Genomic DNA, 72,089 nt, shown 5'->3' on the forward strand with positions numbered 1-72,089 from the left:
GCCTGGATCTATGTCTATATACATGTTTGTATGTCTTTGTCTGTTTGTGTTTCTGTGTGTGGTATTTTAAAAACCTTAGATATGATAAGAATGATGAGGCATAAAGGAACCAGAAAACCAAACTGGGACTATTATACAATCATAAAGAGAAAGACTGTGATTTTAAATCTTCCTGTTAAAAACAAATAATTTCAACCAAGGTTTGTATTTTGTGACATTTGACTCAATTATTGCTGCTTCAATTCATGTGCCATAAACATCTTGTTCCTTTTTGTAATAAAATATATACACAGGTGGCCTAGATTATGTCTTGTGTCTAGTTCTGGATTTTCTTTCAAGGGTCACTCAGTGACAGCTTCATGAAAAACCCCTAAATTGGAATCTTTTCACCCAAGTAATCTCAATGATTTAGTATCCACAGATGTTTGTGTAACAGGAGTGCATTCAAATAGAACACTAAGTGAAAACAAATATGGCAGTGTGGAAACTTGTGCTCTGTGTCTCTGAATTGAAATTCCCCATGCTGATCATTTAGATTGGTACAGAAGGGTCATTTTAAGGCTATGGACCACCAAAACAGAACTGCAAATTATTTCTTAGCCATTTCATACAGTATATGAATGTTTTGCCAATAGGTGTTTAATAAAATGAAGCATTATATTTTGTTTATTTTGGCTGGTAGAGCAGAATTTAATTATTCTTCCAGAACTTTACCTATACAATTAATAGCTTTTATTTCAGCTAATGGATTGTTACAACAGGGTAGGGATATAAATTCAATACCTATATGCTTTTTAATACCCAGTAATGATATATCATTTTAAAAAGCAACAATTATAACAAAGATGATGTCCTTTTTTCCTTCTTTTTCAACAAAAAGATAACTTTCTTTTTCACTTCCTTTTCTCCCTTCCAACAATCTCCACTCCCCACCCCCAGCAGGCAGGTTCAGAACAAAATTCTAACCTGGGAGAAATTGGAAGGGATCTATACAGTGGTGGGATTCAATTTTTTTAACAACCGGTTCTGTGGGTGTAGCTTAGTTGGGGGCACGGCTAGCTGGTCATGTGACCAAGTTGGCATGGCTATGTGCATAGGGACTACTCAGAGGGCTGAAAAAAGTCATTTCTGACTGGTCCTTGCACTTATGACCATCCTCACATTTCTGCCCGTTGCAGCATTCTTAACAACCATGTCAGTCATTTCACAACTAGTTCTCTTCACCACAGTGAGAAGATAGGGCACAAAACATAAAATGTGAGGACAGTTGTAAGTGCAAGGATTGGTCAAAAGTGCCAGGACCGGTCAAAAAATAACTTTTTCAGCCCTCTGAGTAGTCCATATGCGCATAGGGACTACCCAGAGGGTTGAAAAAAGTGATTTCTGACAGGTCCTCGCACTTTTGATCGATCCTCACACTTATGACTGTCCTCACATTTATGCCTGTTGCAGCATTCTTAACAACTGTGTCACTCATTTCACAACTACTTCTCTTTACCACGGTGAAAAGATAGAGTGCAAAATGTAAAATGTGAGGACAGTTGTAAGTGCGAGGACCGGTCAAAAGTGCGAGGACCGGTCAAAAATAACTTTTTCAGCCCACTGAGTAGTCCATATGCACATAGGGACTACCCAGAGGGCTGAAAAAAATTATTTCTGACAGGTCCTCGCACTTTTGACCGGTCATTATTTATGCCCATTCCAGCATTCTTAATTAAATGACCTGCTGGAGTGGTCAGAGGCAGTCCGAGGTGGGCATTCAGGCTGGCTGCAGGGCAAGGTGATACAACTGGGGTAGGTGGGCCGCTGCTGCCCAGGTGGGAGGGGGGCGCAGGCCTACAGGGCTGGCTGCAGGATGAAGCGATCGGATGGGGTAGGTCAGGGGTCTGCAACTTTAAATACTTAACCTTAAACACATGTAAACACTTAAACACAACCTTAAACCTGGGTGGGCATTGCCAACTCCATATCACTTACTCCCACCCAGGTTTTGTGGCTCCCAGTATTTTCTTTTAAACAGGTATCTCTGTGTGTCTCTTTCATCTCTCTCATCTCTTTCTTTCTCTCCCCCCCCCTTTCTCTCCTTCATCTCTCTTTCTCTCCATCTCTCTTTATCCCCCCTCTCTTTCTCTTGCATGGTAGAAGTCAGGATGGCTGAGATCAGGAAAGAACTAAGACTTGCAGCAAATGCCAAAAATAACAACAAAAAACATTTCTTTCAATATATAAGGAACAAAAAAAATTCAACAAAATGACTAGTCCTCTAATGGGAGAAGAGGGCAAGTAGATGACATCTGTCTTTACACAAAAGGAAAAAAAAATAGCCCAATCCATCAAAAGCAGTGGGAGAAAGAACAGGAATGCAGATCAAAATATGTTTATAAATACCTATCCATGATAGAAAAGTATGTATGTAAGGCTTTTGACAAAGTAGACCACAGCCTACTTCTTGCTAAGATAGAACAATGTGGTACCACCACCAGATGGATTTGCAGTGGGCTGAACAACCGCACTCAGCATAAAATACTTAATGGAACTACATCTTATATGGAGGGACACATGTAGTGGGGTACTTCAAAGTTCTGTTTTAGGCCTCGTAGTCTTCTACATATTCATAAATGATCTAGCTCAGAGTATTGAATGGGAGCTCATCAGGTTTACAGGCAACACCAAACTCAGGAGAATTGCCAATACCTTTGAAGATAGGGTCATTGTTCAGAAGAATCTTGACAGACTTGAGCATTGGGACCTATCCAGCAAGATGTAGTTCAGTTATGAGAAAAGTACGGCATGTAGCAGCTGTGAGAGGGATCTTGGTGTCCAAATGGATGTCACTTAAATATGAGCCAGCAGTGTGATGCAACTGACAAAAAAGTTAATGCAGTTCTAGGCTGCATGAAAAGAGGAATAGCATCAAGATCATGAGACGTGATAATACTGCTCTATACTGAACTAATGAGACCATACTAAGTCAATGGGCCTTATTACGGCTATAGCTACCCATCTATTTTGGCCTGCTGAATTATTCCTAATTTTCCCCCTTTTCTATCTAGCTTGTCTGAACTCCCTGCCATGTAAAATCTCTTTGACACGAATTTACGAACTTAAACCTCCTTCTGAGCAGGATACTTGGACTCCCGGATGCTACTAATCCCAGGAGGGATACTGGTTCTATGGACGTAAGGCCGGTTGGAGGCAGAATATGGCTATCTTCACGCCCGGGTTTCCATCAGAGTTTCCATGGGTGGCCTAGGTGAGAGCATGGCTGCCCTGGAAACTTCCGGGGTCAAATGATACGCACCTCCTTTGCCATTGTTGTGAGAGGACAATGGAGCTTGGCGGCCTGGCCATGGACTGGAATTTTCCCTATGTTTGTAACATCAGTGGTCCCCCTAACCTTGGATTTTGGCTCCCCTGATGATTATATGTATTTGGTGTTGGAACTCCTCGCCCTGCAAGATTCTCCCCTCTCGCAGGTTTGGCCCTCCACATTATCGAGGGCCTATCTCGATGACGGACTTTGGAGTCCAGAGAGATGGCATGGAGCAAGGAAGAATTTGTGGGGTTTTCTAGGGAAATTTTTAAAGATTTTAAGGAGTTCTGGGAGGGGGGGTTGTAATGATCTTTCTAGAGAAATTGGGAAGAAGACTCTGTGGGATGGGGGGGGAAATCCACCAGGGTCAGAGCCGAGCCCGGCACAGGGTAACGATTCGGGGGGTGCTGGTCGAGGGATTGGGAAAGGGATGGGGGACGATACCTATGAGGTCTGTACCATCAGATGGGAGGGGCAGATATGGCAGGAGCAGGGGACCATATCATGTGTTGGGGGCTTGCACTTGCTGTTTGAGAGCAATTGCTTGCCCCGGTCCCCACGGCTCCTCTCGGAGACTAGGTGGCTTAGACACTCAGGATCTGGGCCTTTGGCTGATGTTATGCAACACTAGGTCCGTGGTAAATAAGGCCCCCCTCATTCACAATCTTATACAAGAGGGAGGAGCGGACCTGGCGGGTATTACGGAGACCTGGTTGGGCCCGGAGGGCGGTGTCCCTCTGGTTGAAATTTGCCCACCAGGCTTCAGAGCATTCCATCAGCCGAGGGCCCAGGGGAGGGGCGGGGGGGTGGCGGTTATTATTAACGAGGATCTGGGTCCAAGGGAGACCACTGTGCCTCAGATAGCCGGATGTGAGTCCCTCCTTGTGAGGTGGGGTCATGGGGTTCAGATGGGCTTGTTGCTTACGTACCTGGCTCCCTGCCGCGTGGAAACAGCCCTACCTGAGCTACTCGACGTGATAGCCACGGTGGCAGTAGATACACCCAGGCTTTTAGTCATGGGTGATTTCAACCTGCCATCCGTTGGTGAAACGTCTGAGGTGGCTCGGGAGTTCATGGCTTCCATGATGGCCATGGACCTGACCCAATTAGTTCATGGCCCTACTCACAGGGGAGGTCACACTCTGGACTTGATTTTTGTCTCTGGCCAGTGGTTGAGTGGTCTTGCTATAGGGGATATAGATATGGAACCCTTGTCATGGACTGACCACTCGCTCCTTCGTCTGGATCTTCGAACCGCTACCCCTCGCCGCAGGGAGGTGGACCCAATTAGATGGATCTGCCCCAGGCGCCTGATGGATCCTGATAGTTCCAGATGGAGCTTGGGCCATTTCCTGAGGATCTAGCACATGACTCAGCCGAGGACCTGGTAGCCGCCTGGGATCGGGCGGCTGGTGGGGCCTTGGACCGAGTCATGCCTTTGCGGCCTCTGATCCGGTGCCGATCCCGGGCGGCTCCTTGGTTCATGGAGGAGCTGAGGGAAATGAAGCGCCGGAAAAGACGCCTGGAGAGCGGTTGGAGGGCCAGTCTCGCTGAATCTGATCGAACACTGGTAAGGTCGCATATTAAGGCCTACCTAGTGGCGATAAAGATGGCAAAGTTTAATTACTTTTCCGCCTCTATTGCGTCATCAGGGAATCATCCGGCCGCCCTGTTCAGGGTAACCCGCTCCCTGCTCCATCCGGGAGTGCGGGAGGATCCCTTGGAAGGCAGGGCGGAGGATTTCGGACAATACCTGTATGACAAAATCGCTCAGATCCGGGGGGATTTGGACTCTGACTGGGTAGATCAGGGCAGGGTGACGAGGAATAGTCTTGAGAATGTTATCTGGGAGGAGTTTGATGCTGTGACTCCCGATGATGTGGACAGGATTTTGGAGAGACTTAGTGCGGCCACATGTTTACTGGACCTGTGTCCCTCCTGGTTGGTACTGGCTTCCCGGGAGGTTACATGAGGCTGGCTCCAGGGTGTTATCAATGCTTCATTGAGTGAGGGTTACTTCCCCACTGCCTTGAAAGAGGCGGTGGTGAGGCCTCTCCTCAAGAAGCCATCCCTGGATCCGGCAATATTGGCCAACTACCGTCCTGTCTCCAACCTTCGCTTCATGGCGAAGGTTGTTGAGAGTGTGGTCGCGCGACAGTTTCCGCAATTCATAGAGGAAACATCTTATCTAGATCCGTTCCAGTCAGGTTTCAGGTCTGGGCACAGCATGGAAACGGCATTGGTCGCGTTGGTTGATGATCTCTGGAGGGCTCGGGACAGGGGTTGCTCCTCTGTTCTGGTCCTGTTAGACCTCTCAGCGGCTTTTGATACCATCGACCATGGTATCATGCTGCACCAGCTGGAAGAGTTGGGGGTGGGAGGCACCGTGTTGCGGTGGTTCTCCTCCTTTCTCTCCAACCGGTCGCAGTTTGTGTTGGCAGGGGGGCAGAGGTCGACCTCAAGGCCTCTCATTTGTGGAGTGCTGCAGGGATCGGTCCTCTTGCCCCTTCTGTTCAACATTTATGTGAAGCCGCTGGGCGAGATCATCCGTGGCTTTGGGGTGAGATACCACCAGTACACTGATGACACCCAGCTGTACATCTCCACCCCAGGCCACCCCAACGATGCCCTTGAAGTGATGTCCCAGTGCCTGGAGGCTGTGTGGATCTGGATGGGGAGGAACAGGCTCAAGCTCAACCCTTCCAAGGCTGAGTGGCTGTGGCTCCCGGCATCCCGATATAGTCAGTTGACTCCATCACTGACTATTGGGGGTGAGTCGTTGGCCCCCACAGAGAGAACTCGCAATCTGGGAGTCCTCCTAGATATGCAGCTGTCCTTGGAGGAACATCTGATGGCTGTAACCAGGGGGACCTTTTATCGGGTTCGCCTGATTCGCCAGTTGCGGCCCTTTCTTGATTGGGATTCCCTGTGCACAGTCACTCATGCCCTCGTCATCTCTCACCTTGACTACTGCAATGCTCTCTACATGGGGCTCCCCTTGAGGAGCACCCGGAGGCTCCAGCTGGTCCAGAACGCAGCAGCGCGGGTAGTGACGGGAGCAGCATGGCGCTCCCATGTAACACCGCTCCTGCGCGAGCTGCACTGGCTCCCGGTGGTCTTCCGGGTGCGCTTCAAGGTGTTGGTTATCACCTTTAAAGCGCTCCATGGCATAGGGCCTAGCTATCTTCGAGACCGCCTGCTGCTACCGACGACCTCCCATCGACCCGTGCGCTCCCACAGAGAGGGCCTCCTCGGGGTGCCATCAGCCAAACAGTGCAGGCTGGTGACCCCCAGGGGGAGGGCCTTTTCTGTGGGGGCACCTACCCTCTGGAATCAGCTGCCCCCAGGGATAAGGAGAATCCAAGACCTCAGTGCCTTCCGTCGTGCCCTTAAAACCCATTTTTTCAAGCAAGCCGGGCTGGCTTAAGAAATTTTTAAATGTTTTAATTGGTAGTGAGTTTTAATTGGGCCAAATTTATATACCTTTTAATTGGTTTTTAATGTTTGTACTGCATGTTTTTTAATTTTGGCTGTACACCGCCCTGAGTCCTCAGGGAGAAGGGCGGTATAGAAATTTAATAATAAATAAATAAATAAATAAATAAATAAATAAATAAATAAATAAATAAATAAATACAAGAAGAATAATAGAAGCTCATTAAAGACAGATCCAACCTGGAACCAAGGAGAAATTCCTGACAATAAGAACACTTAATCAATGGAACAGTTTGCTTCCCGGAGTTGTGCTGCTCCATTGTTGAAGCATTCAAGAAAAGATTGTGTTGGAATACATATTGGAATGTATTTTGTATTGCAAAAACTACAGAGGTATTCAGCCAAGAGATGGCTGTGTTTGTAAATTTATTAGGTATAATCTCTAATATACAGTATAGCCTATGGTCCCTTTGTTCTGAGGAGAGTTTCCTGTTACAGTGAAAACAAGCAGCAAGGCTCATGATGACTGTATATTTTATTTCATCTGTAGCAGTGGTGAGTTGCTACCGGTTCTACCCAGACTGGCAAACCGGTAGTGGCGGTGTCAGGAGGCTCTGCCCCACCCACAACGGACACTTCTGCACATGCACAGAAGCATCACGTGCAAGCGCATGCACTCACGAGCGAAGTGGTAGCAATGGGTTTTGCAACCCACTACTGATCTGTAGGGCTATGTAATAAACAGAATTTCTAACAGACTGAATAGCCATTTGCCTGGAATGCAATAAAGTCTCCTGCCTTGGGCAGGGAGTTGCACTAGAAGACCTCCCAGGTCCCTTCCAGCCCTATGATTTTATGATTCGAAATAGAAATCGGTATATGCAATCACTCATAAAGGTAGTCCTCAACTTACAACAGTCCATTTAGTGACTGTTCAAAGTTATGATGGCACTGAAAAAAAAGTGACTTATGATGCTTGGCAAATGACTCATATTTATGACGGTTGCAGTGTCCCAGGGTCATGTGATCACCTTTTGAGACATTCTGGCAAGCAAAGCCAATGGAGAAGCCAGTAGCAACCATCCTACTAACTTAACAACTGCAATGATTCACTTAACAACTGTGGCAAGAAAGGTTGTAAAACGGGGGAAAATTTGTTTAACAAATTTTGGGCTCAATCATCATAATAAATCAAGGACTATCGGTAATACTGGGAACTGGGAACAAGTCCATAGCTGAAATATCTGTGTTATATTAGGGAATGTATAGAATATACTAGACAACCTATGACCTACTGGATCTTCAATAACATTTGGTGTCATCCCTTGAACATGATCTCCTCCCCACCCCGGCTCTCTTTCCACAAGGCAAAATTAGGTTTTATTTATTTATTGGTTCGATTTATATGCCGCCATTTTCCGGAGATTCAGGGCGGCTTACAATGCGTTAAGCAATAGCCTTCATACTTTTGTATATACCTGCTTAGTAGGGCTTTAACCCCCCGACCCCCACAAGCGGTGTTCTTTTTTATACAAAGTCAGCTTATTGCCCCCACAAACCGGGTCCTCATTTTACCTACCTCGAAAGGATGGAAGGCTGAGTCAACCTTGAGCCTGGTGAGATTTGAACTTGCAGTAATTGCAGGCAGCTGGTGTTACTTAACAGTGCTTTAGGCTGCTGCGCCACCAAGGTTGACCATATTTTTCATATCCCACTGCCAGATGGTCATCTAAAATGACTATATATCATAAATAGAAAAATAATTGCAGTGGCAAATGAACTTCAATAATCAGTCTATATTTAATTACCTAAACAGATAAATAAAATGCATGTGTGTAGGCAAAAAGAAGAAACGAGTTCCAACTTCCTGCTGAATTTCCCATTGATTCTGCTTGTGGGAAGCTGGCAAAGAACATGGAAAATGTGTTCACAGGACCACAGGGAGGCTTCAGGGGCACAACTTTGTGAATAAAATTGGTCTGGACATCCTGATGCAATGCGTTTCAGATTAGTGGACTTTAAGAACATTGTTTATAAAATTGTGGTATGATGAACCTTGGACTAAGTTTAATAGACAAACAGATAAACACGATGCAAGTTTTAATTATATGTTCATTTGCACATCTACCTGATCATATTAATTACTTCAACTGTAGTTCAACTTCTTAAATTTAGAATAAAAATTTCAAGAAAAACCTATTAATTCAACATCTAATAGTTGGAGCTTCCAGGTGAGAACCTCAAAGTTACCATACAGCTGCCGTTTCTAGAAAGCATTTGTCTAAGATTAGAACTACTTAGGGAATACCAAGATTTCCCAGTAGAAAATATTCCCTTTCAGAGAAAACCAAGAAAGTGCTGTGACCAAATTAATAAAAAGACTCAGAGCCAGCTGGAGCTGAATATATTCGGATTTCTATCCACACACACAAATTCCTAACTTATTTCACATAGAAACAATCCATCCACAACCAGCAAAGAAGGAATGTTGTAACCTTCTGTAGTTGTGGTTGAATTCAGAGTGACTGGGTAAGTTGAGGATCTTTGAGGGCTTTTGGGTTTATCAGGATAGTGTAACAATCTCAAAATTGTTCTGTATTAATGTTGGAGTAGCTATTCTTTATACTGTAGATGTAATTCCATGTCTTCCTTCTAAGGACTTGTTTTGAATCCCAAATACTAGCTTCCTATTGTTTATGGAATTTGATTTCATCATTCTTCAATAATAATCATGAAGAAACATCAATATTGTAACATAGCATCAGAATATTGACAATGGCATACCCAGTTTTATCTTCTTAGAATTTATTAATCCTCCTTCCAAGATCTTATTTGAGATCACAGAAAATAGCTTCTTATGTAGTTGAAATGTTAAGAGAACATGTAACATTGAATACTATATTTATTTTATTTTCACAGTGTTAATGGGAAATAGCACATGGGTGACAGAATTCATACTCACTAGGTTGACAGAGGACCCACACTTGCAGCTGATCCTTTTTGTGATATTTTTTGCTGTTTATGCCGTCACCTTGATGGGAAACGTGGGCATGATTGTCTTAATCAGAACCAGTCCTCAACTCCACACCCCAATGTACTTTTTCCTTACCAGCTTATCTTTCCTGGATACCTGTTATTCAACAACGGTGACCCCAAAGCTGTTATCCAATCTTTTAAAAGAGAAGAAGTCCATTTCCTTTGCAAGTTGCTTTACTCAGCTTTACTTTTATGGTGTATTTGCCACCACAGAGTGCTACCTCCTAGCTGTGATGGCCTATGATCGCTACGTGGCAATCTGCAATCCACTACTCTACTTCATCACAATGTCCCAAAGAAAGTGTGTTCAGCTGATAGCAATTTCCTACATAGCTGGGATCATTAATGCTTCCATTCACACAATGGCTGCATCTAGACTGTCCTTCTGTGGCCCAAACATCATTAAGAATTTTTATTGTGAGGGTCCTCCCCTTCTTGCTCTTTCCTGCTCAGATGTTAGTCTTAATGATTTACTGTTATTTGTATTTGTAGGGCTCAATATAACAGTAACAAGCCTGACTGTTCTCACTTCCTACACTTATATCCTGGTCACCATTTTAAGGATCCGCTCTGCCACGAGCCGTAGAAAAGCCTTTTCCACTTGTACATCTCACCTCATGGTCATCACCATTTTCTAAGGATGTAGTAGCTTTATGTATGCACGACCAAGCTCTAGGCAGAATTATCACCTAGACCAAATGGCCTCTGTGTTCTATGTAGTGGTGACCCCCATGCTCAACCCATTAATCTACAGCATGAGGAACCAGGAGGTAAGAGGTGCCTTCAGAAGTATCCTAGAAAAAAAAAATCATTTTCAACACTTTTAAGAGCTATTGCTTTTTGCCAAAAATTAATTTTACATAAAAGCTGTTCTAGTAGCAAAACGTTTTTAGCATTGTGTCTCATTAAATAATAATCACTAGGCTATATAATATTCCTAGAGCTCTAGTCTTAATTATATATTTGCTTTTGAATTCAAAATAATGTAATAAATACATTTAACATTTCTTTAAAAATTATAAAATCACTGTGTCTTAAATGTTAAAACACAATAATTTTATAATATAGGCAAATCTAGCTCTCTCTTCCAAGGTTCTTCTATATTCGTTTTTGTTTTGTTTTGTTTTGTTTTGTCATTGTATATGAAATGGCATTGTTGGTTTATTTTGTAAAAATGCCTTGATCTGGCACATTCAAATCCATAGTAGTTTCCAAGGCAGTTGATATTACATTTCACATAGCATGACTGTGACAAATAATGTAACTGTATAAATTGCAATTTAGACATGGGTTTTTTTTTAATCCTTTAAAATTCTAGAAGGTTTGATGAGAATTGATTTTTATAACATGTTCCAGAAATTTAATTTGTACTCTATCTAAGACTTTTCCTATATCTAATGAGGTCACAATACCCATTATATATTTTTCAGAATGTATTATTTAATCTATCTACCAGTTATTTGGTATTGTCAGAAGCTTCACAAAGCCAGCATTTAAAGGACAAATATTGACAGTAATACCTTCAGGAATATTTGTGTCATGGTTGCAATCAAAATTATTTTGTCTATGATCCTGGGCAATCTGTTTTTAGACTAGCTATAATACAAACTTTATGAAATAAATATTTCCCAAATAAAATTAGTTGTATATTCATTAATTACTAAAATCATGAATTTCAGTTCATATCAGTGGTGGGTTGCTCCCGGTTCTGTCTGATTCTTTAGAACCGGTAGTAAAAGCAAGCGCGATGCTCCACCCACCCACCTGGACATCATAAATGACGATCTGCGTATATGCAGAAGCTTCTGCCTGCTCCCATTGTGAACCGGTAGTAAAGGTAAGTAGGACCCACCCCTGGTTCATATCCCAGTTCAGTGACTTGTAGGACAACCCTACATAATCTCCTACTTGCTTCAAGACTCCTTCCTTAATTTGACTAAGACTTAAATCCCAAATCTTCCCATTCTCCATCACCAGAAATAAAGAAAATGCTATACTATTTTTATGATTCATCTGACTGAATAAAATTTTTAGGAGCAGAACTTCACTAGGAGATTAAATAAAATTATCCTCAAGATTTATTGTTATGTCTATTCTTAAACTTTACTGGAATAGCAATAACATTCTGATCCAGTCTGCTTTGAAAGAATCCTGCTTCCCGATGAGTCTGATCAGCTGGACTTAATTCAGGTTTCAAAACTCAGCTGAAGTTTATTAACTATGCCCTAAATAGGCTAGATTATTTTAGAGACCAATCAAAATTAACATCCTTACTATAGTGCAGTTTTATGGAAGCAACTCAGGGTTGAACAAGGTGAATTTCTCTTGCTCTGTAATAAGTTTTTTAAAAAACATTTCTGGGAGCAAGAAATAAAATAACAGCACTCATCCTGTTATCTGGTAATGAGAAACGTTAATATCTTGGTGATTGGTTCAGGCTAAATGAAAGAATGAGTATGGGTACTATAGTCCTTGACCACAATTTTCATTTAATTATGGTACAAAGTTATGATTATGCTGGAAAAAAAGGGACTTACAACTTGTGCTCAAAATTAATGACTCGAACCACCACCATCACCTCCGTGTAACTGCAATTCTAGCACCTGGCAATTGGCTCACATTTACAGGTAGTCCTCAATTTACAACAGTTCATTTAGTGACTGTTCAAAGTTACAACGGCACTGGAAAAAGTGACTTATGACCATTTTTCACATTTATGACCATTGTAGCATCCCATGATCATGTGATCAAAATTCAGATGCTTGGCAACTGGTTCATATTTATGACCTTTGCTGTGTGCCAAGATTCGGTAATCACCTTTTATGACTTTCTGACAAGCAAAGTCAATGGGGAATGCACTTAACAACTGGGTTACTAACTTATCAACTGCAGTAATTCACTTAACAACTGTAGCAAGAAAAGTCATAAAATGGGGCAAATGTCTCACTTGACAACAGAAATGTTGGTCTCCATTGTGGTTGGAAGTTGAGGACTACCTGTACAAGGATTGCGGCATCTTGTGGTTACGTAATCACAATTTGTGATGTTCTCAGCCAGCTTCTGACAAGCAAATTCAGTGTGGAAACTGGACTCACTTAACAACTGTGTCATTCACTTAACAACCACAGGTATTTCATTTACTGTAATAACCATGGTTAAAATAATTATGAAATTGGGTTCAGTCATGTGATGTCTATGAAAACATCACAAACTACAAGATACAAGAATCTGTAGGAACAAATGAGTTCTCTCTCTTTTTTTTTTACACAATTCTATTTTTACAGACTCAAAAGTTTCATATAGCAGTGGTCTATTAAAAAAAAGAATAACATGAACAGAAAAATATCAGAACTGAACAGAATAGTATTACTGTTTCAAGTTGTATTATTCTCTGTTAACACTTATGAGATCAGAATCTACACTAGTGTAAGAATGCATCAGAGTCCAGACTCACTTGCAATTTGGCACATATCATTTATTATAATTATATATTATTATATTTTGTATTGAATTTCTTCAGGTACATTTCATGTGACAGAAGCATCCAGGTATTCAGAGGGTACTTCCTGATAGATGATCCCCAACATGATCTCCTCCTATTGTTTTGTTTTTAAAAATAAAAGAATAAAATAAAATAAAACAAGTAACAGGGAAATGGGAGAGTAACTCATGGAGTGTCATATAATTCAATATAATATTTTATTAGTAAGTGTGGTTGTATACGGAAAGCCTTGCTTGGACTAACTCAATAATTTATGGATCAAATTAACTAAGCTATCTGCTGGAAAGGTACTGTGATTTAAAAGATGTGGAAGTTACTAATCTGTCATTGTGCCCACCTGATTTGCCAAGAGACAAAAGATTGGGCATTTGCAGAATCTCTAAATTCTTATGATCTATATGAACTAGAGTGCGGGTTCCTTCTGGTAGTTATCCTCATTGTTGAAAGGCATTTTTATTGCAAACAACTCTTTACTGAACATGTTATAGTTCCTTTCTGCTAGGAGAGCACTCTGGAATAAAAGGCACATACAGTAGTAAATCTGCCCTCCTTTCCTTCTCTGCCTGGAGCAAAATTGTTCATACCTCCCCATCTGAGGTGTCTGTTTGAACAATACAGGGGTAGAAGGGGTTACGGTAGCAAATGAGGAGTTGAGGCCCAGGGACCCATGCAGATCAAATGTATATTTTTCTAGTTTGACAAAAAGGTTGTTGTCCCATAATTTTTACAATACATTTCCAGCATGGGTGATATGCAAGAAGAGATCCTTGAAATAAATGAATACGTCATCTAAGTTCACTACAACATACTTGTCTGGAATTTCTGAAAACGTGCCATTCATGCACCTATAAAAACAAGCTCCACTGCTAACTAGGTCAAAAGGCATAAGTATATATTCAAACTTGTATTTTATATAGAAGGCTGTTTAATACTCATGTCTTTCTTTCATTCTGATTAGGTATGTGTCTGTGGGGTGTGTATGTGTGTGTGTGTGTAAGGTTTCACTGTTTGTAAATGAAGTTGCTGGTCTCTGAACTTCCCTGGCAAGCTGTCACGGGAAGCAGGAGCATTGGCTAGGCTGCCATCTATTGTGCTGCTGCAGGTTGAGGCAAACTCAAAGTTCTTGTGTTAGTATTATCGTGGCATTCTGCAAATTGATCATCTATGCACCTACTTGCTGCTGGTGTTTCAACAATGCTGCTGTCAGATACTCACTGGATAGTAGGGTTATTTGAGGATCAGAGGCCATTCCTGAAATTCCTTTCTTTGGAAAAGAGTATGAAATTTGCAAAACTTATCTCAGCATTGCCAGAAAAACCAGACAGGAAGCACAACCAGATAAGCTAGTACTACTTTATTGTAAGGCTACATTAACAGAATCTTGTAAGAGTGGTAAAATAATAAAAAATCTCCCAATGTCTTATTTTTCAGGCTGAAAATTAGGGAGGTTCCCTTCTAAGTTCCTTTCTTTGCCTGTTATACATATGCAGGCTGTGTCCTCTCTAATCATTTAATTTATTTAACTAATTTGTACAGCCACTCCAATGAGTGTCCAACTCAGGCAGTGAGCTTCTTTAATAATAATTCAGAAACAACAATGAATAAATTAAAAATGAGAAAGAAAAATGTTTAAAAAACAACAACCGACAAAGACATAAACCATCAGAAAAGACCGTCAAACCACTTCTGAACCCAAAGCCTAAGGAAAAAAGAATTGGAGCTAGTCAAAACTCATAAAAATGCTGTTAATGGAACATCACTGTGTGGGAAAAGGGTATGATAAAATATTATTAATAAATAAAGAAGACAACAGAATGTGATATCTATTGAATATTACATTTCCCATTGGTAAATACTTCAAACAATTGCAATTCGGTTTACTGAATCTCCACTGTGTAATTAACACAAACACAGTTTGAAGCACTTTGAGGACACATTCCCCAAACAAATGTTTTTCTCAGTAGAATTCTTTTCTCCTTTACTCCAAAGAGAGTTGAGGGAGAGAGTATTGTTTGCAGAATTGTATAAAGCTGTTGAGTTACTGAAGATTGAAGGAAAATATCTGAATTTCTTCAGAGCAGCAAAAGGATGTTAGTGTAAGTTTCAAAAACCTGCACTCAGACTCTTGAAAAAAATACAGATATTTTAAAATGTGAAAGATGCTATTGATCTGGAAGAAAACAAGTGAGTTTGATCATCATGAAGGCAATTATACAACTATTGCATTTTGTTGATTTTGGCAGTTTGATTTAAAAGTTCATGAGATGACAACTTACCTCAAAGAAAACTGATTAGGTATTCAGACAAGTGCCAGATCAAGCCAGCATGGCAAGCATGCAAGTTGGTGCACAAGGCCAAATAATTATGTAAATATAGTCTTTTACACAGTTCAGATTGCATCAGAAAAAAAGGAGTGCTTGGGAAGAGCACTCAAGAAGACCTCAAGATGTGCAGGGTTTTTTGCTTTTGTTTTTTTTTTTTAAAAAAAAAAAACTGAATGCATCAGAAAATTTAAAAATTCTGTGAGGAATGAATATACTCATTTAGCATAGAAGATGAGGTATTTTGAGATGAAACAAACAAATGTTATGTTTATAAAGCTTTAGTGCTTTGTTTTTAACTGTGATTTTAATAATGGGTGGTACAAAAAAGGCATAAGTAAAATAGAGCTGGCACTGATATGACAAAACCAAGATTAAAAAGTGAAGTGTGTTTACAAAAACATCTTCAAATATTTTCATAGAAGTAGTTCTTAGAATGTGGCCAACAGAATAACTATTTTACAGAATGAAAATTTCTTTGTAGAGTTGATTATATTTAAGTCCAACTTGAAAGATATACAAGAATATGTTGACGCTGGTCAATCATCTGTGACATGAGAGTCAACGTGACTTTGCTATTCATAATTCATTGAATCAATGCAAGAAATGAGAAACCCTTGTAATCCAGAAATGAGTTTTTACAAGTCATAGAGTACGTAGATCCAGCAATGAACCAACAAAACAATATACACAGTTGAAAGCAGTAAGAACCTTTCTTCAGTTAGCTTGCTAATTCTTTACTGGAGCTTGTCAAAATATCCTGCGAACAGACATGTAAATGCAACTAATATTTCTTCTGATATTTGTTGGATATCTTCCCATGTTTAAAAGAGAGTACGTAGGTCTACTCAAAGATTTCAGTAGCACTCTCATGTTATTAATTGTTTTTAATTGTTAGTCCTGTAGTGAAATTTATTCATGGGCTGGAACTATTTTAATCACATATAGTAGGATATATTTAATCCATTCTAATAATTGTGATTATTTGTTGCAAACTATGATGATCAGATTACAATTTGAAAGAAAATATATATGTAGATGCAATATTGTTTCCTTTAAACTGAATATTATTTTTTTACTTGCGTTCATCAAAAATGTTCCAACTTCTGTTTCCTTTGCTAGGAAATTAAAAATTGATTCTGATCACAGACTACATTACAAATATTAGAAAAACAAAGGGAAATTGACTGAAATGTTACTGTGATTACATGGGAAACAGCACACCAGTGACAGAATTCATACTCACTGGATTAACAGAGGACTCACAGTTGCAGCTCATCCTCTTTGGGATATTTTCTGCTATTTATGGCATCACCCTGGTGGGAAACCTAAGCATGATTATCTTAATCAGGATCAGTCCTTCTCTCCACACACCAATGTACTTTTTCCTAACTAGCTTATCTTTTTTGGATATTTGTTATTCATCATGTGTTACCCCAAAGTTTCTATGCAACCTTTTAAAAGAAAAAAAGATTATTTCGTATGGAGGTTGCTTTATTCAGCTTTACTTTTATATTCTATTGGCCACCACAGAATGCTACCTCCTAGCTGTGATGGCCTATGATCGCTACGTGGCAATCTGCAATCCACTACTCTACTTCATCACAATGTCCCAAAGGAAGTGTGTTCAGCTGATAGCAGTTGCCTACATTGCTGGGATCATTAATGCTTCCATTCACACAATGGCTGCAACTAGACTGTCCTTCTGTGGCTCAAACATCATTAAGAGTTTTTATTGTGAGGGTCCCCCCCTTTTTGCTCTTTCCTGCTCAGATATCAGTCTTAATTATTTGTTGGTTTTTGTACTTGTTGGCTTCAACTTAATAATAACAAGCCTGACTGTTCTCACTTCCTACATGTATATCCTGGTTACCATTTTAAAGCTCCATTCTGCTGCAACCCGTAGGAAAGCCTTCTCTACTTGTACATCTCACCTCATGGTCATCACCATTTTCTATGGATGTCTCAGTTTTATGTATGCACGGCCAAGCTCTAGGCAGAATTATCACCTAGACCAAATGGCCTCTGTGTTCTATGTAGTGGTGACCCCCATGCTCAACCCATTAATCTACAGCATGAGGAACCAGGAGGTAAGAGGTGCCTTCAGAAGTATCCTAGGAAGAAAATTTCATCTTCAACAGATATGACAATACCTTTAAGAACCATTTCTCTTTGCCAAATTTCAGCTTTAGATAAAAGCTGTTCTAGTAGCAAATGGTTTTTTTTATTGTGTCTCATAAAATAATAAATCATTATACTGTGTAATAGGGCTCTTTTAGTTAATTATATATTTGCTTTTGAGTTCAAAAAATGAAATTTGAACTCTAAAGAAGTGTCCTTTTTGGGGGTAGTTATCATGTCCTAGTGATTTCCATCAATTAGAAAGGAATTTTCAGGTTTAGGGCAACTTGCTGCGGCTAACTTATCATGGCCAACTCGTCATGGTCAATTCACCTCAGCCAACTCACCACAGTCAACTCACCACAGGACAATTCACCATGGCCAATTTGCTGCTGGACAACTTGCACAGGACAATTCAATCCTGTATTAATTGTTTTATTCAGCTACTTTTTTTATTGATGACCACATTTTCATCTAAATGAATGTAACTCTTGTGTTTCTGGATTGACTTTATATTTTGTTATTATTGTCCATGGTTCCATCTAAATTAATTTAACTTTTGCATTTGTTGAATTGTCCCGTGGTAAGTTGTCTTGTGGCAACTTGGTTGTGGTGAGTTGTCCCATTTCGATGCTTTTCAATTGATTATAAACAACTAAAGGACAGAGCGCAGAAGGGAGGGAAAAAGCAGAAAAATCTGCTCCTCAGAGTTAGAACAAAGCCAGCATTTTTAAATTTTAATCGAGGCTGATATTTTTGGAATATAATTATAAAAGCAACGAGATATTTACATTTTAATTTTCTTATATTAAAACCCTAATAAAACTCTATTATTATTAGAAACCTAATAAGACTTTAACCAATAAGGAGATATCAAGAATAAAAGAAAGGCATGTTTACTGATTTAACTTTGCATGTATTACCTCTCCAATGTAAGATCAACATATCCATTGAGTCCAATAAACCAAAGAAGAATATTTATTTATTATTTATTTATTTATTCATTCATTCATTCATTTTTCACACTTCTTAACCTCCTATCTCCTTCAGAGAGTGGCTCTGGGCAGTGTACAATTTTATCTGTTACTCTTGTTTTATGTTTGTAAATACTATTCTTAATAAATGCATTTAATGTTTCTTAAAAGTTGACACTAATGATTTTATAGTATAGGAAAACTCAAGTCTCTGCTCCAATTTTTTTTTTTGTATTGTTAATTTTTTTTATTGTGGATAAAAGGAAATTGTTTAGTTTCTAAAAACTTTTATCTAGGGCATTGAAATCCATAGAGATGTTTCCAAGGCAATTAATATAGTTTGTCCAAAGAATAGTATAATATCAAATGTTCTGATTGGAAGAATGATTAGATTATGCTAGGATATTTATGATGAAGAATGGGATGGACTGCAGTTTTGTGTGATTACGATTAGGTATGCTGGCAGAAGAAAGTGCGGTCGTACAAAGGATGGCTTAGAGTCCCCATCCCCTCCAAAGCATTTACCTCTTATTCTCTATATTGCTTTTTAATTGTCAATTGTTAGGGATAAGTCAGTTAGTTGAATGTATCAAGAATCAATAATTAATATAATTCCAGAGGAGTCCTTGTCACAATCATATTTTGCTTGTAACTACCGGTATGTTATACATCCTGTTCTACATTCTCCAACTAGATGTTCTTTCACGTTTAGGAGTGGCAGAAAAGAAATTGAATAATGTTTGTTGTCAGCCTGAAAAAAAATCACATATTATAAGATGTTAGTAGGAACAGATGCATCCAAGTTTTTTGCATCTTATATTTATGGACATAGATCAAATTTCAATGATCCACTAATAAAAAATCGGTAGTACTGTTCTATATACTGTAGTAATGAGGCCACACTTGGAACATGAGTCTTGCTCTTGTTGCCCCTATACAAAAGAGATGCTGAGACCATAGAAAGAATATAGAGAAGACCAAAAAATATGATAAGGGGTCTAGTGGCTAAACCATATGATGAATATGGTTAAGGGAACTAGGTATGTCCAGCCTAACAAACAGAAGGATTAGGTTTGATATGATAGATGTCATCTGGTATTTGAGGGGCAGTCACATGGATGAGTGGGTTGATATATTATCCAAAGGACCTGAGGTCAAGGCAAGAAGCAATGGTGGAAGCTCGTTAAAGACAGATCCAACCTAGAACTAAGGAGAAATTCCCTGACAGTAAGAACAATTAATCCATGGAACAATTTGCTTCCCCAAGTTGTGGGTGTTCCATTGCTGAAGGTCTTGAAGATTGAATAGGTGTCAGCTTTGGAAGCCATATTAGGCCGGAAGCTTCCATGCTGCCACCTTCTCATGTGTGGGAAAGTAGGAGGGGGGATTTAGTAGAGGGATTATTGGTAGAAATAATAGCATTCTTCCTGTCAGTCAAGGTCAGGGCAATCCGGCATCTGGAGAAGGAGTGATCAGAGTGCTGAGTCAAGATGGGATGGATGTTGATTGGAGCATGTGATCGACTGAGGAGTGAGAGGATGGTTTTGGGGGTTTTGATTTACTGAGGGAAAACCTGGACCTTTCAGATTCAGGTTTTCCCAGATGTGCCAGTTTACCTATTCTAGTAAAGAGAACTTTGGAAAATGCTTGCTTCCGTGTCTTTACTCAGAGTTGGGGTTTTCTGGAATGCTGACATTAACCCAAATCTCCCTTAAAGCCTAACGGCACCCTGTAAGGGGGCTGTTGGGGGTGCTGAGCCCCAGCATCTACCTAAACTTCGGGTGGTGCGAAGACTCAGTGAAGATGGAGGAGAAAGGAGAAAGGATTTATTGACCAAGAAGTCAGAAAAGCCTATGGGATCTGGGAGGTGCCTGAGCATCTGCACAACTGGTATACCATGTCCATAGCTCTAGACAGAGAAATCCACCCCCACAGCAAAACCCCAGCAGAGAAGCCGCCTCGGAGAGTGTTATCTAGATGGCCCATTTCAAAGGCTACTGAAATCACCCCCCTCAACCGGCAGGGGCGATTAAATGCTATCAGTGTGGACAACCGGGACATTGAGCCTCTGAGTGCCTGGCCCCTGCCCCAGTTCCACAAGATCCTGCCACAGCTGCACAAGACAGGATGGCTCCAAGAAAAGCCCCAGCTGATTCGCCAGACAAGCCGTAGAGGTTCCCTTCCCCACTGAAGAGAGTGAGGATCCTCCGGCTAAAGAAACCTCTCTAGGCGAGGCTAGCAAAGATGAAGACCCAATGGTGAGTGCACCCATCCCCCTCTTTTCAATTAAAGTTAAACTGGTGGTGCCAGAGACAGGGAAGCAAGGAGAACTGCCAGCAATAATAGATACCGGCTGCACCAGATGTCTAATTGGACTTCCAGTTGTTGAACAATTGGGAATCGGAACAGCAGCCTTAAAGCACCCAATTAAATTTCACCAGGTGGATGGAACGTTAATTGGGGTGGGGGGTGTCCCTGCCACCCATATTAAAGAACTGGTTAAATTAGAAATCGGGAGATATCATGAACTTATATGATTTATAGTAACTCCAAAAATGTCAGAATCTGTCATGCTGGGCCTGGCTTGGCTGGACAAATAGGCCCCTACCATCAAATGGGAAGATGGATACCGAAAAATCAGAATAGGGGTTGGCCCATTACCCCTTGCCCCTCCTCCCAAACAGCAGCCTACCCATAATGGCCAGCTGCCAGAAACAGCAGTGGCTTGTTCAGACAGGCCTCCAGGCGAACCCCAGATTCCTAAGGTATATACAGACTTAGCCGAAGCTTTCAGTGAGGAGGAATGTAACTTCCTCCCCACTCATCAGCCCACGGATTGCACCATTGAATTAGAATTGGGAGCCAAATTGCCAAAACCCAGGATGTACTCCATGACACCTGCTGAAATGACTGAATTGAGGAAGTACATTGACACCAACCTAGCCAGAGGATTCATCGAGCCTGCGAAATCCAGGGTGGCCACCCCAGTATTGTTTAAAGAAAAAAAAGATGGTGCACTGATATTGTGTGTCGATTTTAGGGGAGTGAACTACATTTGAATACAAAATACCTACCCCCTACCACTAATGAAAGACTTGCTGAACCACTTGTCAAAAGGCAAGATTTTCACTAAGCTAGATCTAAGGGAAACCTACTATCTAGTTCGCATAAAGGAGGAAGATGAATGGAAGACTGCTTTTAACTGCCCCCTGGGCAGCTTCCAATTCTGGGTCATACCTTTTGGATTCCAAGGGTCTTCACGCAACTGATGTTCATTTGCACATCCACCTGATCATATTAATTAATTAATTTATTTATTTATTTATTATATTTCTATACCGCCTTTCTCCCGTAGGACTCAAGGCGGTGTACAGTCAAGAAAAATATAGACACACAAACATCATTACTTCAACTGTAGTTCAACTTCTTAAATTTAGAATAAAAATTTCAAGAAAAACCTATTAATTCAACATCTAATAGTTGGAGCTTCCAGGTGAGGATCTAAAAGTTACCATATAGCTGCCGTTTCTAGAAAGCATTTGTCTAAGATTAGAACTACTTAGGGAATACCAAGATTTCCCAGTAGAAAATATTCCCTTTCAGAGACAGCCAAGAAAGTGCTGTGACCAAATTAATAAAAACACTCAGAGCCAGCTGGAGATGAATATATCTGGATTTCTACCTACACACACAAAAAAAATCCTAACTCATTTCACATAGAAGCAATCCATCCACAACCAACAAAGAAGGAATGTTGTGACCTGTTGTAGTATTGTAGTTGTGGTTGAGTTCAGAGTGACTGGGTAAGTTGAGGATCTTTGGGGGCTTTTGGGTTTTTCAGGATAGTGTAACAATCTCAAAATTGTTCTGTATTAATGTTGGAGTAGCTATTCTTTATACTGTAGATGTAATTCCATGTCTTCCTTCTAAGGACTTGTTTTGAATCCCAAATACTAGCTTCCTATTGTTTATGGAATTTGATTTCATCATTCTTCAATAATAATCATGAAGAAACATCAATATTGTAATATATCATCAGAATATTGACAATGGCATACCCAGTTTTATCTTCTTAGAACTTATTAATCCTCCTTCCAAGATCTTATTTGAGATCACAGAAAATAGCTTCTTATGTAGTTGAAATGTTAAGAGAACATGTAACATTAAATACTATATTTATTTTATTTTCACAGTGTTAATGGGAAATAGCACATGGGTGACAGAATTCATACTCACTGGGTTGACAGAGGACCCACACTTGCAGCTGATCCTTTTTGTGATATTTTTTGCTGTTTATGCCGTCACCTTGATGGGAAACATGGGCATGATTGTCTTAATCAGAACCAGTCCTCAACTCCACACACCAATGTACTTTTTCCTTACCAGCTTATCTTTCCTGGATACCTGTTATTCAACAACGGTGACCCCAAACTTTCTATCTAATCTTTTAAAAGAGAAGAAGTCCATTTCTTTTGCAAGTTGCTTTACTCAGCTTTACTTTTATGCCCTTTTTGCCACCACAGAGAGCTACCTCCTAGCTGTGATGGCCTATGATCGCTATGTGGCAATCTGCAATCCACTACTCTACTTCATCACAATGTCCCAAAATAAGTGTGTTCAGTTGATAGCAGTTGCCTACATTGCTGGGATCATTAATGCTTCCATTCACACAATGGCTGCAACTAGACTGTCCTTCTGTGGCCCAAACATCATTAAGAGTTTTTATTGTGAGGGCCCTCCTCTTTTCGCTCTTTCCTGCTCAGATATCAGTCTTAATTATCTCTTGGTTTTTATTCTTGTTGGCTTTAATTTAATAGCAACAAGCATGACTGTTCTCACCTCCTATGCTTATATCCTGGTCACCATTTTAAAAATCCATTCTGCTGCAAGCCGTAAGAAAGCCTTCTCCACTTGTACATCTCACCTCATGGTCATCACCATTTTCTACGGCTGTCTCAGCTTTATGTATGTACGGCCAAGCTCTGGGCAGAATTATCACCTAGACCAAATGGCCTCTGTGTTCTATGTAGTGGTGACCCCCATGCTCAACCCATTAATCTACAGCATGAGAAACCAGGAGATAAGGCGTGCTTTCAGAAATATTCTAGAAAGGAAATTTCATGTTCACCAGCTTTAAGAGTCATTGCTTTTTGCCAAAATTTAATTTTACATAAAGGCTCTTCTATTAGCAAAAAGTTTTATCATTGTGTCTCATTAAATAATAAATCATCATGCTCTACAGTTTCCTTAGGGCTCTGATAGTAACTATATATTTACTGTTGAGTTCAAAAACTGAAATTTGAAATCTAAAAAAATTATCCTATTTTGTGGTAGCTATCATGCCTGAATTGTTATCATTCAGAAAGGAATAACAGACTCTGTTCTTTGCTGTTTACAAAACAAGGAGCAAAGCACAGACAGGAGGAAAAAAGAACAGAGAGAATATGTTCTTCAGAGTTAGAACAAAGCTGGCATTTGTCTTTGGTTTAATCCAGGCTGATCTCCCCTTTTTTGTGTTCTTAGGGGTTAGGGTTAGCAGTTATTCAAGCACATCAGACACCTATCGTTCTTGTGTACCTCAGTACCATAGCAAATGCCACTTGGATCCAAATGTCGCCCTATTTGGAAAAGGACAAATTTTATACAGTACATAAGTTATTTCAGCTTGCTTTAACAAGCTTCTTGAAATCTACTTTTAAAAGAGAAGTTACCCATTCTAAGGGGAAATAATCTGTAAACTCAGATCAAACCATGCTGTGATAAACAGTGGCACTGGGAATTTATGAATATGTTTATAAGTAACTGACCATGGGAACATATGAAAACTAGAAGGGAAATCAAAACTTTGTGCCTTCTGTGTAGGCAACAGCTGCTTCCCTTTTGTTGAATTAAGATCAGCAGCAACAAAGCAAGACAACCCTAAGGGAGTTTGCAAGTCCCATTACACTGAGATAAAGATGACAAAAACTTAGTGATTCCAAACAGATGAAGGCATTTAGCAAATCTTTGTGCATAGGGGAAGGGAACAGAATGACAATTAATATGAATTGGAGAAAGGACAAAGCCTCGGTGGTGCAGCGGACTAAAGTGCTGTTAAGTGCTAGCACTTAGCTGCCAGCTGCCTGCAATTAGTGCAAGTTCGAATCTCACCAGGCTCAAGGTTGACTCAGCCTTCCATCCTTTCGAGGTAGGTAAATTGAGGACCCAGATTGTGGGGGCAATAAGTCAACTTTGTATAGAACAACACCGCTTAGGGAGGGCCGAAAGCCCTAATAAGCAGGTATATACAAAAGAGGTATGCAGGCTATTGCTATAATGCATTGTAAGCCACCCTGAGTCTACGGAGAAGGGCGGCATATAAATTGGACTAATAAAAATAAATAAATAAATAAAATAAAGCTGAGATTTTGCATGTCCTCCCAAGAATGCTTCTGGATGTTGTCTTTTGGCCTGCCTGTTCACAGCAGAATATACCCTTCTAGCAGGAAGGATGTATAGGTTTTTAAATTTTTTAAAGTTTTGATATAGTACTAGAAAAGTGTGTGTATATGTATGTATGTATGTATGTATGTATATATATATATTGTGTGTGTATAATATGTATAATAAATTGCTACAATACAGTTTTTAAACAAATTGAACCTGACTCAGAATTGTATTTTATAAACTTTATGTCAATAGATAGCCAATTCAAAGATTGAGAGTTAATCAAGTTAAAATGCAGCCTCTGACACAGAAGTAATTTCCAGGAACACATAATGCTCTTTAGGTAGCAGTCCAAGTTTAATATAAAGTCAGTATCTTTCATGAGTAGGCAAGTTCAACATTTTTTCGAGTATAATTACAAAATCAAAATTAATTTCCTTCCAAGAACCTGGTTCACCCTAATAAGACTGTTTAACCAATACAAAACTCAGGCCATGTAGTACATTTACATCATATTTCCAATGTAAAATCAACAACCAGTTTTCTTAAATATCGGTTGAGTATAATAAACCCAAAGAAGACTTTTAATGTATTGATCTTGTTTTAAATTCCTAAATACTATTTTAATAAATACATTTAAGATTTCTTAAAAGTTAAATCAATAATTTTATAATACAGGAAAATCTAGTCCTCTGTTCCAATTTTGTTTACATTATTGATATTTATTTTTATTGTGGATGAAATGGAATTGCTGTTTTAGTCTCTAAAAAAATCTTAACCTGGGGCATTAAATTCCATAGAAGTTTCCAAGGTAGTTCATCCTAAATTTCACAGCACATGAGTATGACAAATACTTTAGTGGTATATATTGCTATTTAGATATAGTTTTTGGAATCTTTCAAAAGTCTTGAAAGTTTGATGAGAATCCACTTTTATAACACATTCCACAAATTTAATTTACCAGTTATTTGATATTACCAGAAGTTTCGCAAAGCCAGCATTTAAATGACAAATTGTTGATAGCAATAACTTCAGCAACATTTGTGTCACAATTGCAATTGCAATTATTTTATCTATGACCCTGGGCAATCCATTTCTGTCAGACTAGCTATAATGCAAACCTTATGAAAGAAATCAGTCCCAACAAAAAATAGTTGTATGTTCATTAATTACAGAGGTTACAGATTTCAGTTCAGATTCCAATTCAGTGGAATGTTTTGTGTCACGCTATAAAAATATCACGAGCTACAAGTTACAAGAGTCTGTAGGAACAGATGTGTTCATATTTTTTTATTTTTTGTATTTGACATCATTCTATTCTTACACACTCAGAAGTTTCAAATGGCAATGGTCCATTAAAAAAAGAATAAAATGAACAGATCAATATCAGAATGGAGCAGAATAGTATTGCTGTTTCAGGTTGTATTATACTGTATCAACACTCAGGAGATCAGAGTCTACATTAGTATAAGAATGCATCAGAGCCCATCCGGAATCAGGCACATATAATTTATAATAATAATAATTATTATAATAAATGATATAATGATGTTTTATTATTATATCATTTTGTATTGAATTTCCTCAAGTATAAAACCACTGCAACATCCTAGCATTCAGAGGGTACTTCTAATGAATGATCCCCAACACCATCTCTTCCTGTTGTTTTGTTTTGTTTTCAAAAATGTAAGATAAAACACAGACGTAACAGGACAATGGGAGAGTAACACATGGAGTACCTAATAATTCAATATAATATTTTATTAGTAAGCGTGGTTGTATACTAAAAGCTTCATTTGGACTAACTCAAGAATTTATGGGTCAATTAATTCAGCAATCTGCTGGAAAGGTACTGTGATTTAAAATACGTGGCAGTAACTAATCTGTCATGGTTAATTGTTATAAAATATATAGAAACTATAACTCAGCTCAAATATTTCATTGCTTGTTTATTTGCATTATTCAATTTGATTGCCAAACATTCCACACTGGCATGGAATTTAAAAACCTTGCAAAAACACATTTTATCCAAGAATATCTTTCTGGATCTGAATCTGCATTAATCATGTCTCATGTTTCTCATAGTACTTCGGCATACTTTTTCCTTGTTTATTTGGACAACAATTAACACAATAGTGTTCCCAACTTGTCATTTGAAAGAACAAATAATTCCTTTTGTTAGCTATCTTATTCAGAGTTACTTTTTTATGGTCCATTGACTACAACATGGCTGTCTCCTTGGGATGGTCAATGACCTCTTCCATGGTGGTGGGTCATAGCAATAGCAATAGCACTTCATGACCTGTTTCAAAGGGAACTGTGAAGATATGGTTCCAGAGAATACCGGGTCATATTGCCTAAGTATAACTCCCTTCAGAAATCCCCAGATATAGAAGATCCCACAATCCACAGTCATTTGGTCTTATGACAGTGTAGTCTGAACCCAGTGGTGAAATCCAAATTTTTTTACTACTGGTTTTGTGGCTTGGTGGGCATGGTGTGGCTTGGTGGGCATGGTGTGGCTTGGTTTTGTGGGTGTGGCTTGGTGGGCATGGTGTGGCTTGGTGGGCGTGGCAAAGAAAGGATACTGCAAAATCTCCATTCTGACCCCACTCTGGGGCCAGCCAGAGGTGGTATTTGCCAGTTCTCCGAACTGCTCAAAATTTCTGCTACCAGTTCTCCAGAACCTGTCAGAACCTGCTGGATTTCACCCCTATCTGAACCTCATTTCTTTCACCTACAGCCTCTAGACACCAAGACAAAGCTTTGATAATATCACTTGGTGGGCCTGGGTTGAGATGTAGAATTGAGTATGATCAATTGATACCTGATGATACCTCGCTCCTTGCCAATGCATGATTTCACCCAGTGTTCTCATGTAGATGTCAATCAGGAGTAAGAAAGAACTGAACTCAATGTGATAGCCTCTCTCTTTCTCTCACTCCCCATCCTCAACCATGACTGAAGTGGCACGGGGGAAGGAGGAATGCCACTGCATCACTCCATATTCAACACTGATATTCCTGAGTTGTCACGAGTTATCATGGTTGATAGTACTGAAAGTTGACAAGAGATCAAAGAAGGTGCACCATCTCCTTCATGGTCCCACCACAAATTATCAACAAGCATGACTGTTTCTATACTGTGCTCTGGTGTGAAATTTAATTGAAAAGGATCCTGATAGTCTGCTTCATCCAGGGCCCTTTGGAGCTGTAGAAATTATCCAACATAGTTGAGTCCAATGATGCCTTCCTGAAGAGGGTAAAGACCACTGTCTCCCTAAGTGTAGATGTACCCAGGCTCTCTGCCAAGGAAGAATTCATCACTGCTTGGACTCAGACACATGCGACCTCCTGGGAGGCCTTTATCAACTAGAGGGGCAAGGGTCTAAAAACATAAATGAGCACACACACAGCTTCAAGGATCCCACCCGCTTTCTCAGGGTGGAATATCACACCAACGAGGTCATGCCATCATTTAATTTTCTTTAAAATCACTGCTTCACAACTTTGTATATGTTTTAATATTTTCTCTGAATGATTCTGTTACTATTTTGAATACAGTTTTGTTAAGCTTTTTTTCTATTTAAATAATAAAACCCATATTTTTGAAAGGCACTCTTTGTCTACATGAGGAATATCATTGTGTGGAAAAAAAGGTATGATAAAATACTATTAGTAAGTGGACAGAAGGGATCTCTATTTAATGTTACATTTTCTACTGGTAAATATTTCAAATAATTGTGATTCGGTTTACTGAATCTTCACTGTGTAATTAAGATGGAGCAGTTTGAAGCACTTCAGGGAGACATTCCCCAAACCATTGTTTTTTCTCAGTAGAATTCTTTTCTGCATTATTCCAAAGAGAATTTGTGGAAATATTATTGTCTGCAGTATTGTATAAAGCTGTTGAGTTGCTGAAGATTGAAGGAAAATATCTTAATTTCCTCAAAGGAGCAAAAGGATGTCTAGACAAGTTTCAAAAACCTGCAATCAGAAGCTTGAAAAAGATAGATATTTTAAAATGTGAACGATGCAGTTGAGCTGGAAAAAAACAAGTGAGTTTGATAATAAAAAGGCAACTATATAACTATTGCATTTTATTACTTATGAGAATTTGTTTTAGAGTTCATGGGATGATAAATTATTGTTACTTCAAAGAGCATTGACTGGATAATCTGAGAACGGCAAAATCAATCTTGCCTGGGAAGCATAAAATCTGATTCCCCAGTTTTTTAAAAAAATAACGTCCCTTAATATATCAAGAAATTTAAAAGTTCAGTCAGGAATAAATCTATTCATTTGGCACAGAAGATAAGGTACTTTGAGAGGGAACAAAATAAATATTAAGTTTATAAAGCTGTAAACATTTTGTTGTAAAATGTAAGGTTTTAGTAATGGGCGGTACAAAAAAGCAAGTAAGACTAACAATCAAAACGTAGCTGGCACTTACATGACAAAATCAAGATTAAAAAGAGAACTATATTTACTAACAAGTAATTCTTCAAAAATTTTCATAGAAATCATTCTTAGAACTATTTGATGGAATAAACAACTGCTTTACAGAATGAAAAACAACTTGTCTGTAGAGTTGATTATATTAAAGGCCATCATGAAAGGCACACAAGAATACGGTTGACAGTGATGAATCATCTGTGACAAGAGAGTCAGGGTAGCTTTTACCATTCATAATTTATCAACTCAAGAATGAAAAGCCCTTGTAGCCCAAAAATCAGCTTCCACAATGAACCAATGAACCAATTTATGACAGCTTCTCAAATATCCTGTGAAATGAAATGTAAATGCAAGTCATATTTGCTCTGATATTTGTCTGAGGTCTCAAGGATTTCAGTAGCACTCTCATGGTTGTTAATTGTCTTTAATAGTCCTGTGGAGAAATTTATTCATGGGCTGGAACTGTTTTAATCACATATAGTAGGATATGCCTAATGCATTCTAATTACCCTTGCTATTTCATTGCATAGCACCTAATACATCTCAAACTAATAGAAAATAACTCCTATTACCACAACTCAATTTTCAGATATCTATGCAGACTGAATATCGCTTCCTCTAAACTGAATATTATTTTATTACCGTACTTGACCTCTTCATCAAAAGTCTTCCAACTTCTGTTTCTTTTTCTAGGGTGTTAAAAATTGATTCCAATCTCATTACATTACATTACATTACATTACTACATTACAAATATTTGAAAAACAAACAAAAATTAACTGAACTATTGTTCAACACTGTTATTGTGATTACATGGGAAACAACACACCAGTGACAGAATTCATACTCATTGGATTAACAGAGGATTTACAGTTGCAGCTCATCCTCTTTGGGACATTTTCTGCTGTTTATGCCATCACCCTGGTGGGAAACCTAAGCATGATTATCTTAATCAGGATCAGTCCTTCTCTCCACACACCAATGTACTTTTTTCTTACCAGCTTATCTTTTTTGGATGTTTGTTATTCATCCTGTGTCACTCCAAAATTCCTATCCAATCTTTTAAAAGAAAATAAGATTATTTCCTATGGGGGTTGTTTAACTCAGCTTTACTTTTATAGTCTAATGGCCACCACAGAGTGCTACCTCTTAGCTGTGATGGCCTATGATCGTTACGTGGCAATCTGCAGTCCTCTACTCTACTTGATAATAATGTCCCAAAGAAAGTGTCTTCAGCTAATAACAATTTCCTGCATTGCTGGAATAATTAATGCTTTCATTCATACAATGGCTGCATCTAGACTGTCCTTCTGTGGCCCAAACATTATTAAGAGTTTTTATTGTGAGGGTCCTCCCCTTTTTGCTCTTTCCTGCTCAGATATCAGTCTTAATTATCTGTTGGTATTTGTATTTGTTGGTTTCAATTTATTAACAAGCCTGACTGTTCTCACTTCCTACACTTATATCCTGGTCACCATTTTAAAGCTCCATTCTGCTGCAAGCTGTAGGAAAGCCTTCTCCACTTGTACATCTCACCTCATGGTCATCACCATTTTCTATGGATGTCTCAGTTTTATGTATATGCGACCAAGCTCTGGGCAGAATTATCACCTAGGCCAAGTGGCCTCTGTGTTCTATGTAGTGGTGACCCCAATGCTCAACCCATTAATCTATAGCATGAGGAACCAGGAGGTAAGAGGTGCCTTCAGAAGTATTCTAGGAAGAAAATTTCATGTTCAACAGATATGATATTTTTAAGAACCATTGTTCAGGTTTAGAGAAGAAAATGGTTTTTTTTACCATTGTGTGTCATTAAATATTAAACCACTATGTTGTATAGTTTTCTTAGGGCTCTGGTAATAACTATATATCTACTTTTGAGATCAAAAAAATAAATAAAATTACCTCTAAAGAAGAATTATCCCATTTTTTAATAGCTATCATCCCCTAATGATTGCTGTCAATTAAAAGGGAATGACAAGCACTGCTTTTTAGCTGTTTACAGACCAAAAGGCAGAGGACAGAAGGGAGGAAAATGAACAGAAAGAATAAATTCTTCAGAATTAGAACAAAGCCAGTTATGGGATTTCTTTGGGGGGGGGATTAATCCAGGCTGATCTTTTTGGAGTATAATTACAAGAACAATGAGACATTTGCATTTTAATTTCCTCATATTAGAACCATAACAAGACTGTTTAACTAATAAAGAGCTATCAAGAATAAGAGCAAAGCATTTTTACTGATTTACATGTCCATGTATTACATCTTTAATGTAAGATCAACAATGTACCTTTTTAAAAAATTTCCACCGGATCCAATAAACCCAAGAAAACTTTGATGTTCTTGTTTTATGTTTGTGAATACTAACTTTAATAAATGCATTTAATGTTTTTTAAAAAGTTGAGACCAATGATTTTATAGTATAGGAAAATGCAGTTCTCTGCTCCAAATTTCTTTTGTTATTTTTTTTTTCATTATGAACAAAATTGAGTCTCTAAAAAACCCATTATCTGGGCATGCAAATAAAAGTTTCTAAGGCAGTTAATATATTTTATCCAAAAAACAGTATGGTAACAAATGTTGATGATAAATCCTGATGATAGCCTCAGTATGATTGGAAGAATGACCAAGTTTTGCTAAGGTATTTATGATGGAGAATGGAATGGACTGCAATTTTATGTGATAAAGATTGGATATGCTGGCAGAAGAAAGTGTGATCATATGAGGGATGGCTTAGAATCCCCATATCCTCCAATATACTTGCCCATTCTGCTTTTTAATTGCTGTTGCTAGGGATAAGTCAGTTAGCTGGATGTGTCTGTAGTCAATAATTAATATAATTCCAGAAGAGTCTATGTCACAACAATATCCTTCTTGTAACTATGGTATATATCCTAAATATATACAGAATGGCACAGAACAAATTGAATAAAGTTTTGTGTCACTCTGAAAAAAAATTCACATACTATAAGATGTTGGTAGGAACAGATGCATCCAAGTTTTTCTATATATTTATGCATTCTATATTTATTCACACAGAAGTTTTAAGTTTCAAGGGTTCATTAATAAAAAAAAGAATCAGATGCAGAAGATTTTTCACAACTGAAACTTGTGCACAGTATTGCTGTTTCAAGTTTTTAATTTATCAATTAAAAATCAATATCTACAGTATTGTAAGAATGCAGCAGAGTCCAGATTTACTAGGAATTGGGAACATATAAATTATTATAATTACTATTTGTTGATTTATAATTTCTTCTATTTGTGTTTTAATTATTTGCCAAAATTGTTTTGCCTTGTGGCAGGACCACCACATGTGATAATAAGTTCCTTTTTGGTGTTTACATTTCCAACATAGCAGGAAGGTATTTGGAAACATCTTTGCAATCTGGCAGATGGGAGATGCCACCTATAAAACATTTTATATATATTTTCTTTATAGGGTACAGACATTGTTAGTTTGTAATTTATATTCCATAATTTCTCCATTTATCTAATTCAATATTGTATCCAAAATGTTTTGCCCAAATTATCATATTTTCTTTGACTACCTCTTCTTCTAATTTGTATCTTAATAAATAGTTGTAGTTTTTTTTATCAATTTGTCCTCTGTTCCATGGAGAATTTTATCTAATTCATATGTTCCCTTTTGAAATCCAAATTGTGCCAAATCTGTCTTGTATCTAGATTTTATTTGCATATACGGCCACCAATCAAGGTCTGTACCCAATTCTTTCAGTTCCTGTCTTGTTCTTAATTCCCCTTGATTATTCAACAGATCTGTAAGTTCTGTTGAATGTAAAGTTGTAAGTTGAATGTAAATGTAAGTTTTCATTTTACCAGTATCTAAAGCATTTGGGTAAATTTGTGCCTCCATAGTGGATAACCATTCCAGAATTTTATCATAATGGTTCTTTTTATCCCCTGTCATGTCTGTAGCAGTGCTTCCCTGATCAAATGTCTTTGAAAATATCCGTGCTGTCTACTTTTTCCCTCCCACAGGAAAGCATGCCATCCTCTTTGTAGATCGCATCCCTCTAATGACAATATTCTTTTGTTTTTCAGTTCCATCCGATCCTTAATCCATATCAATGAGGTTGCTTTATAATAGGTTTCCCAGTCTGGGAATGCTAATCCTCCTCTCTCCCTAGTGTCTTGTAAATATTTTATTTTGATCCTTGCTTTCTTCCCCTGCCAAATGTAATTCGCTATAAGTTTATTAAAATCTTTTAAAAAATTCTTCCCTAATTTTATAGGTATCACTTGAAATAAAAATAGCATTCTTGGTAACACATTGATTTTGATTGAGGGTATCTTCCCTAGAAATGATAACTGTAGTTTGCTCCAAATTTCTAGATCTTTCTTTATCTGTCTTGCTAATTTATTTTAATTGTCTTCTCTAATTGATGATCCTTTATTTGTTAGCCATATTTCTAAATATTTTAATTTTTTTTGTCATTTGTATACCCATTCTGTCTTCTAATTCTTTTTCTTGTTGTTTTGTAAGGTTTTTCATTAGTGCCTTTGTTTTTTGCCTATTAATTTTGAGTCCTGCTACCTTCCCATATTCTTCTATTCATGATAACAATTTGGGTCCGATATTGGATGCTTTATGATGAAGACCAAGTCATCGGCAAAGGCTTGAAGTTTGTATTCCTCTTTTTTAACTTTCAGTCCTTTTATTTCCTTGTCTCTTCTAATTTCATTTAACAGTATCTCTAGAGATAGTATGAACAATAAAGGGGATAAAGGGCATCCCTGTCTCACTCCTTTTGTTATTATAAATTGTTCAGTCATATCTCTATTTATTGTTATTTTTGCTGTTTGAGTTGAATATATTTTCTTTATCATGTTTACAAATTTATCACCAAATTTCATATTTTCTAATTGTAAAGTAAGGAATTTCCAATTTAAATTGTTGAAGGCCTTTTGTGCATCCAAGAATATTAGTGCCATTTGTTTCGAATATTTGCTTCGTAATATTCCAATACATCAATTATTTTTCTCATATTATTTTTTATTTGTCTTTTTGATAGAAAGCCATTCTATATACGAATATATTCGTTTATTACTTTTTTTAGTCTTTCCGCAATAATCAATGTAAATAATTTGTAGTCTATGTTTAATAATGATATTGGTCTATAATTTTTGATTTGTGATTGGTCTGTCTCCTCTTTTGGGATAAGCGTGATAATGAATTGGATATTTTGGCCTTCAAAAGTGCATCATTGAAAGTTTCTAGTATGATTTCATCTAGTGGTTATTGATAAAACTTATAAAATTCTGCCGGGATGCCATCTGGACCTGGAGTTTTATTGTTTTTCTATTTTTTCCTTGCCTACATTAATTCAATCATACTAATTGGCCTATTCAATATTTTCCTGTGTGTCTCTTCTAATTCCCTTAAATCTGATTTGTTATTGATAAATATTGTTTAATATCTTCTTCAAGTGTCTCCTCTTGCACATATAGCTTTTGGAAGAAATTTTTTGCTTTTTTTTTATCCTCATTTCTATAATGCATCTCTCCTTTCTTATCTCAAAACAATGACAAATGGGGGCGTTTTAATTGTTTTGCTGATTGCCTGAAAATGTATTTAAACCATGTATTTGGAGCGGTAAGACGTTCTCTCTCACTTTCATGGGAGAACCCTTTTGCAAAAGCTTATGATATATATAGCTATATATACATATACATATAGAAAAAGCGATAGACATCACGATCTCTGGAACGTTCAAAAGTTTAAAAAAATTTTATTTTAAAACTTGTGCTAAGCTTTCGTCGGCCCCTACCGACTTCGTCAGAGTATAAAATCACCATTGAAGAGCTGCTTGCTTTTATGTAATGCTGATCAATTTGGTCATTGCGCGTGTAACAGGCCCACACCCTTGCCTTCCCCCTGTAATTATCTTATTTTCTGCCTTAGTCATGCTGACAGATGACAATGCACTTTCCCCTGCCTCCTGCCCCATTGTGTGTTGCCTCTTTCTCTCCCTGAGGGGTAACGCAGGGTTATCAGGCATTGCTTTGAAGGTATTACTCCCGGCTCCCTCTCCCTCATTGTTATGCCTTTCCCTTTTAGGTGCACACGTTGCCTCCTCTAAACCCATTTGTTTTACCCATGATCTTGTGATGGGTCTGCATTGTTCTTCCTTACCCCCCCATCTCCCTCATTCTGCTGTTTCCCTAACCTACTCACTTGTTAGTAGTAATATATGCCCCAAATAGTAAACAATTAGAATTCTATAAAAGAGTCTCCTTTTATTCCTTAATAGACAGAACAAGGCTTTTTTGGTGTCTCTTTCAAAGTGGGGAATGAAATTCTACTGTTGGAGTTTTCAAATGGGATTAATCATAATCATCATCTCCAGTGTGTTCCTGGCTGAAATTCAAGGGCTTAATTATCCTCTTTAAAGCCCTTCATGGCTTGGGCCTGAATTACCTGGCTTCTCCAGTTCTTTCCATCCATCCAATTGGGTCAGGCAAATTGAACATGCTGTGAGTCTCATAAAATAAGGAATGTTGGCTGGCAGGAAGCAGGGGACAGGACTTCCCTACCACAGCCCTGCCCTCTGAAATATTCTCCCTTCAGATTTCAGGATGACCTCAACTCTGTTGGCTTTTCATAAGGCTGTAAAGCAGTGGTTCTCAACCTGTGGGTCGGGACCCCTTTTGTTCTGTCCCCATCTCACACACGCACACAAACAGACAGCCGGGGGTTAAATAAACTGGCAGACAACCAAATTATTTCGATAAGAGGATTGGCAGCAACCCAGTAGCTGCTTGCCAAGAACTTTACTCATAAACAAGATACATATAGTTCAAGAATTGTCAAGTCCAGTTCATAATTAAATCCAAGGCAGATAATGTTGTTTCCAAAGATGCAATGTGACTTGATAGTAGTTAGTTTTGTCCGTCACAGAGTCTGAATGGCCACCTCACCCCCTTATATCCCCTGTGGGGTGTGGTCCAGTGACTCAGCTTAATCTCTGGCATGCCTCCTTTTCTGTTGCGTGCGCTTGTCTCTGCAACGCTGGCATGGATCCAGCCAAGACTTATCTCCTTCACTGTCCTACTGTGAGGAGATATCTGGCTCCTGGCCAATCTCTTCTCCTACGGGAGACACCTGAGGCATTGCCAGAGAGAAGGGTCCTGGAGAGGGAGGCCTGGCCAACTCCTCTCCTTCATGTTTGGAGCCTTCTCCCTCGATAAGTCGGCCTCGGGGGTCAGAGCCACAACACCTTTGGGGGTCGAACAATCCTTTCACAGGGGCCGCCTAAGACCATCTGAAAACACATATTTTCAATGGTTTTAGGAATAATTTTATGGTTGGGGGTCACCACAACATGAGGACCTGTATTAAAGGGTCACGGCATTAGGAAGGTTGAGACCCACTGCTGTAAAGATTTGGTTGTTTGCCCAGGCATGAGTATATTAAGGGCCTTATTTCCTGGCAATATTAACACCCATAATAACAGTTTTACTTGGGGCCATATATATTTATTTTATACTGTTTAAATTCTTTTAAATTCTTTTTATGACTTATGATGTACAGTCACTTGTTCAGATAGGTGGCTATAGAAATCAAATAAGGTTAAATAAGTAAATACATACATAAACTCTTTTAATCTTAATAGCTGGACTCCTGAAATTCTTTAAGGATTAAATCCTGGAGCTGCATGTCTGTTAGAAAATTACATTGGAGATAATTACTTGGGAGATGAAAATACTTTTGAGTTTGTTTATTCATGTCTTTTATGTCCATGAAGGGTGGATGTTCTTTGCTACCAAACTATTCAGCTACTAAAAACTAGATGCTAAAGAGCAAGAGGGGTATGTTACTGTGTAATATTGGGGAAAGCCTTCTGGGATGGGGATGGGGAGCTATTTTACCCTTGCACTTTTTCTGACATGTTTTCTACTTTGTTTTGTTCACATGCACGTTATGGTTGGCTCAAAACTGTTTCATCTCTGGATACCCAGCTTCCTGCAAAATTTTGTTTGAAAATGTTGGGAAGCAAGTAAAGAGAAAATGTAGATCTGCACAGCTATTCCCTTCTCCAATAAAATAAAAGGCATTTATTAGCATCCTCCCATTCCACCCCAAAGTTCATTTGTAACCTGTAAGCACAATGGAAATCATGAATTGGAACTTCTTGGCTTAATAAGAAAAGAGAAAAGACTGCATTGTTTGGAATATGGCTTACTGTTTCCAGCTGAATTGTTGGTGGAAGAGAAATGATGAATGTAATGTTTTGCCAAGAATTAATTCCATAGATTTCAAAATTAAAATCAAGAACTTGCCGAGATCTTAAACAAGGGATGGTTATAGAAAGACACTCACTGGGCCTCACATAACAAGACTGCTGTCCAAAAAAATCAAAGCATTAGACGTATCTTCACTACTTTGAAAGTTCTCACAAAAAGATGCTCTCCTGAACTAGAACAATGTGGGTTTTTTCCAAGTACAGAAAAAAAAGTTCAACATGAATGTTTTGAAGATAATTTTGAATAAGCCAATTTGGAGATTATGAAGTATTCCAGCAATTTATCTGAAAGGTGCTCAATATAAAAGATGTGCAGTAGCTAATTTGTCATTGTCAATTATTATAAAATATGTAGTAACTATAATTGCAACTCAAATATTTTCCCCCTCCTTTTATTCAGTTTGATTCCCAAATATGCCACATTGGCATGAAATTTAAGAAAGTGGCAAAAATATTTTTATTCAAGAATACCTCTCTGACCCCGATTCTATATTAATCAGATCTTGCCTTCCTCAGAGTACTTCAATATACTTTTTTCTTGGGTTTTGTTTTTGTTGTTTGGACAGCAATTACTCAAATTCTTTATTAGGCTAAGAATCTAAATGAAAAAATGGAGCTCTTGTCTTTGTCTCATTTATGTTAATGGTTTCACCAATAGACTGTCCTTGGTGTCAGGGTTCTGACAGATGCCCTAATGAAATCATGAGCCTTGAGCCAAGCTTCAAAAGAAATCCAGTTATTTATTAGGAATTCATGTCTGCATGTACCCAAATGAAGCCAACTCTGACCCCACATAATTTACAGCCCCAATCATGACCCTGTTTCCCCCCACCCCCACCCCTCAGGGTGTGTCATCAGTCACATTCACCAATGGAGCAATTTCATGAGTTGTAGAAATCACTCCCCTCTGGCCGCTGTGGGTAACCCTGGGAGACAGCCTTGAGAAAGATATGTCTGGAATGTGCTCCTGTCTTTGGCTGCCGTGTTGCTTTGCTGGTTTCCCATCCCCCTTGCCTATGGCACTCAAGAGCAGGCCAGGGATGCTTTGACATTTGGGATATTTTTCAATATTTTAAAAAACCACCATCTGACATAACATTGCAACATTTGAAAGACAGGATGACTGGAGAGGATGAAATTTCATCTGTTACTGAATGTTTGGACCAAAATGACTAAGAGACTGCTTGAGCTCAACTTTGCAGTAAGAACTACTTCCCATTCTGTTGAAATATAAACAGCTGCTTGTCTTCACCTAGTCCCCAAACTACAGACTTTTCAAAATATATATGAAAACAGCACAAGGAACCTTATATAATTTAAACAGCAGTGTGTAATTGAAAGCAATTTGAGGAGCCAAAAAGATGGAATCAGATGTCTACCAAAACTTGGGTTTTATGGTGAATGTTTATGAATATTTATTAGGTATCTGAGATAGGCGCTCTCGATAATGGACTATTATCCTAGAGATGAAGAAGAAATGATAAAAGATGTCCATGATGGCTTTGCTATAATCATTTGGTTTCCAAGAATGAAATAAATAGATGAGAAGGAAAGCAAAAAGCTGATGAGAAAAAAATGTTATACTTATAGATATTTCCTTGGTAACATTGCAAAATAACTCTTCCAGTGAAAAAAATAACAATATAAATGTATTTATTTAAAGCATTATATGGTCACCAATCTTATACCAAACTCTGGGCAGCTCCCAATCAAGAACTAAAACAATATTACTTATAAAATAACCTAAAAATCACATTAAAATTATTAAAATATTAAACGTTAGAAACAAAAATTGGAGACCAAGTTAAAATTTCTGACATGTGGCCATCTCATCCTTATCTCAATTCTTGAGGGAAAAGGTCAGGCCTTCAGTGCTTTCAGAAGGTTAGGGGGAACAGTGTTGCATAGGACAAGGGCTACAGAAAAGCACATTTTCCATAAGGTGGCAATATTTAAGGAAATGGATGAGAACCTATGTAAATTGGAAGGACAGATAGATGTCCTTAAGGAAAGGAGGCCCCATAGATAACTTGGTCCTGTTCCATATATTCAGTTTTGCTTAGATTTCACTCCATTGGAACTGAATGAGCTGGGGGGGGAAACGAATACTGAAAATTGGACTTTGTCAGTTTAAATTTATTGCTGCAAGAATATTTTTGGCATTTCTGTGGTATTCATGGGTTCATAAGGCATGAAGATACACTCAGCAGGGAATGTCAGAACTGAGTGGGACAAACAGTCTGTCAGTTCAAGGTGACATTTTATAGAGAAATCTGTGCTTTGAAACTGACAATAAGTGCTTTGTTCTGTCATATAGTCAAAACATTATAATTTAGCTTTGATGCACTTCCCTTGGTAATTATTAGAATAAATATTATGTATTGTGGGATCTGAACTATTTAGGGAATACCAAGGATTTCTTCTGTAGAATTAAGTTCCCGTGCATAATCCCAAAGATAGCATGGGGAAAATGCTTACCATATTAATAAGAACATCTAGAATTATCTGGAGTTGCAATACATCTGAATTGCTTCTTGACACTCAAAGAATTTGGCAATTGGTTTTACATGGAAGTTATTCATCCACAACCAAATGTAAACTCTGCAGGAAGAATATGCTTTAAACTGTGGAAGATGTTGTTGAGCTTAGTATAATTGGGTAAGTTTAACAGCACATCTCTATTAATATGGCATTTTCAAAACTGCTCTATTCTGCTATGTATTATTGACTGAAAATTCTGTATTTATACATATTATTATAAAAATAGCTGTTTACAAACAATTATGCCAGATGCTGTGTTCTACACTAAATGGGATGATGTTTTCTTTTAGACATCACTTTGGGTCCCTTAATTTGGATCACATAGATTCATCCCTTTAACTGTCTATCTTGCAGTATTTTCTACCCTGTTGTGTTCTCCAGTAATAATAATGAAGAAATGCTAATAGATTGGAAGGATATTGGTATTTCATGATATGAGTCTCCACCTCCTTGGTCAATATATTCTTTTAGCCTGGTGGTTGACCTGATTCATATCTTCGATCAAGTCTAAGATGAAGACCTTGGGTCTTTGCATTTACTACTCCATAAAGTAACAACTGTCAACCTAGCAGTTCAAAAGCATGTAAAAAAATGCAAGTAGCAAAATAGGGACCACCTTGGTGGGAATAACAGCGTTTGGTGTTTAGTCACGCCAGCCACATGACCACGGAGGCAACTTTGGACAGCGCTGGCTCTTTGGCTTAGAAACAGAGATGAGCACCGCCCCCTAGAGTCAAGAACGACTAGCATATATGTGCAAGGGGAACCTTTACCTTTAAAGTAAAGGTTTCTGCAACAGCCTTTTGATCTTGGGATGTATTTGTTTCTAGTTCAGTTTTGTTTTGATTAAAACTCCAGTCTGTTTCCCATGGATATTTTCCCATGGATGTATGAGTGTTGTTGTCAGGCCCAAGCCCAAAGATGACACAGTGAAATCCAATTGAGTCCAATCATTTATTTGCTTATACCAAATGGATAGAATCTTGACAAACTAAAGCTATAACCTAAACTAATAGGTACGTCCTAAGAGATTCTATGATGTGGCTACCCTGAATGTCTTCCCACCTCCCTCCTCCAACTCAGACTGTGTAGCCTCTTAATCTGGGCCTCTTTCTGGGAAAGCTCTATGTTGCCAAAACTCCTATCCATTGCTTCTCCAGGTGCACACTTCATCACACTGATATAGTATGGTTTTAAAAACCCCAAATGTATGGCCCCATTGTGGGTATTTCTCATAGTGGAGACATCTGCTCCACTATGGAGACATTATTTCTAAGGAATAATCCCACCTCATTTTTATCTTCCTTCTCTCAATCATAACTATCTTATGATTTATCACTTGTTGTGTGTATCTTATGATTTATGATCTAGGACTTATCACTTTGTGGTTTGTATGTACCCTGAGTTGGAGACAAATTCCTTGTGTGTCCAATCACACATAGCCAATAAAGAATATACCAATTTCAATATTCCAATATTCAGACACAGTACCACAGCACTGCGTACATAGGATTCAATGAATTTTTTAAAGTTTTGTCACTCGATTTATACTTGAAATGTTTAAGAGAACATGTAATAATAATTTCTGCATTCTTTCAGTTTCCACACTGTTATCTTGATTCAATGGGAAACAGCACACGGGTGACAGAATTCATACTCACTGGATTGACTGATAATCCACAGTTACAACTCCTCCTCTTTGTGATATTTTTTGCCATTTATGCCATCACCCTGGTGGGAAATGTGGGCATGATTGTTTTAATCAGGACCAGTCCTCCACTCCACACACCAATGTACTTTTTCCTCACCAACCTATCGTTCTTGGATATCTGCTATTCATCGTCTGTAACCCCAAAGTTACTTTCCAATCTTTTAAAAGAGAATAAAGCTATTTCTTTTGCAGGTTGTTTTACTCAGCTTTACTTTTATGGTCTATTTGCCACCACAGAGTGCTACCTTCTAGCAGTGATGGCCTATGACCGCTATGTAGCCATCTGCAATCCTCTATTCTACTTCATCACCATGTCCTCCAAAAAACGTATCCAACTTACAGCATTTTCTTATATTGCCGGGATCATCAATGCTTTAGTACACACAACTGCTGCATCTCGATTACATTATTGTGGCCCAAACATCATTAAGAATTTTTATTGTGAAGTTCCTCCCATATTAGAACTTGCCTGTTCGAACATTAGCCTTAATGAACTGTTGATGTTTATACTTATTGGGTTCAATGTAATAACAACTACCTTGACCATTCTTACCTCTTACACTTACATCCTGGTCACCATTTTTAAGGACCGCTCTGCCAAGAGTCATCGGAAAGCCCTTTCCACTTGTACATCTCATCTCATGGTCATTGGCATTTTCTATGGGTGTGGTAGCTTTATCTATGCACGACCAAGCTCTAGACAGTCTCACCATGTAGACCAAATGGCTTCCCTATTTTATGTAGTGGTGATCCCCATGCTAAATCCTTTGATTTACAGCCTGAGGAACCAGGAGGTCAGAACTGCCATCAGAAAAACCCTACGAAAAAGTGCTATGTCAATTTATTTTTAAATCAAACTGTTAACAAAGTACATTTACAGGAGTTATTGTTGTATTTCAAGAACTACATACTGGTAAAAGTATATATATAGGTATATTTATATGCACCATTTCTATAGGTGTATATTTTCTTGTAACACAATAGTGTGGCCTTACCAAGGCATTATAAAGTGGTATTATCATGTGAAGTGTTAATACCACTTTATAATGCCTTGGTAAGGCCACACTTGGAATACTGCATCCAGTTTTGGTCACCACGATGTAAAAAAGATGTTGAGACTCTAGAAAGAGTGCAAAGAAGAGCAACAAAGATGATTAGGGGACTAATCATCTTTGTTGCTAAAACAAAGGTTAAAACATATAAAGAACAGTTGCTGGAGCTGGTTATGTCTGGTTTAATGAAAAGAAGGACTAGGGTTGACATGAGAGCAGTGTTCCAATATCTAAGGGGCTGCCACAAAGAAGAGGGAGTCAAGCTATTCTCCAAAGCACCTGAACAAGAAGCAATGGGTGGAAACTAATCAAGGAGAGAAGCAACCTAGAACTAAAAAGAAATTTCCTGACAGAACAATGAACCAGTGAAGCAACTTGCCTCCAGAAGTTGTGAATTCTCCAACACTGGAAGTTTTTAAGAAGACATTGGACAACCATTTCTCTGAAATGCTATAGGGTTTCCTGCCTGAGCAAGGGGTTGGACTAGAAGACCTCCAAGGTCTCTTCCTACTCTGTTATTCTATTCTATTCTATTCTGGATGCTAGGTACTGAGAAAAAACTTCCATGTGTTCATTTTGGCTTATTCTCTGTTGTGTGCATATAGAATTCTAACTTGAATTCATTCCAGTTGGAAATATTTATATAAAATTATATTGACATGTTACTTTTTGAAAGCAATACATATGAATTAATTAATCATTTTGTGTTTACTACTTCTTTTCTATCATATGTCCATATTTTTATTTCTTCAAGTTTAGGTAGCAGAGAGCTATAATTTTATCTTATGGTTCCATAAGTTTCAAAATTATATGTGTTCTATTTTTATTTTTTGTTAGTATCAATACCAAATGCTGTAATGATGGATTTAAAGGATATGATGTGTCATCTAGGATATTCCATAGCTTGCTATTTTTCATAATAAATTATGGCTAATTCCAGAGAGCTATCTGAAAAACAGCCCTTTGGTATCATATTTCTCTTCATTGTCTCAATAAATTATATTAAGCCAATAATCTTACAGCATTGATTTAATAAAATAAAAGATTCAGGTAAAGTCTTCTACCATCAACTATGATATAGAAATTGTTTGTTTACCCTGATCTTTTTCTGGGATGCTTTTCACCTTCCTAGACTAATTTCTATTTGATATTTCCCAGTATTCTTCCATTCAAATATCATTATCTTTTATATTAGTAGAAAGTAAAAAGTCCATCAAAATATCACCCAATGCTTCATTTCAACTCTGAGCTACAAATATTCTCCTTTATTGATCTCATACTCCTTAAGGTTAAAATAATTACTACTTATTTAGGAACACTATCTACAGTATTTCTAGCAATCAGTTTAATATGTTTCTATTTAAAGGATGAAATGGAATTAAAATAAGAAATATTTCCCTTCTTCATCCATTTTTCTGTCTCCAACTTTTTAGCTGAAAATCTTTCAATTATTTCAGGAAAGCATGATCCAATAGCTTACAAAAGCTAGATAAACCAGTTTCTACAATAACAGGGTTCCTTGCCGTTTTTCTCACAGAGCTTTCTGAAGTTGCTAGAAAAATAATTGTGGGGGAGGTGAGAAGAAAGCTGAGGTGAAAAAATTGTCACCTGAATATCGGAGTTCTTTGTAACATACTGGAGAAGATGATCTAAAGGATTACATTATCAAAATGTTATCTTTGGCAACAAATAGAAAATACATTTATGTAAAACAGAGATGACATCATTTTAAATGTTGCTGGATACTGCTGAGGATACTAAAAAAACAATTGCATTCCACAGACCCAAAGCAACATTATTGTAGCACCAGTTGGACACCATTCTTGAACAAGTGTCACAGTAGCCTATGGTAGGTTTGGATAGCAATCTGTCTTCAAATTTTCTCTTGTTGCCTAATCTAACCCCAAGATTGAGGACGTAGCAACAGTGTAGAAGATATGTCAGGAAATATAGTTGTTTGTATCTCCTTTCCACATATTTATAGATTACATTAATTAAACAGTAAGGGTCTTGATTTCCAATTATACATGCCATAGTTTAACACTGATGTGTGATTTATGAAACATTTTATAATACAACAAGGCAAGCATGGTTATTTTAAAAAAGGGAAGATAACTAATAAAGCACAGAAATTTCCTTTCATTATGTGATACAAAGTAACATTACCTTGACTAATAACACAGCTCAAATTATTATTTTTATTATATTTAGGGCACATCATGTGAAGAGCTAGCTTTCTTGAGAACTCTGGGAAATAACATTGGGAAAGATAGAAAGGAAGAAAAGTAAATGGGTGGACACAATTACAATGGTGATGAGTGGATCGTTGGGGCAAATCAACCCAGAAAAGTTCTATCTTTGTGGCTGAAAAGGTCAGAACTGATTTGATGGCACACAATCAGTCAAAAAAGACAGAATGATGCAGGGTGCCCTTGACCTCATGATACGTTAATAGTATAACCAGTCCCTACTCCTCTTCTATCAAAATGCCATTGGCTATCCAGCTGACATGGACTTTCATCCTCTTCAATCATTCTATCTTTCAAATGTTGCAACATTATGCCAGATGGACATTTTAAAAGTATTGAAAAATATATCCCAACAACAGTCTTCTGGCGAAACCTTTCACATGAATGATAAGCTCCATTTTTTTTCATGACTCCTAGGCTAAATAGAATACTGGATTGTCCATCACCATAGAAGGGATCATTGACCATCCCAAGGAGGAGACAGCCTTTGTTGTAATCAATGGATCATAAAAATTAACTCTGAATAAGACAGCTAACAAAAGGAATTATTTGTTCTTTCAAATTTGGGGATGCTATTGTGTTAGCAGAGTAATTGTTGTCCCAATAAACAAGGAAAAAGTATGCTGAAGTACTATGAGAAAAATGAGACATGATTAATGCTAAATCAGGTCCCAGAAAGATATTCTTGGATAAAAAGTATTTTTGCAAGTTTTTTTAAAAAAAAATTGGAATCAAATTTATTAACGCAATAAACAAGCAAAACATTATTTGAGTTTAGTTATAGTTACTAAATATTTTATAATAATTAACAATGACAAATTAATTACTTCCATATCTTTTAAATCACAGTACCTTTCCAGTGGATAGATGAGTTAATTGACCCATAAATTCTTGGGGTAGTCCAAACAAGGCTTTTAGTATACAACCACACTTACTAATAAAATATTATATTGAATTATTTGGCACTCTCCCGTGAGTTACTCTCTCATTTCCCTGAACTTGTGTGTTTTATTTTTATATTTTTGAAAACACTAGAAGGATAAGATGATATTGTGGATCATCCATCAGGAAGTGCCCTATGAATACTAGGATGTTGCTATCACAACATCCTAGTTGGTTTTATACCTGAAGAAATTCAATAGAAGATGATATAATAATTATAATAATTTATATGCTTCCAGCTCCCACTGACTTTAAATTATGACGCATTCTTGCAATATTCCAGATTCTGATCTCCTAGTTGTTGATAGAGTATAAACCTGAAACAGCAACACTATTCTGCTAAGTTCTGACATTGTTTTGTTCATTTGCTTCTACTTTTTATGGACCACTACCATTTGAAACTTCTGTGTACCTAAAAATAAAATTGTATAAAATACAGGAAAACTTGATCACCTCTCTTTCTACAGACTATGCCTCCTGTAGTGCATGATTTTTTTTCAGAACAACACAAAACATTATTAGTTTTCTTCTCTGCTGCTCTTAAATGTAACAGACCCTGTCCTTGGAGAATGTAGGATATGCTATATACCATAGTTACAAGAATAATATGGTTGTAAATACAGACTGGAATTATATTAAAGTTAGTATTCACCAACGCAGCTAAATGATTTATTCCTAGCAATAGATAATGACAAAGAATGCAGGGGAATAAGAGACAAATGCTTTGGGTAAGGTTGGAACTCTAAGCCATCCTTTGTAGGGTTGCCAGATCTGCTTCCAAAAAAATAGCAGACAAGCGGGGGGGGGAAGGGGGTTAAGTAGTAAAAAATTTTTTTAAAAAATTACAATTAAATTATATATTTTCTTACAAACATTTTAACACGTATTAAAATAATCACTTCAAAACTTTACTTAAAATTCAAAACATCAAATATATTATAATAATATGTAAAATATTAAATTACATTTTACTTTGCTGTCGTGTGTTTTTTTTTATTTGACTGCGCAGTTTTGATCAATTCTTTGTGTTTAAGGAATAATTCTTTAATTTCAGTACAACTTTAAGAAATATTAAAAAATATACAAGGTTCACTTCGAACTGATGGTACAAGCAGTCGGTTATGTTCGTCAGTCCACAAATTTCCCATGACGTTGAAAATTCGTTCAATGTTTGCATTTGATACCAGAATTGATGCACAATACTGGAACAGTTTCAGGAAACTCGGAGCTGGCTCTTTCTTGAAAAAGTATGTCCACTTATCAAGGGATGAATTGCTTTGCAGATGAACATAAACTTCTTCTAAGGCAGAAATTTCATTGAAGAGAGTGTTGGGTGGAAGTTCTTCTCGCCATGGTGATAATAACCAGATGTTCGTCATTTCTTCTAAAGTTGGAGGATTATTGCGATCAATTAGATTGAAACAACTTAGCGTCTCATATACTGAATCGGTGAAATTATACCACTTTTCTAGGTATGCAATGGCTCTTTGATACACGTTGATGGCTTCTTTCTTGAACTTTTGCACGGCATTCTCAGGCAAATGTTTTTTATGTAAGGCAAATAAAACTTTCATTCCAAAAAACTGCTCATCGTATTTTTTTTGCAAAGAATCACGCAGCTTACACATGATAATGTGAAGATCACATGCAAGAATTTTCTTGCTTTCCAGCTTCAGTAGGGTGTCTTGCATTATTGACATGAAGAAGTGGGTGAAATATAAATACAATTCTGAAATTGTTGGTTCATTGTCCTTTGCGAATTCATTTTCCTGATCCGAAATAAGGTTCCAGATAACCTTATGGCACTCATCAGATCCAAGAGAAATAAAATACAATTTTAGAGGTATCCAGTTTAAAAGAAGTCTTTCGACCGCTTTAAACAAACTTAACCAACGTGTTAGAACATGGCGCAAAACTTCATGGAATTCTGACTCGCAAAACTCAAAAAATGATTTCAACTCTTCTCGTTTCTTCGCAGAATTCGAAAATTCGGCAAAAACCTTCAGCACTACATTTTCGATATCAAAAGATAACTGCTTTAATGCATTTTTTGCGCTGTTGTGTAAAATGTGATTATTGCAATGAGCAGCTACAATATTGTCATTTTCCAGCAATAATTTTTGGTAAACAGATTTGTTCACTCCATAATTGACCAATGCATTATCTGCTGAGTAAAGCTTTTGAATAAAAAAAATGTTCACTATTTTGTGAAAACAAATAGTGAACATAATGTGAAAAAAGTGGACTATCTGCTCAAATAGTGGACACCTGGCAACCCATTTTTCTTTGTATGATCCAACATGATTCAGAAGACACACTTTCTTCTGCAAGCATAACTAACCATGATCAGAAATGAACTGCAGGCCAACCCACTCTCCATCATAAACAAAATCATTCTTCCAATTAGACTGAGCCCATCACAGAGCTATTAATATTTATCAGTACCAGAAAACATTAAAGTGTGTTTACTTTTTTCTTTATTTCTTGCTCCCAGAAATGTTAAAGGACTGAAATTACAGAACAAGAAGAATTCACCTTGTTTTGCCTTGAATTGTTTCTATAAAGCTGCACTATGATAAGGATTCTAATTTTTATTGGTCTCTAAAATAATCGAGCCTACTTAGATCACAGTTTTGTTTTGTTTTTAATTTGATTTATATGCCGCCCTTCTCCGGAGACTCAGGGCGGCTTACAATGCTTTAAGCAATAGCCTTCATTCTTTTGTATATTTTATACAAAGTCAGCTTATTGCTCCCACAAACTGGGTCCTCATTTCACCTACCTTAGAAAGGATGGAAGGCTGAGTCAACCTTGAGCCTTGGAGAGATTCGAACCAGCAGAAATTGCAGGCAGCTGTGTTAATAACAGGGTGCACTAAACCCTTGTACTATTCAAGGCTCTTAATGATTATGATTTTATGATTAAACAGTTTATGAGTTTATGATTAAACAGTTAATCATAAACTTCAGCTGTGTTTTAAAATCTGATCAACTGATCAGGCTCATTGAGAAGCAGGATTCTTTCCAAAGCAGGCTGGATCAGAATGTTATTGGCCTGAATGTTATTACAGTAAAATTTTAGAATAGACATAACAATAAATCTTGTTCTTATTTATATGACAGTAGTTTTGTTTAATCTTCTAATGAAGGTCTGTTTCTACAAATTGTATTCAATTAGATGAATGATATAAAATGATTTTATTGAATGGAATACCATAAAAATGGTATGGCATTTTCTTCACCTAGGTGAGAGAGAATGAGATTTGGCATTTAGGTCTTAGTCAAAGTAAGGAAAGGTCTACAAGTGAGTAAGGAGTTATGTAGGGATGTCCTACAAATCATTGAATGGGATCTGAACTGAAATTGTGATTGTGAAAATCACAATTGTGAAATTGTGATTCTGTAATTATTCTGCTATTTTGTGTTGGGACTGATTCATTTCATGACATTTGTATTATAGCTGGTCTAAAAACAGAATGGATTTCCCAAGATCTTTGTTAAATAAAGATAAAAACATTCTGATTGCAACCTTGGCACAAAAATTGCTGAAAGTATTACTGTCGGTAATTAGTCCTATAAATGTTGGCTTTGTGAAACTTCTAATAATATCAAACAACTAGTAAGTAGGTTAAACAGTTATGTTCTGAAAAATATATAGTGGCTTCATTAGATATAGGAAAAAGCCTTTGGTACAGTACAGTATAACATCTTTTAGGAAGGTGTTATAAAAATGGCTTTGCATCACACTTGCAAGATATTTGAAAGGTATCAAAAAAACTGTAAATAAATAGCAATATATTTAGCTATAGTATTTGTCACATTCATGCTATGTTTAATTTAATATCAACTGCCTTGGAAACATCAATGGATCTGAATGGCCCAGATGAAGATTTTTTTTAGAGACTAAACTAACAATACTGCTTACCCACAATGAGAAAAGTAAATATCAATGATGTAACAGAAATTTGGAACAGAGAAATGGATTTTCCTGAATTATATAATCATTGGCTGCAACGGTTAAGAAATGTTAAATGTATTTATTAAGCATAGTATTTATGAATTTAAAACAAGGTCAACATATTAAAATTCTTTTTTTAAATTTATTGGACTCTGGATATTTTTGGTTGTTGTTTTTACAATTGGAGATGTAATACATCAGTACATCAGTAAAAATGCTTTGCTCATATTCTTGATAATTCCTTATTGATTAAACAGTCTTATTAAGGTAATTAAAATGGCAATAGGTCATTGTTTCTGTAATTATACTTCAAAAAGGTCAGCCTGGATTAAGCAAAATATAAATGCTGGCTTCATTCTACCTCTGAAGAACTGATTTCTCTAATCTTTTTCCTCGCTTCTGTGTCCTGGCCTTTGGTTTGGAAACAATTAGCTATAAAAAGAAAATAGGGGATTATTCTTCTTTAGAGTTCAAATTTCATTTTTCGAACTCAAAGATTCATATAGTTACTAATGGAAATTTATATAGCTTAATAATTTTTATTCAATAATACAGAGTGATATAAACCATTTGCTACTAGAACAAATTGATCTAATTCTTAATTTTGACAATGACAATCATATATGTTGAGTATCAACTTTTCGTCCTAGGATATTTCTGAAGGCACCTCTTACCTCCTGGTTCCTCATGCTGTAGATTAATGGGTTGAGCATGGGGGTCATGACTACATAGAAGACAGAGGCCATTTGGTCTAGGTTATAATTTGGTCTAGAGCTTGGCCGTGCATACATAAAGCTGAGACACCCATAGAAAATGGTGATGACCATGAGGTGAGATGTACAAGTGGAGAAGGCTTTCTTACGGCTCGTGGCAGAACGGATCTTTAAAATGGTGACCAGGATATAAGTGTAGGAGGTGAGAACAGTCAGGCTTGTTGTTATTAAATTGAAGCCAACAAATACAAATACCAAAAGATAATTAAGACTGATATCTGAGCAGGAAAGAGCAAAAAGGGGAGGACCCTCACAATAAAAACTCTTAATGAGGTTTGGGCCACAGAAGGACAGTCTAGTAGTTGCAGTCACTGTGTGCACAGAAGCATTGATGAACCCAGCAATATAGGCAACTGCTATCAGCTGAACACACTTCCTTTGGGACATTATCACCAAGTAGAGTAGTGGATTGCAGATTGCCACGTAGCGATCATAGGCCATCACAGCTAAGAGGTAGCACTCTGTGGTTCCAAATAGGGCATAAAAGTAGAGCTGAGTAAAGCATCCCCCATAAGAAATACTTTTTTTCTCTTTTAAAAGGTTGGATAGAAAGTTTGGGGTGACAGATGAGGTGTAACAAACATCCAAAAAAGATAAGCTGGTTAGGAAAAAGTACATTGGTGTGTGGAGAGAAGGACTGATCCTGATTAAGATAATCATGCTTAGGTTTCCCACCAGGGTGATGGCATAAACAGCAGAAAATGTCCCAAAGAGGATGAGCTGCAACTGTGAGTCCTCTGTTAATCCAGTGAGTATGAATTCTGTCACTGGTGTGTTGTTTCCCATGTAATCACAGTAACATTTCAGTCAATTTCCCTTTGTTTTTCTAATATTTGTAATGTAGTCTGTGATCAGAATCAATTTCCCATGTAATAACAATATCTATCTACATAAAAGGGCAGATTGGATATAACATACTATTTGTGATTAAACTAGTTTCTGCCCATGAATAAATTTCTCCACAGAACTATTAAAGACAATTAATGACCAAGGGAGTGCTACTGAAATCTTCGAGCTGAGGAACTCTCTTTTAAACCTGGGAAGACATCAAAAAGGTATCAGAGCAAAATATGGTTTGTATTGACTTTTTTTTCCACAAAATATTTTCAAAAGCTGCAGTAAAGAATTAGCAATCTAAGTGAAGAAAGTTTCTTGCTGCTTTCAGCTATATATTGTTATAAATTATATTATTTTGTTGATTCGTTGCTGAATCTACATGTTCTATGACTTGTAGAAGCTGATCTTTGGATTACTTGGGTTCCTCATTTCTTGAAATGATCAAATGAATTCCGAATAGAGAACAATATTGACTCTGATATTTTATGTGCCTAGTAACATAAGTACAATGCTTAACGCATTATAAGCCGCCCTGAGTCTCCGGAGAAGGGCGGTATATAAATCGAATAAATAAATAAATAAATAAATAAATAAATAAATAAATAAATAAATAAATAAATATGATAATTCCTCACTGAACTTCTAAATTTCCTAATATATAAAGGGATTTTTTTTAAAAAAAAAAGATGCAATTTTTGAGGTCTTCTTAGATTGCCATGCTTCCCCATGGTTTCTGATGCATTATGAGCTATATAAAACACCATATTTAAAATTTTAAATGGTTATATGCATGACATACAGGCTTGATCTGAACCTTCTCTGAACACACAGTCAATTCTCTTTGAAGTAACAATAACTTGTCATCCCATAAACTCCTAAAGGAAACTCTCAAAAACAATAAAATACAACAAATCTATAGTTGCTTTTTTGTTATCAAACTCACTTGTTTTCTTGCAACTCAACAACTTCCTTCACATATTAAAATATCTGTATTTTTTTCAAGCTTCAGATTGCAGATTTTTGAAATTTACGCAGCTCTAAAAACAATTCAAATATTTTCCTTCAATCTTCAGTAACTCAACAGCTTTATACATTTCTGCAGACATTAATGTTTCCTTCAACTCTCTTTGGAGTGATGGAGTAGATAATTCTACTGAGAAAATTATTGGTTTGGGAAACATCTCCCTGAAGTGCTACAAACTGCTCCATCTACTAATTTGTGTTAATTACACAGTGAGGATTAAATAAATCAAATTACAATTTGAAATATTTACTAGTGGAAAATGTAGTATTCAGTAGAGATCATGTTCTCTCTTTCACTTTATTTATTAATAGTATTTTATCAAATCCTTTCCCCACACGTTGTACCCCATATAGACAGACAATGCTTTTCCAAAAAGGGTTTTTTATTATTATTTAAAATAAAAAAACATATATTAACAAAACTGTTCAAAATAGTAATAGAATCATTCAGAGAAAATATTTAGAAACCTATACTGAGTTGGAGACTAAATAGTTAAACACTATTTAGTAATGGTAATACCTTGTTGATGTGATTTCACTAGGAGTTGAACTCTGAAAAATGCAGATCCTGTGGAGCTGGCTGAGGCACAATCTTTTGTTATTATTTGGTGAGAACCGAGAATTTGTACTTTGGGTTCTGAGAAAGTGACTGGGTTCTTGTGAGCTGTGGGTGTGTCCACTGGCATTTTATATCCATGCTGCTCCTGGTTGATAAAAGGTCTCCCAGAATGTATCATGTGGGAAATTTTTCCTTGACTGTAGTTTGGTGACACCTGCCCTTTTGGAGACTTTGTGATCTTTACCATTTCAGTAAATCATCATTAGGCTCAATTGTGTTGGATAATTTCTAGCAGCTCCAAGGTGTTTGGATGAAGCGGATTATCAGGATTCCTTTCAGTCAAGTTTAACACCTGGGCACTGTATAGAAACGTCACTGGTCATGCTTGTTCATAACTTGTGATGGGACCATGATGGAGATGGTGCACCTTTCTCACCCTCTGTGATTCCTTGTCAAACTTGAATTCCACCAACATGGTAACTCATGGGAGCTCAAGGATGTAAGTGTTGAATATCAATGCTGCAGTGGTATTCCTCTTTCCCTGTGGCCTTTTCAGTCAGTGTTGGGGTGAAGAATGAGAGAAAGAGAAATCTTGCCTAAGAGACCTACTTTGTGATGTGCCTCAGAATTCCGTTTTTTTCCATTCCTGATCGACACCTACATAAATCAGTGCATGAAGTCATGCATTGGCATGGGATAAGATATCGTCAGGATGTTGATGATGCTCAATTCTATATCTCAACCTTGAACCTCCAAGTGATGTTGTCAGATATTCCCTGGAATCATGTTTTTCTCAGTTCCTACTCCCATTCTTTGGAACAGAATATTTTTATTGAAGATGCACACTACCTGAGTTGTGCACTCATTTGACTGAATGTATAAATTAGTTAAATAAGTAAAATCTGAAATCTGTAACTGAAACTGAAACTTCACTGTGGGAAGAATGTGTGGGAATGTCAGTGGAAGATGAGGAGGAGGAAAGAGATTCTGCATAGAGAGTGATCAGATAAGAGAGGATCTAGCCCTCAGATTCATAATAGGCAAAAAAAAAAAACCTCAGAAAGGAAACCCACTAACTTTGTAGGGTATAAAAAAGACAGTGGGAAATTTATACTGTCAGACATGCAAGATTCTGGTAATATAGCCTTACAATAATGTCAAATTAGCTCCTCTCATTGTGCTTCCAGTCTGCTCTACTTGGGAATGCTGACATCAATTTTGCAAGTCTCAAACCCTCTTCCAAGGAAAGGAATTTCAGGAATTGCATCTGATCTCCTATCCTCCCAGTATCTGGAAGCAGAATTGTTGAAATATCAGCATCAAGAAAATGTACACATGACCAATTTGCAGATGGCCTTGATAAAACAAATGCAACAACTAATGACACACAATAGTTAAACTTTTTCTACTAGAGCAGCTGTTCTCTAAATCTGAATTTAGCAATAGTTTAAATATATATATCTATTAAACATGAAATTGTCTTCCTGGGATACTTCTGAAGGAACTTCTTACCTCCTGGTTCCTCATGCTGTAGATAAATGAGTTGAGCATCGGGGTCACCACTACATAGAACACAGAGGCCACTTGGTATAGGTGATAATTCCGCCTAGAGTTTGGCTGTGCATATATAAAACTAAGACATCCATAGAAAATGGTGATGACCATGAGGTGAGATGTACAAGTGGAGAAAGCTTTCCTCCCTAATGGTGACCAGGATATAAGTGTAGGAGATGAGAACAGTCAGGCTTGTAGTTATTAAATTGAAGCCAACAAATACAAATACCAAAGGTAATTAAGACTGATATCTGAACAGGAAAAAGCAAAAAGAGGAGGACCCTCACAATAAAAGTGCTTAATGATGTTTGGGCCACAGAAGGACAGTCTAGTTGCAGCCATTGTGTGAATGGAAGAATTAATGATCCAGCAATGCAGGAAATTGTTAGCAGCTGAGGACACTTTCTTTGGGACATTGTGATGAAGTAGAGTAGAGGACTGCAGATTGCCACATAGTGATCATAGGCCATCATAACCAGGAGGTAACACTCTGTGATGGACTATAGAGCATAAAAGTAAAGCTGAGTTAAACAACCCACATAGGAAATAATCTTCTTCTCTTTTAAAAGATTGGATAGGAATTTTGGGGTAACACAGGAGGAATAACAAATATCCAAAAAAGATAAGCTGGCAAGGAAAAAGTACATCAGTGTGTTGAGAGAAGGACTGGTCCTGATTAAGATAACCATGCTTAGGTTTCCCACCAGGATGATGGCATAAACAGCAGAAAATGTCCCAAGGAGGATGAGCTGCAACTGTGAGTCCTCTGTTACCCAGTGAGTATGAGTATACTCAGTGAGTACCCAGTGAGTATGAATTCTGTCACCTGTGTGTTATTTCCCATGTAATCACAATAATAATGTTGAACAATATTTCAATTAATTTTCATTTGTTTTTCAAATATTTGTTATTTTCAGTAGTCTGATATCATAGTCAGTTCTTAACTTTCTAGAAAAGGAATAAGAATTTGGAAGAAATTTGGTAAAGAGCTCACGTAGTAATTTGATAAAGAGCTCACATAGCAAAATGATGTTCAGTTCACAGTGAGCAATCACATATGAAGTGAACATGTTGACTATCCTGAGACACAACTAGTGCCAGTTTCAGGAGTCATAACATATAGCTGCACTGTAGCTCAGAAAAGCAAAGCTTGTAGCAGAACAACAGTAAGATGTGACTAATGGACATGCAAAAGTGGGGGGGGGACGTTGCCTGTCCTTGTCACTCTACTCCTGAGAAAGTGCTTCATATTTGTCACAGACCAATTGAAAAGTCTGTCTGCTGGCCAAGGCAGCTCTATGTTAGCCTGTGGGTAGACTGAGGTAAAAAGATTTTCAAGGGGTCAAGGTCAAGTCTAGGGCTAAGCAGGATGCATCTTGGCCACACAAAAATCAGGCCAAAGGGGGTTTGAAGCAAGTCCACAGTCTTAGATCAGGCCAATGGCATAATTCTTCTAAGTAGGATTTTACTACATGATGCGTGTTCCCAAATTAGTTTGTCAATGCAAGCAAACCTACCACTGTTTCCACTTCCATCTCATTTGGAAGAACCCATCTGCAGGATCACGCTAGGGTTGTGTGTTGAGTGGTATAGAAAGCCAGGGAAGTCATTCTGAAGCAAGCATACCGAAACTGTTGTGTAAGCAACGAAGACAAAAGCATTCCTTAAATGCTGGGAATAGAAACAGTATTAAGAAGTACCCTGAGACCAGAAATGGGTTTCACTTACCTTCGCTACTGGTTCGGAACTGAGCTCGCACGTGGTGCTACACATGCGCAGAACCTTCTGTGCATGTGCAGAGCATCTGTGATGATGTCCAGGCAGGTGGGCGGAGCCTCCCACCACCACTGCTACTGGTTCGCCTGAACCTGGGTGAACCAGGGGTGGGTTCTACAATTTTTTACTACTGGTTCTGTGGGCGTGGCTTATTTTGTGGGTGTGGCTTGATGGTCATGTGACAATTATTTAGGATTTAGCAGAGGTACTGGTCTACCAGGCTTTTAACTGCTTGCAGAGCTGTACCGGTCTACCCATTTGTTTTTGCAGGCACTGATCTACTCATGTATTTTCTGCAGGCACCGGTCTACTCATTTGTTTTCTTTTAACACTGATCAGCTGTAGGGTGGCCCTTTGAAGCCCCGCGACAGGAGTTTAAACAGTTTTTTTTCCCTCTAGCCATCAGCTGGGACTCAGGAGGCAGCAATAGATTGGGGGTGGGGCCAAATAAAAGGTAAGAATAACGTGGGGGGCGGGAGCGGGGGGGCAGAACCGGTTCGGTGAGGTCATATCGTCACCGCTACCGGCTCGGTGGAACCAGGCGGAACCGGGAGGAACCCACCACTGGGGTGAATCAGTAGAAAACCACCACTGCCTGAGACCCTGGATACAAAAGGGAAAGGAGGAAAAGCACAGTCAAACTTGAAGATTCTGTTATTATACACTACCAATAAAATATTATTTTAGTCTTCCTGTGAATTTCATTTTCATATCTGATGTACCTTGCAGGGTTGGCAATTGCATTGGGTCTCCAAATTCCTTAAATTGATCCTGGTCACCACTAAATTAATTCAGTTTGGGAATTAGCAGTCTAGCTGCTAATTCTGCTAATATCTCTGTGGTCTAAATATAGATGCAACATCCACTTTGTATTTATTTCATTCTGAAATAAGCAAATTAATAGACATCATTCCTTCATCTGTGCTGCTGAGGGTAGGAGGTCCTCAGGGAGGAGGACCCAAGGTCACAAATCCACCATATAAAGATTTGTCTCTAATGATAAAAGCCCATAAATAGAGAGGAGCTCCAAAGCTGTCCTTAGTGAGATGTAGTGGCAGAGCTAAAGTAGACAGGAGGATATAGAGGAAAAGAAATATGTCTTTCCATAGATTTAATATTAAAAGAAAGAGTGTAGAGGCCCAGAATTGTTGTAAATATTTATGAGACTCTCTATCAGAAGCAAAAAAAAAAAAAGGACGAGCTGTGACATAAATGGTAAGTGTAAACTGATGCTAATTGACTCTAAAAGAACAACCTAATCAAACAGACAATCTCCTTTTCCTCATCCATAGGATGGAATGAAAGATAGGAGAACTTACAGCATGCATCAAAGGCAGATTCCCCATTAGACTTTTAGATGTTTTTATATTGTGCTTGGGAAGTGTTAGTTCCTCCCCAAACAATTAAAATTGGTTCAGAATTAATTTGCAGCACAGGAGTATTACAAAATTCTACCTTCATTTGTGTCATTTGGCCAGAGTCTTTGATAAAAGAACTTGAGAGAAAAGTGGCATTTAGGATGTCACAATGCAAAAATGAAGAGGTATAGAATATCGGCAGGTGTTATTCCTCCTACAGAGGCAAGGAAAGCAACACCTACTGAAATTCCAACCGCTGGGCTTAAAAAAAAAGAGTGATAACATTTGCCCTTATTGCCTTATCGGGATAAATTGATAATTTTAATTTCAAGTGTGAAAAGAAAATGACTCTTACCCTTCTTTTCCCAAAAGCATTGAGAGAAATAATACCATTAGACATTAGCACTGTTCTTTTATTAAATTCATGCATTCTTAAGCAACAACTATTCTTTCCATGAAACTGACACAGATTTATTTGATCAAAGTTCAAACGTTTGAACGTTTTCTTTTCTATAATGTTCTAATCTTTATAGAAGATAGTTAAGGGCTATTTTAATGGTTAAAACATGAGCAATGTTACTGGCTTTCAAAAATGGCAAGTTCTACTTTATAAAGTCACTTTCAGGATTCTGCAGAGTACATGTTGTGTTTTGTGTCCACATCAGTGCTTGCTTTCCCTTGGCCAGAGATCAAGCAAAAACATGTCCTATGTAAAGAGGTAGAGCTTCAGAAAGTGATTTTAGATTCTCTCACTAAATAATGTCTTCCTTATTATTAGAGGGGCCGCCTTTTCCAAATGTTTACCTTGTAAGATTTTTTGCTAAATTAATATAAAACTAGTCCTATCTTTGGACAAAGTGCTGTAGATCCTCCAGGGAAGCATTAGTAAGATACTGAAGGAGAGAATGTTATACCTGAAATCTGACCATGGATTTTAAATTGTATAGTGCCTACAAGAGTGATGGAAATATTGCTCTCATGTCAATGTTAAACATTCTATTGTCAGCTCAGTTACGTCTTGTAGAAGGAATGGAAGAAGAGATGTTGTTTTCTTCTTTGTCTCAAGAGGCAAAATATTTTGAGCCAACAGGCATTATTCGTGAAAAAATCCTTCACAATCCCAGAACTATCTATTCCAAATTCCAGTCTTAATTCCTGACTTGAAATGAATCAGGGGTGGCCTGAAGGAATGTGAGGTGAGGAGACAGAGAGTAAAGTCCAAAGTCTTGCTCTTTGATATTTTCAATAACAATAACAACATGACAATTTAAAAAGAAATCGATCTCAACATTAATTTTAAACAAGTGTATATGAGGGTTTGATTCCTTACAAATCTCAATTTTCTGTGAATAAGTAAGTCTTTGCAAAATATTACTTTAAAAATATAATTTGAGCAATGTCACAAACTTTTCAATTCCTTAAACCTATGAAATAATTATGTTACACAGCAGTCTGAATATTTAGTTCCTGTTATTCCATGCTAACTTCTCGTCATGCCACCAGACTTTTCAGAGGCTTCAGGAGAATTAATCCTATGAGATCTCTCAGATGAAAAGAAAAATGCAATGCTTAAAAAAATGAACAGAAACCTGTAGAGACCACGCAACAATGAGTAACAGTTTGTCAGAATTCACATTGCACCTTAGCGCTTACTTGCTTTAAAGACTCTTATCTGTTGTTTTTTCTAGAATGGATTAGCATGGCAACCCCTCTGAAACATGTTCCAAAGTAGTTCCATTGATTTATAATGAGATAAACACAAGGCCAGAGCTAAGATCCTTCCGAACATATTTCATACTCAGTGAAAATTCATGTGATAGATCAGCTTTGGCTTCAAACATCATTCATTCAGAACTGGAGCAAATATCTCTCTCCACAGATTCAATCAAAATAAAAGATTACACAGAGATATTAATATCAATCATAAGAATGCTTATGAATGGTTTCTGTTGCTATGAATAAGTTGCAGCTGTATCAGATGTCACCCCACAACATCTTTCTCAGAGGAAGGTAAATGTCAATGTCCTTTCTTAGAGAACAAGCTATTGTGCTCTGGCTGTGGCATCTGTGGCTGATTCCATAATAGCGGGAACTATTTATCCAGCCAAGAGCTACACGTTCCTTTTAAAATGGATTTCCCCCTCTCTCCTTTGTCATTGATTGGAAAAGATTAAGCTGCAAGATTTAACATACCTACGCTATACCTGTGAGGGGAGTTGCAAAAACTAGGGGTGGAGTGAGTCCACCCACTGCCTACAAGAAATGGTTTGCCCATCTATATCTTCAGACAAGGTTAAGCATGGGCAATTTTCATAGAGTAACAGAACCTAAAGTTGGAAGAGGTCATACAGATCATCTAATCCAACCTTCTGCAATATGCAGAAATACCAATTCAGCCATTGAGAAGTGGCTGTCTAACCCCTTCTTAAAAACCTCCAGAAATGGATGTTTTTCATGGTTTGACTGTTCCAGATAACTACAACTTCCACCTGTTACTTCCTGCCCATTTTCTCTGCATTTTCTTGAATGTACTTGAGCATATGCATTGTGTTTCCCTTCAGTCTTCTTTTCTCCACACTGCAAACTCAGGTTTTGGGTGGTCTGCAAGTATATTTGGACCTGAATGTGACAGTGCACATCAATTGAAGAGAAATGCTTTTTGGTGCCTTTTTCTTTTAGGCAGAAGATAGATAGGCTATAGTGATACCTGTTGGGATAGGGTAGTCTTAGCTTTAAGCAAAAAGAATGTATTATCCTCTATCCTATTCACTAGTAATGATTTTTAAAATAAAATGTTAAAAGCTTCTAATAGGAGTTCATTAAGCACAGTCTAACAACACAGTAAAGCTTCCTTTGATAATATGTTTCTAACAACGTTCTTCATTTCAAGTGCAATGCATTTTCAAACATTTAAAATGTTAAAAATTCACAAGTGGCAGCTGTGTTCTAAAATTTTGCAAAATCAAATTGGTTGAAGTTTGTTTATCGTCTATTTATTTCCAGTATGTGCTTGTGCCAGTACTATGATGGGTGTGAGACCTTTGATTTTTCCACATATGCTTTTTGGTCTTGATGTTTACTATGATGTAGACAGACCTACAAAGATTTATTTTACATTGTGGGGGAGGATACTTATTTATTTTGTAATATGTATATCCTAATAATAATGCAACAGTGGTAATACAATCAGAAAAATATATACAAAATAGTGATTAGCATGAACTAAAACTGAAGGGGAAAAATGAGCCATATAATATTAATATTGCAGTAACTAAATTCATTAGCATATTATTTAAATCTAGACCATATGGAAACATGGTGTTCCATCTTCTTATTTGTGCAATATACAGATATGTTCAAAACTGATAAAAGAACCCATCTCTCAATTCTACCGTTTAATACCAGGAGCATACTTTTTTAAAAAAATCTCTATAGGACCATTTTCTTTGCTGAATTCTTCATAAAATGTTAGATTCCATGTATCTGGAGTATAATTCAGCATCACATTTACATCTTTAATTATTATATGTGTCCCTAGGTTGTTTTAACATATCTAATAAATTGCAACAAAAAGGAGCATAAAAGAGAATGAGCGATAATAATAGCTATATATTTTAAGCTATTCTTAACATTTTTTAGATTTACGGGAGTATGAGTCAGTCCATCTTTGTGTAGAATGTGCACCTGGAGAAATAGTGGAGCGTTGGCATCAAAAAGCTTTCAAAAGGAGGAGGGAATACTTTCCATCAGAGAGAAGCCCAAATTAAGAGTGTATGCAATCCTGGGGAGAGGGGGAAAGAAGTTGGGGTAGCTTCATCCTAGAATCTTTCAGGATATATCTACTAGGTTAGACGGTTATACTGTAGCTAGTTTAGCAACATTCTGCCCATTAGGGATAAGCAAGTAAAGGCCTGGATTGGATTTTGCTGTATCCTCTGGGCTTGGACCTAACAATCTTCTTTGTCTTACAGGCTTACTGAACGAATGCCATGGCCCAATGGAATCAAACCACAGTGTCAGAATTCATCCTTGTAGGATTCACAGATAATCCAGTGCTCAGCACATCTCTTTTTGTGGTGTTTCTAGCCATCTATGTGATCACTCTTCTCGGAAATCTAGGGATGATAGCACTGATTCGTCTTGACTCCCATCTCCAAACACCTATGTACTTTTTCCTTAGCAACCTGTCCTTCTCAGATCTCTGCTACTCTACTGTCATTGTCCCTCAAACCCTGGTGAATTTCTTGGCTGAAAAGAAATCCATTTCTTTCATTGGTTGTGCTGCTCAGTTTTACTTCTACGCTGTGTTTGCAAGTGTAGAATGTCTCCTGCTAGCTGCTATGGCCTATGACCGTTATGTGGCCATCTGTAACCCACTATTGTATCCTACTGTCATGTCCAAGAAGGTTTGTATTTGCCTGGTGCTGACTTCCTACCTTGTGGGTTGTGCCAATGGCATGGTACACACAAACACTACCTTTCGCCTTCCCTTTTGCAGCTCCAACGTCATAAACCATTTTTTTTGTGATGTACCTTTAATTCTGAAGCTTGCCTGTTCAAACACTCAACTCAACCAGATTCTGCTTTTTGTCATCTCTTCACTGATAGGACTGTGTTCATTCTTCATCATCCTTATCTCTTACATCTACATTATCACTGCTATCCAAAGAATCCACTCAAGCGGGGGAAGGAAGAAGACCTTCTCTACCTGCGGCTCCCATTTGATGGCCGTTACCTTGTTCTACACCACAATTCTTTTCATCTACCTGAAGCCTTCCTCAAGTGACATTGAAGCACAAGACCAAGTTGCTGCTGTCTTTTATACAGTAGTGATTCCAATGGTAAACCCTGTCATCTATAGCCTAAGGAATAAGGAGGTGAAGGAAGCGCTGAAAAGGATAGTGAGAAAGAAATGGGTTTCTGCTCAGGCGTAACACTTCCTCAGACTGAGAATTAAAAACTGCACTGAGCACTGAACAGGGTGACTTTCTTCCAAGAAACAATACGCATAGAGGATTATGTTGCATATCCAAGACATAACTTATTATTTTGAAATGATAAAGTAGAGAAGGGAGGAGGAATGTTAACTTTTAAATATCTGCTTAATGAAAGATTGTGTGGAATTATGCTTCTGGAAGGTATTAAAAAAGACTGTGTAGAATGAAAGTGAAAGAAGCTGTGGCTAAGAAAAACATGCAAACAAAAGATCCATTGCTGCAAAAAAAAAAAAAAAAAGAAGTAATGAAAGATACACTGGTACAATGTATATAAAGAGGAAAAAAAACATGAACTGAAATAAAACAAGGAATCGTTATGATGAAGAAAGGCCAAAGTGCACTGATTTGGATGGAGAGAGATGGGGGAGAGGGGAGGAATGGGATAGTGGGTAGTGAGGGAGAAACAAAAAGCCTCTAGGAATTCAAATTTAAAATTATGAAATTATTTTGAATGAAACTGAAGGAAGGAAATATGGAAAAAGTGTTTTAGAGTTCTATATGAGAATGATTCCCCCTACCTTACTGATATGCTGCTTCATTGTGTGGGGTGGGTGGGGGGGGTGGGGAGGGGGAATGTTCCTAGGAGGGAAAAGCAGACAACTCCAGGAGTTTATGCAGGCACATACTTAGTCCTCGAGTTACAACAGTTCATTTAGTGGCCGTTCAAAGCTACAACAGCAATGTAAAAAGTGACTTATGACAATTTTTCACAGTTACGGACCTTTGCAGCATCCCCATGTGATAAAATTTCAGATGCTTGGCAACTGGTTTATAGTTATGACCATTCCTATGTCCCAAGGTCATGCGATCACCTTTTGACCGTCTGACAAGCAAAGTCAATGAGGAAGCCAGATTCACTTAACAACCAGGTTACTGTTCAAAGTTACAACAGCACTGAAAAAAAGTGAGTTCTGACTGTTTTTCACAGTTATGACCATTGTAGCATCCCCATGATCATATGATCAAAATTCAGATGCTTGGCAATCGGTTCATATTTATGACTTTTGCTGTGTCCCAAGATGCAGTCATCACCTTTTATGACTTTCAGAAAAGCAAAGTCAATGGGGAAACTAGATGCACTTAACTATCGGTTTACTAACTTATCACTTGCAGTGATTCACTTAATAACTGTGGCAAGAAAGGTTGTAAAATGGGGCAAAACTCACTTAACAAATTTCTCACTTAACAACAAAGTTTGGGCTCAATTGTGGTCATAGGTCGAGGACTACCTGTATCCTCCCAAAAGGCTCATCCAGGATGTGAAAGTCATTCCAGCTGCCAAGCCAAGGCAAGAGGGCACCTGTATCAGGAAACAGGAATACAAGAAGATTTTGGAGGTAAATGATCCCTTTAGCAACAACAGCAAAGACATCATTTCATGCTGCACAGGAGAAAGTAATGGTAAAACCACTCCTGTATTTTACATGTATCAAGAAAACTACACAGATTGACAATATAAAATGACTGATGATATAAGTTTATGGGGCCCCAGGTTTTTAATCATTTTAAAAGGTACAAAATTGCACACTACGGCAGTTTGGCGGCATGATTTTAAGTCATTACAAGGAGAGATTGAGTATATGGGAAGTAGATTTGCCTACCAAAAATCTTACTACTGAAAATCAATCATTTTCTTGCCAAATCACAGTGAGGTGATCTCAGCATGCTAGAATGACACAAATGAAACCCAGTTTGTTTATTTATTTATTTGTTTGTTTGTTTGTTTGTTTGTTTGTTTGTTTGTTTGTTTATTTATTTATTTATTTATTTATTAGTTTGATTTATATACCGCCCTTCTCCGGAGACTCAAGGCGGCTTACAATACTTTTAAGCAATAGCCTTCATACTTTTGTATATACCTGCTTAGTAGGGCTTTTGCCCCCCCCCCAGCGGTGTTCTATTTTATACAAAGTCAGCTTATTGCCCCCACAAACCGGCTCCTCATTTTACCTACCTCAGAAGGATGGAAGGCTAGGTCAACCTTGAGCCTGGTGAGAATTCAACTTGCAGTAATTGCAGGCAGCTGGCAGCTAAATACTACTTTAACAGTAGTTTAGTCCACTGCACCACCAGGCTCCTTCAGTTGACTGAAGATGTCCTGCAGATTGCCGACATTGGCATAAAGGGAAAGCATTATTATTCAGATGAAAAAGAGACCTAAGGGTATAGGCCTCCATTAAAAGACAAAATCACTTGACTGATTGTCTAATGTTCCCTCATCTCCCCTATCTTATGGGTCAACTCAGTTGCCTTGGTAAGCATCCATCACTGCTATAACCTCCATGTTGCAAAATGGTCAGACAGCAATGTGAGTGAAAGAGCTTGCTTAAAGAGAGCAGAATACAGTTTAAGAAACAATAGCATTGTCCAAATATCACCCAAGAGTCACAGAATGCCAAATCAGGTAGTCGGTCGGTCCAATGGCCAAGAGTCATGAATAAGATGCAAAAGGTAGGAAATCAAAAAGTTATCTCCAACAAAGACTGCAAGCAAAGAGGCTATTTAAACCTTTGTAGCCAGTTGGCTGCAGTTATATATGTCTTGCCCTATGTTTAGAGAGAAGCCTCATTAAGGCATACTGGCATCTCGATTGCCTAGACCTGGGCCTTAGGGGTTGGGTCTCATCATCTGACTGCTCCAGCTGAACAAGAGATTATCATGGTTGATCATCCTCACTTGAATCCTGGCTTCCTGATTCCTGAGGCTGACCATCCTGAAGCACAGGCTCAGCTGGAGCAACATTGTCAGATTCCACGTCAGAGTCAGACTCTGAATCATGGATTATAACAACTGCTGAGTGTTGACTGAGTAGACCTTGAAAGAGACCGGGTAACACAATCTTCCTCTTCCACTGTGATCTTTCTGTATCACAGCAACATCCACTTGACCTACTGATAGAACTACCATCTCCTTCTTTGCCATATGATAGCAATGCCTGCTGGCACAGAAAATACCACCGTATAATTAACTCAGAGTCTTTCTGCTACCCTCTCTGATGCATGTCATAAAAGATTTTGATTTATGGATAAGCAATGAACCAGCCAAGTCTGTTGATTATGCTACATTATTCAAGAACTCCAAGTTGCGGAGAGCTCGAGAAGGATCAATTTAAATTGGGTGAATGGTCAACCTAATGACAAATGGGACTCGGTTTAAGTAAATGCAAACTGATGAAAATTGAGGCTCAGAAAAAGGTTTTACTCTCTTGGTGATTGTATCCTATTTCTTTCTGGTGCTAAATGCCACAATACAAACACTATTATCAAGCACTTCTTCTGTGACATCCCGGCAGTTGTATCTCCATCCTGCTCTAACATCACACTGAACATGAGGATGCTCTTTTTTAAAGATTTGTTTGAATCCCATCTTTATTAATTTTATTAAAAAAAAAAATCTCAAGGCAGTCAATGTACTTACTACTCCTTCCTCCTCCTCTTTTCCCCACAACAAAAACTTTGTGACGGGAGTTGGGTTAAGAGAAGAGTGACTGGCCCAAAGGCAGCCAGCCAGATTTTCATTCCTAAAACAGGTCTCAAATACATGGTATACTGGTTTCCAGCTTGGTGCTTTAACCCCTAGGCCAAACTGACATAGGATGTAGAAACAATTGGAGAGAGTTAATCCTATAAGTAACCCAGTCCTAAGGCATGAAAACTTTAAACCCTGAATTGCGCTATGAAACAAATGGAAGCCAATGCAGTTTGCAGAGCAGGGGTGTCACATGTGGCAAATAACCAGCACCAGAAACTGCCCATGTGCCACATTCTGTATCAATTGAAATTTCCAAATACTCTTCAAGGGCAGCCCCACATAGAGCAATAGTCCATGCAATAGCCCCGCCTGGAGGTCACAGGGACATGAGTGGGTGGGATCCGAGTCCCCCAGTCCAAGAACAGGAGCAACTGACATACAACCTAAAGCTATGCAAAGGACCCCCTACCCATGACTGCCATATGATTCATGAAGCCAGACTTCAGAATCCATGGAGGTTAAAATTGATTTATAAAGCATGCCAAGCCGTAAGTTTCTTTTCTTTTTTTCTTAGTGTGACTTACTGCTTGCTTGACTTAGATTATATATGCACTACTAACATAAAACATCTTTGATTGGTGCCAAAATAACAGTAATTCAGAAATAATTTACATCATTTTAATAATGACTTCTTATGAGGGTGTTATAAATCGCTAGTGGGAAAATCACTTCAGTGCTTTATATTACCCCACCCGTTATAACCTACGAGATGTTATAGGAAAACAGAGTTTAAATACCTGGATTAATTAACAAGGTTGGGCTTTTCCAAACTGTGTTCTGGGAAACCTTAGGATTCCACAAGAACTTGTTGAGTTCTTTGATAGACCTGGGGGTAGGGGGAAGTTCACTTAAACACAGCCAGGTGCATTGATAGCATTTTTTCTAAGCCTTAGGGGAGAATGTTTGCTTATTTTCTAGGTGGACTTTTTCCTCCTGATCAGGAAATCTAGGATTTTTTAAACTAATAGGATCTTCATCCTAAAGAATCCTGAAAGCCCCTGACTTGGGTCGATACACCATCATCACTGTTCATGCACCAACATTTTACACAATATTCTTCTGTAGAAGGTGGATCTTCAAATGATACTGCAATGGAAATAATTTCTACCATTAAAGCTATTAAGGTAATTATAATTGCCATTAGAGATCCGTTCCATTGGGAGGTCAAAATCCCCAGGTCCAGTCACTCAGTATATAAAGTTTCTTCCAATATAGCCATTGAAGAGAAAGCGTTCAAGAGTCAATCCAGGTCACCTTCATGATGCCCTCCTTCAGGAATTTTATATCATCAGAAATGGCATCTTTGACAATAAATAAGCAAATGTGTCCTCCTCAGCAATGTGAAACAAGAATTTCAAAGTAACTGGAAGAGGAAAAAGAACTAGCACAGCACAAGAGAACGGGTAGGTTAAAAACAGCATTTATCTAACTATCCCAAGATTCTACCTTAATGATCCCATCACTGCCCTCTGTCATTAGATGAGATGAATTGGCAAAGAAGGGTGAAACTTCTTTGTTTTCCACCTTCCTTTTTATCAAGTTTTGAAAATATGTACTGATTTTATCCCAGAGGCGAGTAGAATTGCAGCAACATAATTTACCATTTCTCTTGATGCATTTCTATTTTTTCCTCCCATTTAAATTCTAGTTTAGAGTCTGAAAAATAAAATGGTGTTGCCAGCAACCCCAGGTGTTCATTTTGGATGCATCACCTACTTTCAATATTGCAAATAAAAGCACTCACTAGATGCTTCCAGCTATTTACTGGTTAAGTACATCTGAACTGTACTTAGTGCTCCATATTGTGAAAGTGAAATTCTCAACCTTTCCACTTTGCTTCTTACAAACATCTTCCTTGGTGTTGCAATTATTCCAGTTGTTGTTCAGTTGCTAGGTTGTGTCTGACTCTTCGTGACCCAATGGACCATTATACACCAGACCCTCACTGCCCTCCAGTATCTCCCGGAGTTTGCTCAAATTCATGTTCATTGCGTCAAACACACTAACCACCTCGTCCTCTGCTCTCCTCTTCTCCTTTTGCCTTCGAACTTTCCAGTACCAGGATATTTTCCAATGACTCCTCTAATTATTGTAGTTAACTACAATAAGCACCATTCTATCAATAAGCACCTTTAGGAATCATTTAATTAATAGCAGTTTTCAGGAAACTATGGGTGAAGAAAGAATTAAACACCATCCCTTACAAATTTGGCTTAGCCTTCTCATACACTGTAAAAATCCCAGAATTTCCAGTGATTCATTTAACACCATATGTAGTTTGTACCTGAAATAAATCTAGAGCATTTAGTAGCAAGAATACCCATATATGCAGCTGTTACAGTTCTTCATGTCACTCATGATTCTTGGCCATTACATGTCTTGGCCATGCAGTTTTCTTGGCATTGGAAATGGTTTGCTTTGCCTTCTTTCTAGGGCTATGAAAAAGACTAACTAGCCCAAAGTCATCAGCTGGTTTCCATGCCTAAGGAAGGACCAAAACCAGGTATTTTTTCTAGCACGAGGTAGACTGGCTATGATATCCATATTAGAAACTAAAGCCAATTTTACAATTTGGAACAGTTTCAGGACATTCTAAAGATTTTTTTAAATCCATGATCATTTTGGATATGTATATACTATATGTGCGTATGTGTATGTTTTTATTCTTCCATGCAATCAGGTCCGATTCTCAAGACTACCTGACAAGTTCCTGCAGTTTTCTTAGCAGATTTTTCAGAAGTGGTTTGCCACTGCCTCCTTCTTGGGCTGAGAGAAAGTTACTGGACTCCACGGTCTCCCAGCTGGTGGGAGGGAGTAGAAGTCATGGCCTCCCAGTTTCTAACCTGATGCCTTAACCACTGCACTAAACTGTCTCTCTCTGCATAATGTATGAGTTTTTTGCATAGCTATACATGCACATGGTAGGGGCTTACACATGTTTATGCTTGTGTTAAGTCTAAAATGATTCTCCAAATACAGCTCCAAGCCATTGTTCCTCAGCTACTGGAATGTGCAGCACTGGCTATCTATAGAAGAAATGTGTAAGTTTTCAGTTGCATGTGCTGAGAGTCAAAGGAACACGGCATCTCACCAGAGCCTTTCCTACAGCCAGTGATGGCAGCAGCCTCTGAAATTTTGGGTTAGGTATAATATGAGTTTTATTATGGGGGAATGCTTTTGGGGAACACTACTACCCTGTAGCAGATGATTCAGTTCTAATTTGCTCTCATTTTTTGGATATATTTCTTGCTGGGGTTTAACTGGAGAATGCTCAATAGAAAAACAACTGCTTCAATCCTAGTTAGATTTCATTATTTGCATTTATCTCTTGACTGAGGCTTAGGCTGACATGGCTTCATCCTAATTAGATCTCAGTTGGGGTATAATTATAATAACAATATTATCTAGCAATTACTGCAATTTTATATCCTTCAAACCTGTGGAAATGGATAAATATTAACCTGTAAATCTATATAGCCTTAGATTTTTGTTTGATTTCACTTTCGTTTCCTCTCTTGGTGAGACACAGGTTCTTTGTTAGTGTGCTTAGTAGAACTTAAAATATAAAGTCTGAAAACTACTGTTTTAAGTCATGTGTCCAGAAAAATGGGTGCCATTTTCTTGAGCTTTTTCTAAAATATTCAGGCAAAATCCCTAAAGCCCAGGAATCTAGAGTCTATTGTTTGTTTTTCCCTAATTGAGAAAATCTGCAAAATGACCTTTACTAGTTTGCAAAATCCAGGGATATGGAAGTTATACTGATGACATAAATATTTCCTTCTTTTCCTTACAAAATATAGGAAGCCATGGCCATGGAGAACTATACAACAGTGCATGAGTTCATTTTTCTGGGATTTAGTGACCTGCCGAACCTACAGATCCCACTCTTCGCTTTTTTCCTAATGGTATATATTATCACAGTGACTGGAAATGTTGGGATGATCCTATTAATCAGTATGTGCTCACAACTTCATACCCCCATGTACTTCTTCCTAAGCAATTTGTCTTTTGTAGATCTCTGTTATTCTTCTGTTGTCACACCCAAAATCCTACTAGACATGATTGTAAAGAAAAGAAATATTTCATTGACTGGATGTGCTCTACAAATGTGGTTTTTCTGTCTCTTTTTAGCCACTGAATGTTTCCTCTTGGCTGTAATGGCATATGACCGATATAAGGCCATTTCCAATCCACTTTTGTATACATTCATCATGTCACAGAGATTGTGCACCAAGTTGGCAATCATTCCTTACCTTGTAGGAATGCTGAATGCTACCACACATACAACTTTATCTTTTCAGCTGACCTTCTGTCATGGCAATATAATTAACCATTTCTTCTGTGATATCCCTGCAGTCATATCCTTATCCTGTTCAGACACTCAACTCAACAAGGGAGTGCTTTTTGGTCTATCTTGCACCCTTGGTATTGTAAGCACTTCTATTATTGTTGTCTCTTATACCTACATTGTTCTTGCCATCCTGAGAATCCGCTCCAATGAGGGCAGACGCAAAGCTTTTTCGACCTGTTCAACCCATCTCACAACAGTATCTATCTTTTATGGAACCCTCTTCTTCACCTATGTGAGACCCAGCTCCTTCTCAACAGTAGATGAGGACAAAATTATCTCCATGTTCTACACTGTGGTGATCCCTATGTTGAACCCTTTGATCTATAGCTTGAGGAATCAGGACGTAAAAGAAGCAATGAGGAAATTGACTATGGCTAAGTTCCAAACAAAATAAATAGGCATGTCCCATAATGGATTCTGTTCTTGATTGATTATGTATCATCAAATAATTGTTGACTCTTAGCAACTGCATAGATAGATTTTCTCCGTTATACTCTGTCCCTAATCTGCTCTTTCGTGTCTTCCAACAATGCATTCATCACTATAACTGAGTCCACATATCTTGCTGCTGGCTTTATTTTCCTTGTCTTTCTTGTTATCTTTCCCACTTGGAGGCTTCTGTGGAAAGCTACACCTTCATGCAATGTGTCCGTAGAAATATAATTTGAATCTGTTCATTTGTGCTTCTGGAGAGCTCTGGATTGATTTGTTCAAGTAGCTTGTAAGTATTCTTACTCAGCAAAAGAAATCCATTGCTTTAATCTTTTGTGTTGCTTCCATGTGGTACAAAATTATGTTCAAAGTAGAATACTATAAAGTGATATGAAATTTAGCCATATACTGTATGTTCATTTCAAACCATTCACAAATTAGAAGCTGGAAAAGTCAATCCTGGACAAAGTAAAATTTGCCTACTTCCTTGATCAACAAGAGTATCCCTCATATTTTGAGCGTGTGATGAAAATGGATGATGAAACAGAAAAACTACTATGCTTGGCAAAGTTATCAGAAGCAAAAAAAAGCAAAAAC

General features: G+C 37.8%; 7 protein-coding genes and 2 pseudogenes across 7 annotated transcripts; 7 read left to right on the forward strand and 2 right to left on the reverse strand.

Moving 5' to 3' along the window:
- The first annotated feature begins 9,672 nt into the window (after positions 1-9,672).
- On the forward strand, positions 9,673-10,611 carry LOC139310552 (olfactory receptor 5J3-like; annotated as a pseudogene).
- A 6,204-nt stretch (positions 10,612-16,815) lies between these two features.
- LOC139327408 (olfactory receptor 8D4-like) lies at positions 16,816-17,754 on the forward strand. The gene has a single exon (XM_070957226.1). The coding sequence runs from the start codon at positions 16,816-16,818 to the stop codon at positions 17,752-17,754; it is 939 nt and encodes a 312-aa protein (XP_070813327.1).
- Positions 17,755-22,885: 5,131 nt separating this feature from the next.
- Positions 22,886-23,839, forward strand: LOC139327409 (olfactory receptor 5J3-like). Its single transcript, XM_070957227.1, has one exon. The coding sequence runs from the start codon at positions 22,901-22,903 to the stop codon at positions 23,837-23,839; it is 939 nt and encodes a 312-aa protein (XP_070813328.1). The 5' UTR covers positions 22,886-22,900.
- Positions 23,840-30,395: 6,556 nt separating this feature from the next.
- LOC139327410 (olfactory receptor 5AP2-like) lies at positions 30,396-31,331 on the forward strand. The gene has a single exon (XM_070957228.1). It carries the CDS (start codon positions 30,396-30,398, stop codon positions 31,329-31,331), a length of 936 nt encoding a protein of 311 aa, XP_070813329.1.
- Positions 31,332-42,013: 10,682 nt separating this feature from the next.
- LOC139310562 (olfactory receptor 5G9-like) lies at positions 42,014-42,952 on the forward strand. The gene has a single exon (XM_070934744.1). The coding sequence runs from the start codon at positions 42,014-42,016 to the stop codon at positions 42,950-42,952; it is 939 nt and encodes a 312-aa protein (XP_070790845.1).
- A 7,966-nt stretch (positions 42,953-50,918) lies between these two features.
- On the reverse strand, positions 50,919-51,860 carry LOC139310573 (olfactory receptor 5AP2-like). Its single transcript, XM_070934756.1, has one exon. It carries the CDS (start codon positions 51,858-51,860, stop codon positions 50,919-50,921), a length of 942 nt encoding a protein of 313 aa, XP_070790857.1.
- A 3,097-nt stretch (positions 51,861-54,957) lies between these two features.
- Positions 54,958-55,891, reverse strand: LOC139327412 (olfactory receptor 5AP2-like; annotated as a pseudogene).
- A 6,255-nt stretch (positions 55,892-62,146) lies between these two features.
- LOC139327413 (olfactory receptor 5AS1-like) lies at positions 62,147-63,115 on the forward strand. Its single transcript, XM_070957230.1, has one exon. It carries the CDS (start codon positions 62,171-62,173, stop codon positions 63,113-63,115), a length of 945 nt encoding a protein of 314 aa, XP_070813331.1. The 5' UTR covers positions 62,147-62,170.
- A 7,400-nt stretch (positions 63,116-70,515) lies between these two features.
- LOC139327414 (olfactory receptor 5G9-like) lies at positions 70,516-71,454 on the forward strand. Its single transcript, XM_070957231.1, has one exon. It carries the CDS (start codon positions 70,516-70,518, stop codon positions 71,452-71,454), a length of 939 nt encoding a protein of 312 aa, XP_070813332.1.
- The last annotated feature ends 635 nt before the right edge of the window (positions 71,455-72,089 follow it).

This window comes from Pituophis catenifer, unplaced genomic scaffold, assembly GCF_029215685.1.
Source record: "Pituophis catenifer annectens isolate HBS135680 unplaced genomic scaffold, rPitCat1.0.hap2 SCAF_1, whole genome shotgun sequence".
Classification (NCBI taxonomy): Eukaryota; Metazoa; Chordata; class Lepidosauria; order Squamata; family Colubridae; genus Pituophis; species Pituophis catenifer.

Coding starts and splice junctions, on each gene's coding strand:
- LOC139310573 (XM_070934756.1), bottom strand. CDS start 51,860: ATGGGAAACAACACACCAGTGACAGAATTCATACTCACTGGATTAACA.
- LOC139327408 (XM_070957226.1), top strand. CDS start 16,816: ATGGGAAACAGCACACCAGTGACAGAATTCATACTCACTGGATTAACA.
- LOC139327410 (XM_070957228.1), top strand. CDS start 30,396: ATGGGAAACAACACACCAGTGACAGAATTCATACTCATTGGATTAACA.
- LOC139327413 (XM_070957230.1), top strand. CDS start 62,171: ATGGCCCAATGGAATCAAACCACAGTGTCAGAATTCATCCTTGTAGGA.
- LOC139327414 (XM_070957231.1), top strand. CDS start 70,516: ATGGCCATGGAGAACTATACAACAGTGCATGAGTTCATTTTTCTGGGA.
- LOC139327409 (XM_070957227.1), top strand. CDS start 22,901: ATGGGAAATAGCACATGGGTGACAGAATTCATACTCACTGGGTTGACA.
- LOC139310562 (XM_070934744.1), top strand. CDS start 42,014: ATGGGAAACAGCACACGGGTGACAGAATTCATACTCACTGGATTGACT.